Raw genomic sequence first — 72089 nt, 5'->3', positions numbered from 1 at the left:
CCCACAAGTGCTGAGTCTTTCTTCATTGGGCGTAAACCAGCCCTCTGCTTTGATGGAAATAGGAGTCTGGAGGAGGAGGATAGAGGAGCATGTTCTTCTGAACTTGTGAACCTGAGGAATGCAGACTGCGGCACCTTCAAATCAATAAGCAAACAAGTGAAGACAGTTCTGCTGATGGGCTTGTTTTTGTGATTAGGTGATTAAAGTTTGAATTATATTAACTGTGCACAACAAAGAAAGACAGACACACAGGAATAAAAGTGAATAAGGACGAAAAAGAAAGTTATTGATTCATTGTCTCATTTTCAGGGCTCGGTATCACGGTCCACGAATAAGAATTAGGCTTCGTCATCATACTCTGCGAATTCAGGCAGGGTGAGCTCAGTGTCACCTGACAGAGAAGAAATTCCCTCATCTATGTTGCTGTCCACCTCGTCTTCATCCGGCGCGCTTTCTCGTACTCTGTAATCTGGTGGTATGAGGTGCTGATTCATCTTGATCATTGTTAACCTCTCCACATTTTTGGGCGAGAGGCGGCTCCGTTTGGAAGTTACAATGCCACCAGAAGCACTGAAAACACGTTCAGAAGACACGCTTGCGAGTGGGCAAGACAAGTAGTTTAAAGCCAGGTTGGAGAGCTGTGGCCACAATTCTTTTTTCCCATGCCAATACGCCAATGGGTCAGCATTAACATAGACCTCTGTTGAGTCATTCAGATAGTCCTTCACCATTGACTCAAGGTTCTCCTCCAAGGTTCCTCCACTTTGCTTAGCTGTTGCTGTGACCTTTTGAGAACCAAACCCAAGCCGAGCTAGCCAATCCTCTTCAGCCTCCAATGTTACTGTTGTGTCTGGTGGTGCAGATGATCCGGTTGCCGGTCTCTTTAATGGCTGAGAGGTCACTTGTGCCGCAGCCACAGGTGCAGAAGTGGATTGTTGTGACTGGGGATGGCTTGCTGATGCTGATGTACTGCCTTTTCCTTCAATTTGCTACCGTTCTCTTTCAAACCTCTTGGCTGAGGAGGCTAGCCACTGTTTGTACTTTGTAACATCTGCATCAGCAAAAGGAAAGAATGCTTGGCCTGCCAGCGCCTTTTTGTAGCGTGGATCCAGAATAGTAGCACAAATATAATGCTGGTTTGAGTGGATCATTTTAAGACGTTCATCACCTTGTAGGTGCTCTAATAATTTCTCCGCCAGAACAAAAGGGTCTTGGTTTTCTTCATCTTTTTCAAACACAGAACACACCTCCTTCAGTTGGTGCTCCAGCATGTACAACAATGGGATAGCTTTTCCCAAATTACAGTCCTCCTTGCTGACTGCACGCGTGAAGAACTCAAAAGGACGAAGCATGCGTGTCAGGCTTTTAACTATGTCCCATTGCGCCGCACCCATCCTCAGGTCCTCCTTCTGAGCTGTACCCTGTGTTAAGAAATAGTGATCGAGTACCGTATACTGCTCATACAGACGCTCAAGCATGTAGAAGGTTGAGTTGCAACGTGTTGCCACCTCCTGGATGAGTGCTTTCACTGGCATGTGACGTTCATATAGCAGGCTCCTCAGATGCTTCCGGGCCTTAAAAGAATGGCTGAAATGTTTGCACATTTTTCGGCAGGTGCCCACTACCCTATACGCTGCACTGTCTTTATCACTCAAGAATTTTTTGAAAACCAGGTTTATACAGTGCGCCAAACACGGCACTCTGAAATAGTCACCCAGCTGCATGGCCTTAACTATATTGGCGCCATTATCCGTGGAAACATAACCAACTTGGCGTTTTTTGGGGGACAGTCAGTCAAGGACCTTTGTGTTAAACACATCCAAAATGTTTTGTGCTGTGTGACGTTTGTCCAAACCAAACATGACTAGTGTTGCATGTTTCCGAGCAGCTTTAAAAACTTGGTCCGGGTCAAAACCTGCGTTTAGCTTTTCTTTAACCCCTGAAAAAGAGACCCAGTGTGCAGTGATGCACATTTAATCAGCGCCTGCGCCACTGGTCCACATGTCTGTTGTCAGATGTATAGTGTGAACAGCACTCTTCTGCAAAGCTGCCCCAATCACCTCCAGAACATCTTCATGTAGTGCTGGAACCGCAACTCGGGCAAAATAGAACCGGCTAGGAACCTTCCATTTAGGGCAGAGCGCTGCCACTAATTCTAGAAAACCAACCCCTTCTACAAAAGAAAAAGGGAGAAGGTCCAGAGCTAGCATTTTAGCCAGCTTAGTGTTATACAGACGCGTCAGTGGGTGGTTGCGTTCATATTGTGCTTCTGTAAACAACATCTTTTTAATGTTGCCCTGGACCAAGGATTTACGGGATGATGATGATGATATCTTCGACCCAGTTACGCTCGCTGATGTATTTTTCACATTGGTGTATCACTCTCTCCCACACTCTTAGTGTGGCTCACATGGGGTGTGCTGCTGACAGGGGTACTGGGTGTAAGTGAAGTGTTTGACACGTCTTCTTCCTCCTCGTCATCATCAGATGAAACATCAACGTTTTCATTACGTGCAATTCGGGCTTCCTTGATCGCCTCTAGGTGCGCAAACCATTATACAGCGTGCTATCTCCTAAGATGACCTCTCTGGCCTCCGGTACCATAGTTGGTACCAAACTTACCACGACTAACTCGAAGCTTACAAATGCTACAAATGGCTAAGTTTTCCTTTTTGGGCAAACACTAAAGAAGTCCCAAACTGCAGACTTGAAATGTCTTTGGGGGCCGGAGGAGGCGGCGATACTGGTGGTGGTGGTCCTGCTGCTAATGCCAGATGAAGTGGAGGATGTGGATTGCCGAACTTCAGTACGTTTTGCACTTTCACCACCACTAATTGAGGTCGAGGTGGATGGAGGTCCCTTCTTGCGAGGAAGAAATATGGAAGCGGTAGGTGTTGGTGTACTAGTTAACTTCAAATCCAATGATTGTTGTGTTTCCATTGCCTCCTCATCGACATCATCATCACGCTCAGCAGCTTCTCGGGATAGGGTCAAAATGTCTCTTTGCTGCATGCCCGCTGGGGCTGCAGTGACCTTTATGATGACTGGCTCGTCCTCGTGAGAGGCTTCATCAGCAGCAGTATCCGTCACTTCTTGTTGAGCCTCATCACACTCCATAGCTATGAGTTTTTCAATGACCTTCCTTTTACTCTTAGGTATCTTTGTCTTGTCAGATCATGGTGTGCCTCACTCTCAGACGGCCTTGGTGGTTCCCAATCTTCATCCAGATAATCAGAAGGAGGTGTGCTTGAAGAAGATGTAGACCTCACCCTTGATCTCTTCCTTGCTAGGGGTGTGGAAGACAATGAATGATCATCAGGAGGAGTGGCTTCCTCAAATGATACCTCGGTTTGATTGTCAATTTCCTGATGTGCCCCTACTTCGGGAGGAACAACTATTGTGGGCACTTGTGACCCTCCATGCACCTCTGCTTGCGCATCTCCTTGCGCTGCCTCTCCTTCCACATGTACTTGGGCTTGTACTTGCACATGTTGTTGTTGTTGCGGCTGTGGTTGTTCAACACTTGTCAGATGAGTTACAACAACCTGTGTTGATTCAGGGACATTGCTGCTACTTTCTTGCGATGAGCCAACATCACTGGTCGATGGTTATTGAAGAAGTACACTGACTGCCTCTGAAGCACTCAAGGGCTTTGACTTAAGTTGGCTTGGTGGTGGAGGCACTGAGCCCAATGGAGCGGGTGTGCTGCTCCCAGCTTGGTCCCCAGCAGATCCCGCTGCTGCTGCAGGCGTACTTTTTTTTCCTTTGCAAATTAAATGTTTCAAGTGTTAACACTTTATTCCAATCAAGATGACTTCAGGTGTGCCATACTTTTGTCATAAGTAAGACTGTTAGCGCTCTAGTTGTTCTTTAGAACACTCTGGGACATTCTGTCACTGGGAGACTGAGACATAGCAAAGGCACATCGGGCTACCAGTCCCTACAATTTTGCCAAGTTTTGTGGAAATCCATTCAGCGGTTCAAGCTAAAAGTGAGTCCAACCGCCCTATGGAAAACTCAATGTTAAAAACACGTTTTGGGACCCCCCTTTTTTCTCAGCCCCCGCTTGACGGGGGCTGAGGTTCAAACCTGGGGGCAAGCCAGATGAAACGGCGGTGACCTCAACAACATCCCCAACACCGGAAAACACTCTGAAACAACAGCTAAACGCTCTAGAGAAATGGTACAAAAAAGAAATAAATAAGAGTTGGGAAGCAATAGCATTGGAGAAATATTTGGAAGTTAAACGTATCCCTCGTGGGCTGAGGATTTTCACAATGCCAACTCACACAGAGGTGAAGAAAGAACTAATTGAGGAATGGATGGACAATAATACCCAATGTTCTCTAAACATGATGCGCATTCTGATAAAACATGCACGCATCGAAGTAGATGAGATCACACAAAAAATCAAAGAGCTGGAAGACAAAATATCAAGTGACCCTAATCAAGAGGAAGTCGTCAAACTCCGGAAAGAAATGGAAAGTAGACTTGACTCCTATGAAAGTGACATTGAGGAACGCAAAGAGCGTAAATTCCAACGGGATGAACAGGATTACATCCAAGGCAGAATTTTGACTTTCGCCCGAAAATACGATAGTCTCAAAAATAATTATCCTATGCAGAAAATGACATCCAGTGCTAGTGAATCTAGTATAAGTGATGATGGCTCAACACGAAGCACCTACCAGTCAAAAAACTGGTCAGTTTTAGAGGAGGTCGAATTGGTCAATCTGGAGAAGAATATTGCGAGAGGCGGAGGAAGGGGAAGAGGAAGGGGGAGACGACCATACCCCAACCAAAGATACAGAGGAAGAGGCAGGGGGCAGCAAAATCAAACAACCCCCACATCAGTGCCAGAAAAACCCGCAGGGCAAAACGAAGAAAAACGCCAGTACCCACTACGCAATCGCAATCCGAGGCCAACTTAATAGTGAACCTTTCTGACCACCAACTGACAGAAACAGAACAGCGTGTCTTGAATAAAGGCTTATCTTTCTGTCCTGAGGCTCATTTTGATTACACGGAAACACGCATAGACTTCTATAAATACGTTAGGAAGTTGAAACTTGCAAAAGTACATGTTAATAATCAAATGGAACCCGTTGCCAATGTGGATGAGAATATGGACACAGTTCTTTTTGAAACCATTGCAGATATTCCAGACATGAAAAACAGCTTTGAAACATTATTTGACCTGGATGGAGCCTCTATATCAGAAGCTGAATTCTTAGAGGAGTTAAATATTCCAACAGATGCCAGACCAGCAACTGGCTTAAAAAGAAAATCAAGATACTACCCCATCTTGTCACCAGGCAACAAAATAGATTTGTTTTCAGAAGCAATAATAAAAGAACTTGACAATCTCTCCAAAGTCAGAAACAAGACACGGGAAAATCTTTCAAAAACAGAACGTGCAGCCATTAAAACGCTAATGAACAATGACAAAATCACCATAAAGCCAGCGGCAATATTGTCCTCCTGAAGACAACTGACTACACAGGGGAGGCCATGAGACAATTAAATCAAACAAACAACTATCAAAAATTGACAATGAATCCATTTGCCAACATGAGAAAAGAACTACAAGAACATTTGGAAATATGGCATAAGAAAGGTTTAATAGATGATGATGAGAGAAAATATCTAACGATTGACCATCCTATAATACCATGCATATATTTTCTCCCGAACATTCACAAAACCTTAAATCAACCACCAGGGAGGCCAATTGTTTCGTCATGTGGATCATTGTATGAGAATATTTCCAACTATGCAGACAAATTTTTAGCCCCTATTGCCCAAAGTCTTCCGTCTTACATAAAAGACACTGGAGATTTTTTGAGAACCTTAATGGATGTGACCTGGAACCCTGATTTCCTGCTAGTAACTATTGATGTAGTCTCACTCTACACGTCGATCCGCCATGATATCGGAATGCAGGCTTGCGAATACCATCTGAAACAACGGAATATCACATATCTAGACCACTCACAAATGCTAATGCAAATGATTGATCTCTGCTTAAAAAACAATGTATTCTTGTTTAACAAACAACTCTTCAAACAAATCTGTGGGACTGCCATGGGCATTTCTCTATCACCAAACTATGCTAACATCACGATGGGGTGGTGGGAAAAAACTATTGCATGGAATGAAGAAAACCAAGAAGATCTGGAACGAATAATGTTATGGGTTCGTTACATTGACGACCTATTCATTATTTGGCATGGTACTGAGGAACAATTCAAACTCTACTTCAATAAACTAAACAAGAATGAAGTCGGACTGCAATTCACGTGCAATACAAGTACAAAAGAAATAGATTTCTTGGATACGAAAATATATGTACACAATGGGAAACTGGAATCCACCTTATTCCGAAAAAAGACAGCCACAAACAGTGTACTTCACGGCACAAGTTTTCATCCCACACCTCTTTTGCGGAGTATACCGTATGGTGAATTCACTAGACTTAAGAGAAATTGTTCCCTACCAGAAGAAGCAGAGAAAGTCATTGAAGAAAGTAAATGTCGATTCAGAGCGAGAGGCTACGAGGAAAGAGTGTTAACCAATTGTAAACGCAAAATTGATCAAAAAACACGGACCCAAACATTGATGGAAAAACCGAAAAAAATTGAAACCAATACTCCTCCAAGACTAATAATGACTTATAGTAAGGAAAGTTCAAACATTGCCCGCATAATGAAAAAATATTGGCATGTGCTAACAAAAGATCCTGATATTGGCACTACCATTGGAAAGGCTCCCCTAATAACATATAAAAAGAATACTTCACTGAAAGACTTATTGGTTAAGAGCCACTTTCAAGAGAAACCAAAACAGAATTGGCTGGACACACAACGAAATGGATTTCAACCCTGCAATTCTTGTAAGGCTTGCAAAATTGGAAAAACCATGAAAATGATTGAGGAACCAAATGGCAAGTTCATGAAAATAGAACAACAAATTTCATGCAGCTCTAAAAACGTTGTTTACATAATCCAATGTAAGTGTGGAATGAAGTACGTGGGGAGCACAACCTGCATGTTGAAGAAAAGAATTTTAGAACATATAAGGGCAGTAAAAAACTCCAACATGCAATATGCCACTGCCAAACATATGATCATATGCCAGAATGGAGATTGGAGGCAAATGCATTTCTTTGGTGCAAAAGTATTGGACAAAATGGAACGAGGGGGAGACGTAGTCCGTAGACTACGACAAATGGAGTCGCGAATGATCATCAGACTCCGGACCAAGCACCCGAAGGGGATGAACTTTGGAGAGGACCTGCACATTCACCTGGATTAATCAACCTCAGAAGGAAATTGGGTACTATACCCTGAATTCTCAAAGATAAAACATTGAACATCATATAAAGACTAGGGTACTATACCCAGAATTATGAACATTACATTAATGTTACCAAAATGCTGAGATTAACAAGCATGCCAAGTTTTTCTTTTCTTTTTAAAAAATATTTTTTTCACTGAAATGTAACAAAAACTACATATCCCATAATGCCTCATAATTGGCTAACTATGGGCCAGTATAAATACAAACACTGTAGAGGGACTAACCAACCGTGAACAAGGCCGTGTAAGGCTGAAACGCGTTGGTGGGGTGAAAAGTCTTGAAATAAATAAGGCTTAACAAAGATATCCTGATTGTGCCGCCTCCTTTGTTATCCAAAAATTGCCTGGGTCAGGATCCGACCCCTAGGCAGAGCACACACTGCTGAGCGCGTCCAGAGGGCTGAAGGATCACTTTGTACACAGATATATAATATATATATATATATATATATATATATATATATATATATATATATATATATATATATATATATATATATATATATATATATATATATATATATATATACTTCATTTTTCTGGCTAGACAGCACAGAATAAACGGGAGCGCACTCTCAGGCCCGTTTCTTTAACTTTTATTTTGCATGTGAGTACAAGTGTCAACTCAACATGTTTCGGTCTGCTGTTAGACCTTGATCACGGGTTGTTCTGCCACAATTGGCATCAGTACATTCATTTCCTGTCACCGCCGATTTTTGGTCATTGCCTGTTACCGCAAAGTATTCTGGTTATTGTAGTCCACTTTGAATCACAACCCTTCTGAGCAAAAGTGCAAATTGTGCTTGTGTGCAAATCATGCATGAAGTGCCTGTTACTATGAATGTGTCCAAATCCGCTTATAATTTAACTTAAAAGTACAAATGTTGTTAAAATTGGGGGAAATAAATTATCATTAGATTTCAAACATTTTTGATCAATGTCATTTGCATTTTAAATCAGAACTCATTCCCAAGTTCATGTCACTTCATTTCTTTTGTGACTATTCATGAACATGATTTCCTCCACTGGATTCATGTACATAAATAGTCACAAAAAAAAGAAAAGCAAATGGATACGCAACAAATTTGATATATTAGAATACTTGTGACATCTGTTGATTGAATACATACATTGAAAAATAAAATTAAAAAACTGGTCAACTCATGCCAATACATGATGAACTTGAACTGATAACATTTACCCACAGGGCGGGAATGAACATGCTCTGATTTAAAAAGCAAATAACATTGATAAAAAAAAATTGAAATCTAATGATATTTATTGTTCCTATTTTAACAAATGTTGAACTTTACAATTTTGAATCTATGGAGTAAAGCAGCGCACCTGATGTATCTTATGTGGAAGCAGCATGTTCCTTCTAGAATGTGGTGTGAACTTTTGACCTAATGCTTCTACTGGGTTGCTAGCTACACTGAGCTACGACTATATTGAGGGAAAGGGTGTTAAAGAGACAGAACATTTTTTTTGAAAACTTGAGGAGTGATGACGCAATGTAAGTAATGCAAGTTTTAATTTCTAACTCAGGACTATGTAATAAACTGTTGTGTAGTATTTTAATTTCAGAAACAAATAAGTTAGATATCGGTTTAAACTCCCTTTTTTGTGTTTTTACTGCAATGATCAATAAAACATTGACCCTCGTTTCGAAAGAGAGGGAAAGGGTTAACAGATGCTGACCCTTCACAAGTAAAATTGTAGTAGTCAAAAATGGAAGACATGATTTCATGTTCTGCGTTTCTCATGATGATGGAATGGAAAATGGAAGAGTTTGCCATTTTAGACTTGCTTTTTATGAGAGTGGTGTACCCTTATTGTACTTAGTTTTTACAAATCCTAACTATGCAGAACGAGCTGAAACAACAAGTTTCTACAAACTGAATTTAGTGGCATGTATATAACAATTTTTTTTATTTTTTTTTATTTTATAATCCTCATTTGCCTTTTTGTCGCCCATTACTAAATGAAACCACCCTAGGCTTTTCACCTCATATACTGGCATTGCAGGAAAAAGGCTCTTGCAACGCTATTTAGAGCTGAGACTCTCCTCCGGGCACTGCCCTCTATATGAATAGAACAGAAAGTCTTCTTCCAGAGCGTGTCCACCCTTACAAGTCTTCACAATACCTAAGAAGACTTCAACCAGCCGAGGTAGGCAAAGGCTTAATCCTTGGATTCATATTTTATCAAACGGAAAAGACCCATACCCTCACCCAAAACACAACAAAAATGAAGTTCAAAATGTATATCTCTTTTTTGTCTCATCCGAAATAACTAACTTTGCAATAAATCTCATAGCTCGTAACCAGTCCAGTTCAGTTGGGGGGACCGGTGAGCCCTAAAATTTACAGATCTCTCTTTTTGCCAGAAGTATGGCATAAAACATGAGTTCTTTTGAGTGTGAAGGAGTTAGGCCCTTGAGATGTGGGAATGGCTGGACCTTATATATACGTTTCTTTAGAAAATGCCGCCTCACTTCTTTTTGTTTGCTCTTAATCATAAGCAACACATCAATCTTAATTTGATATGTTAGGTATATTTATTTTTACCTTTTCTTTCAATTCTCTTTTTCTGAAAAAATCTTTGATTCTATGTCAGAGAAACAACACAACAAGTATAACACATATGTACATCAACTTATACACAACATTTACCAAAAAAAAGAACGTCATTACATCAAAGTATACAATGCATTCACTATACACAACATGGCATGTATATCTATTTTAGACTGTTCCAAAAGGCAAGTCTCAATTCCTCGCCTTATTAACCATCAGTGATTTGAAATGTAAAGAACAGTAGTAGACAAAGTCACAATCAAAAGGAGATATCACAAAACATTAATTCTGTGAGTCAGTAGTTATTAGTATTTCTAAGTTTTTTATCTCCTCTCTGCCGACGCGTTTCGAACTCCATACAGCAGTTATGGGTTCTCCTCAGGGCCTTGTCACTTCTATCTGCATGTGTGTAAGGAAAAAAGAACACTGTTTCAGTGTTGATTCCCATAGCCTCATATTATCACTCCGCTTGTATTATCCTACGTTTAAAGTCCATGTTACCTTTACTGTAGCTGTAGTTATCCTATGTCTGGTTGTGGGTCTTTTGAGCTGCAGTCTAAAGGGTATTAAAAAGTCCCATTATAGCCAAACTCAATTCTTGCCCTACGGTCACTTTAGCAAAAACACTGCAAGACATACCTTATACTGTCTTTTGGGTCCATGTATGGGCGTCTCCCTATGGCACGGTAATACTTTTCACCTAGGGGCAATGCAAAGTTGGTTTACTGCTAGTGGGCTCATGTCATTTCTCAAACGTGTTAGACAGCTTATTGCCACCATCATACCTTGTTCGGTTCACCACGGGCTTTGGGAGCGTCTCACTCCATGATCAACTTGTTTTATGTCTGCGGGCAACCTGTTGAAAAATAACATGGAGCCCGTTCTAAATGAAATTGTTCAGAACAGGCGAGGTTTTATCACGTACGCCGCATGTCCATACTGACCTTGTTAAAAACGGTCCTCTGGACTCTCGTTATGTGCGCCGCGTGATTGCTTCCGTATTGTTCTCCGGTTCATACACTGTTTAAAAGACAAACCGGAGCGCGTTTTAGATCCCCATTAAGTGTACCAGTCTCTACGTGCACAACTCAACCCCTCTTCAGGCTCTCCTCAACTTTGTGCAGCTTGCTGTCGCCAAACCTTCGTTCACTATGGAGGGCGGCGGCCAGGTTGCCTGGTTACTTAAGGCGGTCACATGACCGTTAGACTTCTGGGATTTGTAGTTTATATGGCATTGGAGTCGCGTAAGGACGCGACTATCTGTCATCTAGCCCTACACGTTTCGGGGACAACAATGTTCCGCATGGCCTCACTATTCCTATGCCCTTCAATCAGGGGGGATTACCAGACCCCCGTGGAGCCCCACACAATTCTTCCATTACAATCTAGACACCTCAGAAAGGGTGTTTAGTCCATTTTGCGTGCTGTTAAATTTAAGAATCAGGTATGCCTCTTTTCTAAGGAGTGTGTCTTCAATGTCAATCGGACCTTTACTTCCTGATGGCACTATTGTGCATAGCACAGTCCATTTGAAGTCCATCTCACTGTGGTTTGAATCCAAAAAGTGTTGGACCATTGGAGCGCTCACCACCTTCTTTTTAATTCTTGACCTATGTTGGGTAATCCTGCTGTTGACCTGTTGTGTCGTTTTTCCTATATACATATTTTGACAGGCACAGACAACTGCATAGACTACGTTTCGTGTCCTGCAGTTTGAGAAACTGTTGTTTTTACATTTTACTCCCCTATGTTCAAATTCTGACCCTTCTATTGTGGACTCGCACGATATGCAGTTACCACACTTGTGGTGCCCTTCGATTGGTTTCAGGCCCCATCTCGAGAGTAGATCACTTTTTGGCTTGGGGGTTAGTACATCCGCTCTGATTACACATTGGCCAATGCTCCTATTTTTCTTATAGGCGAATAGCGGCCGTGGGAATGAGCCTTCAAGTTCATCTAACAAATGCCAATTCTTCAGGACCATTTGCCGTACTCGATGTATATCGGGTCCAAAAGTGGTCACACATACTAACCTATCCAGGTCTTGTTTCACCTTTCGTTCAAGTAAGCACTCACGAGGGGTATAGTGTGCCCTCTTCTTAGAATTACTTAACAGTTTTTTGGGGTACCCTCGATTCTTCATCTCCTCGCAAAACCTAGTTGCATGTTTCTCATATTCAGTCACCTCAGAGCAGTTTCTTCGGATCCGAAGAAGCTGCCCATAAGGCAGATTATCCTTCAGACTTCTGGGGTGTGCACTTTGATGGTGAAGGATCGTATTTTTATCCGTCTTCTTTCTAAAGAGAGACGACTTCAGATGCCCATCCGAAATAACTAACTTTGCAATAAATCTCATAGCTCGTAACCAGTCCAGTTCAGTTGGGGGGACCGGTGAGCCCTAAAATTTACAGATCTCTCTTTTTGCCAAAAGTATGGCATAAAACATGAGTTCAGCATTATCATCTGTACCCTTACCTTGCAGGTCAAGTCTTCCAGATATAACTAGCTCAAGGCTTACCTTGATCTGCAGGCCTAGGGCCCTTGACAAAGAGCTACTCACAGCCTCCCAGAACTCTTTAATCTTCGGACATAGCAGGAACATGTGCAAGTCATCTTCATTGGGACTCTTGCACTTGGGACACGCAACCACACCGCCAGAGCTAAATTTGGAAAGTCTTTTAGGGGACCAGTACCCCCTGTGAATCGTGAATAAATAGTTCCACCTTAAATTTGAAGGTTTCACTAGACATTGTTACTTGCCATTGTTCTTCTTTTGCGATCTCCGGTAAGCAATCTCCCCACAGGGCCTCGGGCAACTTGAAGGGGCCGTCCTCCATCTCTAGCATCAGCCAATACCATAATGAGACTTCTTTTTTTAAATACACAGTTTGAAAAAAGCTTCTCCTCCAGCTCATTGAAGATTCCAATTTGGTCTCCCATTTCCATTGACCAACTCTGAATCTGCAGATATTTAAATCTTGAGAAGCTTCGGCCCCATTCTTGTTCACAAAATCCCCAGGTGACCCCTGCATGTATATAACTTTGTAATTATTTTTAAAATGTACAATAGAAATGAAGATGTATATGGGAATTTGGTTAAAAGGAGTATCACAGTGATAGGAGGGTATGCATTTAAGAGGCTAGTGAGGAATGTTTTGGGATGTAAGAGAAAAATAAATGAGTGCCTGTTTATTGCATTGTGTATTGTATTGAAAAATAACAGTATTGTCTTGTGGAAAGTTGTGATGAGGCACAAAGAATGTTTTAAATGTCTAAATAGCATGTGCAGAATAGATACATCTGAAATTTGCATTCTGGGAGTTGTAGTACTTTTAGCAAAGTTATTAAACCGGAATAGTGTATTGAGAAATAAAACATGAGAACATGATGTCTGCCTGTTTATGACTTAGAAAGAAGTAATACTTGTTAGATATGGATTGGGAAGTGTTTGTCAATGTGGTGTTTTACTTATTTGACCACTTTGCATATGCTTAGATGGTGAGATAAGGTTGTTTGTGCTTGCACATAGCTATATACATGGTGGGACATTTGAGTTTGCTTAAATATGCAGAGAGGTATATATTCTGTGAAAGATGGCTTGAAGTCACACATCTATTACGTAATTGGATATATGTTTACATGGTGATCTGTGTTCTGTAAAGGCTGATGAAAATTACATGCTCATGTTGAGGGTAGTGTTTTTCTTTACACACAGTTTGTTAAAAATTGAGAAGGATTAATAGTGCAGAATGCCTTGAGAGGTCTTGTGCTAGTTTCATTTCTAGTATAACCTGTGTTTGAGATATGCTGAACACATGTTTTAGAAGCAGAAGAAGAATTTAGGAAATGATGTAGATATTTTATTCACAAAATGTTTTGTGCTTTGAAAAATGTTTCCACAGTGTTGCCCACAATCCTGTGCGTCTGCTGCACCCTGGGCCGCTGGTCCCCAGACCCGTCCGACCCGTCCGACCCGCCCCTATGCACCCAGGACTCATGCTCACCTTCTGACACCAGCGTGTGTCAAACACGGCCCACCACCTGCCAGTGCAAACTCCAAGCCTGAGGCCCGTGACCCTGGCGGCCTGCTGAGACCATCACGTCCTCCGCTACACAGGCCCGCAGTACTCCTTTCCCGTTTACGCACTCCACCGCTGCCTCTTGCTTACACTACGGTCAAGTAGTTCACACATTTGGAACTGAGTCTTGATATCCTGATGGCCGAGTTCATATGTTCATGGGACATTTGATATCACTGTATTCGCTCGATGTGGTGCCACCATCTCTGTGAATGATTCAGAAAAGGGAGTGGTGATGAACAGAGTGTCTGAATTAAGCAGACCACTCTTACCCAGTCCAAAGATCAGGGCTTGATCCATCACCGTTTTTTAGCTCACTGAACCATCCCAGCTCAGAACCTGGCTATATGCAAATTAGTCTGTCCCTGGCCCAGTGCATCATGGGAACAGGGCAGACCAAACTACCAAGCCAATTCTTATACTGGGAAGGAAACAAGCTACCGGGGACCGGTTTCTGGCATTTCAGCCATCTTCGGCCCGGCTTGCATGAATCCTGATGGTGCAATGAGCAAGGGACTCACATCTGAGTATACCCTTCCACGCTTATGGTGGACAAAAACGATTCAGAAAAGGGGGTGGTGATGAACAGAGTGTCTGAATTAAGCAGACCACTCTTACCCAGTCCAAAGATCAGGGCTTGATCCATCACCGTTTTTTAGCTCACTGAACCATCCCAGTTCAGAACCTGGCTATATGCAAATTAGTCTGTCCCTGGCCCAGTGCATCATTGGAACAGGGCAGACCAAACTACCAAGCCAATTCTTATACTGGGAAGGATTCAAGCAAACCGGGCCGAAGACGGCTGTAATGCCAGAAACCGGTCCCCAGGAGCTTGTTTCCTTCCCAGTGTAACAATTGGCTTTTGTAGTTTGGTTTGCCCTGTTCCCATCATGCACTGGGACAGGAACAGACTAATTTGCATACAGCCGGGTTCTGAAACTGGGATGGTGCAGTGAGCTAAAAAATGGTGTTGGATCTAGCCCTGATCTCTTGACTGGGTGAGAGGTTTCTGCTTTATTCAGAGACTCTGTCCCTCACCACCCCTTGTTGTAAATATTTTTGTCCACCCTAAGCGTGGAAGGGTATACTCAGACATGAGTCCCTTGCTCATTGCACCATCAGGATTCAAGCAAACCGGGCCGAAGACGGCTGTAATGCCAGAAACCGGTCCCCGGGAGCTTGTTTCCTTCCCAGTGTAAGAATTGGCTTTTGTAGTTTGGTTTGCCCTGTTCCCATCATGCACTGGGACAGGAACAGACTAATTTGCATACAGCCGGGTTCTGAAACTGGGATGGTGCAGTGAGCTAAAAAATGGTGTTGGATCTAGCCCTGATCTCTTGACTGAGTGAGAGTTTTCTGCTTTAGTCAGAGACTCTGTCCCTCACCACCCCTTGTTGTAAATATTTTTGTCCACCCTAAGCGTGGAAGGGTATACTCAGACATGAGTCCCTTGCTCATTGCACCATCAGGATTCAAGCAAACCGGGCCGAAGACGGCTGTAATGCCAGAAACCGGTCCCCAGGAGCTTGTTTCCTTCCCAGTGTAAGAATTGGCTTTTGTAGTTTGGTTTGCCCTGTTCCCATCATGCACTGGGACAGGAACAGACTAATTTGCATACAGCCGGGTTCTGAAACTGGGATGGTGCAGTGAGCTAAAAAATGGTGTTGGATCTTGCCCTGATCTCTTGACTGGGTGAGAGTTTTCTGCTTTATTCAGAGACTCTGTCCCTCACCACCCCTTGTTGTAAATATTTGTTTCCACCCTAAGCGTGGAAGGGTATACTCAGACATGAGTCCCTTGCTCATTGCACCATCAGGATTCAAGCAAACCTGGCCGAAGACGGCTGTAATGCCAGAAACCGGTCCCAGGGAGCTTGTTTCCTTCCCAGTGTAAGAATTGGCTTTTGTAGTTTGGTTTGCCCTGTTCCCATCATGCACTGGGACAGGAACAGACTAATTTGCATACAGCCGGGTTCTGAAACTGGGATGGTGCAGTGAGCTAAAAAATGGTGTTGGATCTAGCCCTGATCTCTTGACTGGGTGAGAGTTTTCTGCTTTATTCAGAGACTCTGTCCCTCACCACCCCTTGTTGTAAATATTTTTGTCCACCCTAAGCGTGGAAGGGTATACTCAGACATGAGTCCCTTGCTCATTGCACCATCAGGATTCAAGCAAACCGGGCCGAAGACGGTTGTAATGCCAGAAACCGGTCCCTGGGAGCTTGTTTCCTTCCCAGTGTAAGAATTGGCTTTTGTAGTTTGGTTTGCCCTGTTCCCATCATGCACTGGGACAGGAACAGACTAATTTGCATACAGCCGGGTTCTGAAACTGGGATGGTGCAGTGAGCTAAAAAATGGTGTTGGATCTAGCCCTGATCTCTTGACTGGGTGAGAGTTTTCTGCTTTATTCAGAGACTCTGTCCCTCACCACCCCTTGTTGTAAATACCATCTCTGTGAATAGCATTCCAACCACACGTGTCTGTGGTCTCTTGCTGACTACTGCCTTCGGCCTACACTGCAGTCCAGTAGGTCACACATTTGGAACTGAGTCTTGATTTCTCAATGGCAGAGTTCATATCATTGCACGCAAGGAGAGGCATAAGAAGAAGACGCGTTTCAGTATGGAGGAACAAAGGATCATCATTACGAGGTGATCAAACTCTACCAACAACTGCTCTGGTCTCACTAACTTTGTGCAGTGCAAGCCAATGACACATGGCTGTGGTCCCCTGCTGGCTGCTGCCTTTGGCCTACACTGCAGTTGAGTAGGTCACATATGTGGAACTGAGCCTTGATTTCTTTATGGCAGAGTTTATATCTTTGTACTGCATCCCCTTTCAGCTCCAGTGCCACTAAGTCAGTGCCCAGACATTCATGGACATGCTCTGGTTGAACTTAGGTGGCGTCTGAGTCTATGGCCTGGGGGTTGTCTTCATCATCATGTAGCTAATACTGACTTGGTAGTAAAAAGTGAGGCTGTAACATTCCACTCCTCCATTTGCCTGTTTCAGCCGGCTTTTGCTCTCAACATCATGCCCTGTAAGTACACCTTCCACTGTCCCCTGCAACCCTCCACGGCATTCACCTTCTATATTGACTAGGACCCACTCAGCTCGTGTGGCCCTACCTCAGTGCACTACAAGTCACCGTCCCGTGGAGGTGTGCCTTTGCCGACTGCAGAGCATCCGGGGCCACTAACTCTGTGCAGCTCAAGTCAGGGACCCTGTCTGATAGAATATTGAAAGGCCTCTGGGTCGATGGCCTTGGGGTCATTAATGCCATGTGTCTGTGACCCTGCGCTGTCCACTGCCTCCGGCCTCAACCAGGGCTCACACATCAAATTGAGTCCTGACTGGCCCGTAATTTGCATCACCGCAGGATGCACATGCCACCACAGCCAGGACCACTTCCAGAAAGAGTCTTACTGCCAGACTACCAGAGTTGCTCACACCTGTCGTGGATGCCATCATTTGCTTGATACCCTGCTCAGCTCTTTAGGTGCCACTAACTCAGTGCAACACAACTTATGGGCCATTTCTGATGGAGTTTTGGGCTGTGGACAGCTCACGCAGCAATGTCACCTCAGGCAGTGTGGGAGACCTGGGACGATGATGAGGAAGATGATGCAGGTGTAACATACCCCACTGCAGCTGCATCAGGAAGATCCCGAAGGGAAACAATCCTAGACAATTTATAGATATGAACCCGCTCAGGTCTGGGTCCCCAATCTCAGTGCACTGCAACTCACGGACACTTCTGTTTGCATATTGGGTGTCCTCTGTTCTTGCTCCGGCTACCACCATGATGCTTCGCAGTTGTTTCTGTAATGTTGGTGCTTTCTGTTGCCGTTTTAATAGTGATCACTGTTCAAGTTGTTGCCAGCACTTACGGCTCCGTGAGGGCTGGCTTACACTCACCCAACACCTCCAGCACAGGCGTTGTGAGAAGTTGGCCTGGCATATGCTGTCCACTATTCTAGTGGGCACCTTGCACCAGTCCACACGACCATTATTGATGGTAGGTTTAAAGACAACCTATGTAGAAAGCTATCCTAGTGGTAGCTGTGAAGAGCAGCATTCAGGCTAAGTCTTGAAGGAATGTAAAGCAGCTTGTTTTACCAGTCTATAATGTCATGAATGACCAAATGAAAGGAGAACCACACAAGGTATATATATATATATAAAATATATTTATTTATTCTAAACACATCCCTCTAGTCTCTTTATGAGGCTAGAGGCAAAAGTACATTCAGTAAACTTAATTAGCAAACAGTAAGTTAGCAAAATATACGTTGAGCCCTAGGGGCGCACCAAACCATATATTAAGAAAGTGGTATAAGAATCACGACTGACATATATGCAAGTCCCAGAGCCTTTAGAACTGCTGGGGCCACCAGGAACCACCCAAGGTAGTGACACAGGGGACCCACGGGGGATGTGTGCAGTGTCTAAACACAGCCGCGAATCACCATTAACTTCCATGGGAAAAGTTGCCGTTGAAATTTTAAAGATTTAGGACACTTAGAAGAGGACCTGGAGCAAACCCTTTAGAACTAGGAGGTTCTAGAGTCAACACCCATGGGAGCACTGGAGTACCTGAGTTACCTCACCCAGGGAAACAGGGGGCATAGGTCGATTTCAATGGAAAGCTGGTGCAAAGTGCTGCTGGCATACCAAGTGGAAAGTGTCCAGAAGGATCCAAGGGTGGATCGGAGATGTGAAGAACCTGAAAGCAGAGAGGACAGAGTCTGGGTCACTTGCCAGTGACCAGAAAGGCGATGAGCGGATGCCCAACGATGTCGGGTGATTTCAGGTGAAGAAGGTGAAGCTTGACTCTTCAGCCAGGAGGACCAGGCGGCGTTGACTACAACCAGGAGCTAGATTTGAGGTGCCCACAAAGGATGTTCGAGTGCTGCGGTGCCAGTTTTCAGATGAGACCCAACAAGCCTTGCCAACAGCAACCCACGCAGAAAGCAGAGAATGGCTTTGGTGCAGACGAGTAAGGTCTGAGGGACTCACTTCTTGGTAGGGAGTCAGGGCACATCTGGAGCAACCAGGCAAGCCCAAAGGTAACAATGGATACATTCAAGGGGATCCACCAGTTGACAGACCAGGGATCATGAGGGGGCCTCGAGCAGAAATGCTAGAAGTGGGCTCAAGAAACACTTGTGGAGTATAGGCCCACAATCTTCACTGCAGATGGTGCTCTGGGCTTGGACTATAAGAAGCCCAATGCACAACTTCAGGAAAGCTCGGGAAGTTGATGCACATGTAAATGTGCACGATGTCCAGGAGCTCAAGTTCCATGTCTCTTGTGAGGGCTGCCGGTCTCAGCTTTCCTGAGATCTCGTGTCGGACTCTGAGAAGTCTGGAAGTCCATGTCCTGAGTCACAAGTACTTCGGGGTCAGCCGGAGCCTCAGAAATGGCATGATGCTTCTTGGTGCATGTTTAAACAGGGGAGTCACTCTTTGACCCCAACGGAGATTCTTCTGTCTTCTAGTCATGTAGAATGTCAAAGTTCCAGGATATATGTTGCAGAGTTTTATCCTGGTGTAATCTGAAGTCCTACGGACTGGGGTCCCATACATATACTAAGTTAGGGCATTGGACATACTCTGGGGACCCGCCTATGGAGGGTCTGGGAAGAAGGGTTATTACACCCTTTTCCCTTTGTCCAGTTTTGCGCCAGAGCAGGGGCTGAGAACCCCTGCAACCGGTTTGAACTGGGGTATTGTTAGACCTGGCCCCATTGGCGTGGGTCTCATGTATTTTTGCTGGTGTTAGATGCTTTGGGCACTGTACCACTACTATCCAGTGCCACAGTGCAAGTGCTCCCTATTGTAAATTGATGTATTAATCAGTGATTCCATGTTTGGCTATTTGGTTTACCTGTCAGACCCTAGTCTAGCGCACTGAGTGTGCCCAGGGCATGTAAATCCAAATGCTGCTAGTGGGCCTGCACCACTGGTTGTGCCACCCACAGAAGCAGCCTTGTAAAATATGTCATTGCCGAGCCTGAGTGCAGTCTGGTACTGCCATGCGGACGGGGCAAGTGCACCCACTTGCCAGTCCCTAAATCTTCCCTTTTCTTCATATCAGTCGCCCCTATGGTAGGCCCAAGGTCAGGTGTGCATTGGAAGTAAAAAGTAGGAAAAGCCCTGATGTGTGTGGCATGTCCTAATAGTGAATTACAGCCATTTTCGTTTTTCACTATTGCAAGGCTACCTGTTCTCCTTAGGCCAGAAGGAGGGGCTGTTAGATTATTACATGTTTAGAATCCTAACTGTCTCAGGAAACATGGTAGAAATTCGAGTTTAGTATGCCTGAACTCAGAATGATGAAATGCATCTTTTAGTGAAGTTGGTTTTAACATTCTGTGTTTGCAAATACCACTTTTAGAAAGTAGGTACTTGCTTGCCTAACCTTTCAAGCCTGCCTCTGCTAGTTTGTGTATTCCTTTGTCTGGTTTTGTGAGTGACAGGGCTGGGGGATTCCAAGAGACAGGATGAGTCAGCATAGTGGTGAATAGAGAGATCTGCATCTAGATGGGAGGGACGAGCTGCACCTGGACCTTGAATAGGGGTGTGCCTGCCTTCCACAATTCTAGCTCCACCCCCTGCATAGCAGCTGATGTCTCTGCCCTGCACACTGAAAGAAGAGAAGGAGTCCTGTAAACAAGGTGCTCCAGGACTGTACTTGCCTTCCACAATGCTGGCTCCACCTCCAGTGGAGCGTCTGATGTGCCTGCCCTGCACTGTAAAAGGAAGGGAGAAGTCTGGTAAACAGAGTGCTTCAGAACTGGATTGGACTGGGACAAGGCCCTTCTCCCCTCAGAGAACAAAGGATTTTGGGGTATAAATGTTGGGACCCTGATCCCATGAAATTAGATCACTTTGGACTACAAGAAGAAACCTTTGCTGATGAGAGAAACCTGAGGAAACTGAGGAGAGGCTATCCCTAAGCTGAAGTGCTGCTTGGGGGATTGGCCTGCAATGGTTGCCTGACTGTCAAAGAAAGGAGAAAGAAATTTGTGTGCTTTATTTTCAATGTGTGAAGGATCTCTAAGGGCCTGGAAAAGAGCTGGCCTTCTGCTGAAGTCTCAGGGACAACAGACTTCACCCACCAGCTTCCTAGAAGTCTTCCTGAAGTACCTGTAGCTGTGCTGGACTTAGGGCCCGATGTAGGTAAAGGCGATTTTCCGATTTCAAAATACCGAGGCGGGCCGAATCGGTATTCTGAAATCGGAAAACGAGATGTAGGAAAAAAATACCGAATGAATACCGAATCGGCCGGCATCGGTAATGAGATTCGGTACGTTCCGATTCTGCTCGGGCCGAATCGGAAATTACCGAATCGGCCAACAACGAATCGGAAAACACCGATTCGGCTACCACCGAATCGGATATTCCCGATTCGGCGAATACCGATTCGGCAAAAGCCGAATCGGTAAAATCCGATTCGGCAATCATAGACCCATGGCGAAAAAGCCCATAGGAATGCATTGAATGAACCGATTCGGCTTTTACCGAATCGGATAATACCGAATCGGATTTTACCGAATCGGATTTTACCGATTCGGTAAAAGCCGATTCGGCAATAGGCGATTCAGCCAATGAGGTGGCTCCCCCTCCCCCACCCAAACAGGGAGTGGCAACCCTGGCAGGTGCAGCTAATTAAGAAGTTTCTAGAAGTTTCTGGAAAGCCTGCCTGAGCCCAACACACAGTTAGCAGCAGTGGGAGAAGGAGGTTGCAGACTGAACAGCAGAAAATGGCAGATCAGGCAGGAAGCCAGAAGTCCTCCCAAAAGAGGAAGCCCAAGTTCACCACCACCGAACTTCAGGTGCTGGTTGAGGAGGTGGTGAGGGTGCACCGCCAGCTGTTTGGCAAGCTGTCCCTCAACGTGCCAGACAGCACCAAGAGGAGAATGTGGGCCGACATCGCCCAGAAGGTCAATGCTGCTGGTGTCACCCCCAGGTCCATTGAGGAACTTAAGAAAAGGTTTTACGACCTCCGCAGCCTCACGAAGAGGAAGCTGGCCGAAATCCAAAGGCAGGCTGGACACACCGGAGGAGGCCAGAACCCGGCGCCACCCCTCACCGAGCTGGAGGAAATTGTCTCCAGCACCATCGAGAGGGAGAGCATTGTAGGAATCGGGACCCTGGACAGCTCTGCGAGAGCCACAGCTACAGGTAAGAAGCATGCGCATCATGACACACCCTACCAGACACCTCCCCATGAGACACAATGCATAGGCAAACACCAGCACTGTACTGTCACCAACATACAAGAGACAAGCATCATGGTACATGTAGTCAGCAGAAGTTAGCCAAATATGTCAGTGCAGAATCACAAGACAGGAAACAGTGTGACACGGTGTAAGGAGATGCAAGGACATGTGGAATGCCATAATTGTACTGACTGTAATACATTGGCACTCAGTTTACAAATGCTTCTTTGTACCTAGGGGCACCATCAGGCGGCACCACTGTGACAGCAGAGGGAGCATCAACATCAAACACTGCAGTCGCAGGGCCGAGCACCAGCCAGGCTGGCCAGGAGGAGGAGGATGAGGATGAGGAAGGAGACACCCCAGGGCTTGGAATGGAGGGAGTCCTGGTGATTGATTTCCAGGCAGTGCACTCCCCAGTACTGTCCAGCACACCCCCCTTGCAATTTTCACCAGACAACTCCCCTACAAGGCAGACCATTCCGCCGACACCAGCTCCTGCCACAACCGTGGCCTTGCCACCCGTCCAACCTGTCCTGGGAGCAGGGGCTCCGGGACCGGCCAGCACCACACCACCACCAGTGGCACCCCAGCCCACTCAGCAGGCCGGAGGCAGCAGTGCCAGACGCCGTGCCACCACCACCACCACTGCTGCACCAGCACGGGAGGGCAGTGTGTTCCTGGGCCTGGAGGGCCAGATGGTAAAAATCCAGCGCCAACAGGCCAGATCCACCATGGCCTGCCAACGCCAGCTCCTGCAGCACAACATGCAGATGGGGGAGTTGGTGAAGGGTTTCCAGGCTGTTGTGGACAGCAACAAGGAGGTGGCAGCAGGGTTGGGCAGGCTGACCACTGCCATCACCCACTCAACTGCCAGGCAGGAGGAGCATGAGGTTGCGCGCAGGAGGGATGCCCGGGTGCTCAACCGGGCCATGGCCCGCCTTGCAGCGGCGACCGCACAGCTGTGCCATCGCAGCTCAAATCAAGAGTCTGCGCTCAGTCAGCATACGGCTGAGCTCACCAGGGGGATGGCCAGGATCACCACGGCCATGGAGGCCATGTTAATATCAAACGCCGCCTCCAATCCTGCCCTGGACCTGGGTGATGCTGGAGACAGCAGCAGCCGCAGCAGCCCGGCCAGCGCTGCATCAGAGCCAAGGAGGAGCACCAGGCGATCCGCTGATGCTGCTGGGCATTCGGAGGGGGCCGAGGGACACCCCAGTGGGTCTGGAAAGCGGGCCAAAAAATAGGCTGGCAAGGGGGGATGAGCAAACCAGAACCCTGGACTTTATTTTAGTTTACAATCTCCATTTTTTGATGCACATCAGTGCTGTAACTGTGGTGCATCACTATTAATAAATTTTTTTTCCAAGCAACATTTAGCTGTCTTTGCATCTGTACTCAGTCAGAAATAGTTCTCAGTGATCTCCTCACGTCTGTATCTGCCATCACTTGGCGTACACACCCCAGCTGGCTGTGAGAGTGGCACAGCTTCGTCGTCGTCATAGTCCTCGTAGTCAGACAACTCCACCTCAGTGCCCTTCTTGACCGCAAGGTTGTGTAACATTGCACATACAGCTATGATCTTGCAGCAGGTGATAGGGGTATACTGCCTTGCACCTCCACTCTTGTGCAGGCATCTGAATCTACTTTTCCAGATGCCAAAGGTCCGTTCAACAACATTCCTGGTGCGTATGTGGGCCCGGTTATACCTCCTTTGGCTGGGTTTGGAGGGGTTGAGGTAGGGGGTGAGTATGAATGAGCGGAGGGCATATGCACTGTCGCCTGGAAGAGAAAGGGGTCACATTAGACACATGCATACATGTATTACACCTACCTACTATGTGTTATGGGGGTCTGATGATGTGTCTCACCTAGGAGGTATCCTTCTCCAAATTCGCCAGCCATCAGCCGTGCATATATGCCGCTCTGTTGGAATATATAGGAGTCATGCGTACTTCCTGGAAATTTTGCTACCAGGTCTGTGATGGTGCACTTGGCATTGCAGATCACCTGCACGTTGATGGTGTGTGTAGATTTCCGATTGCGGTATATGTATTCGGTGTCCGCTGGTGGGCAAATCGGAATATGCGTGCCATCTATGCAACCGATGATTTGGGGAAATTGCGCCATCTGGTAGAAGTCAGCTTTGGTTTGTAGCAGTTCTGCGTGGGTTGCAGGGAATGAGATGTATTGGTCCATCCTGTCTATCATGGCGTCAAGGAATATGTGGAAGAACCTTGACAGGCTGCTCTGGCTCACCCCTCCTGCTGCTGCTACTCCACTTTGATAGCTGCCAGACGCTACCAGGTGTAGGCTGCATAGCACCTGGACGTGCGCAGGGATGGCGTGTGCCCTTGGGGTGTGGTGGTCCAAGTATGGCTTAAGGTCCCTGATGAGCTCAAGTATGGTGTCAGAGTCCAGCCTGTATCTCTGTAGGATCTCAGCCTCAGTGAGCATGAACAGGGTTATCCTCTGTCTGTAGACCTGTTCATTTCTTAGCCATTCCCTCTGTCCTTCCTGCTGTAGCCGTAGCCGCCTCGCAATGACATAGAAAGCTGCCATCCTGCAAGTTGCAATGCATTTTGGGACTGTTTATATGGGTTGGAGTTGGTTACCACCTAATTGCAATCCATGGTAAATACCGAGTGAATTCTACCGATTTTGAGCCGATTTCGGTGTTTCTGTGCCTCCCTACATCTCCCCAACTGTCGGAATCGGGGAATTTCCCGATCGGAGAATCATACGAATCGGCATGATTTCCGATTCGGCTCATGTCCGATTCGGTATTTCTTCCGATTCGGTACATGGACCGAATCGGTGATTTTCCGATTCGGTGTCACTTACGATTCGGTAGTAGGACCGAATCGGTGATTTTCCGATTCGGTGTCACTAACGAATCGGTAGTAGGACCGAATCGGTGATTTTCCGATTCGGTGTCACTAACGAATCGGTACATGGACCGATTCGGTCTTTGTAACCGATTCGGTGTTTTTCCGATTCGTTACATATCCGATTTTCGGTATGTACGTATCGGATTCTTTCCCATTCGGTACTCATTCCGAATCGGGTTTCTATCCGATTCGTTCTGTTTTTGGTTCCCTACATCTCGATGGCTGTTTACCGATCGGTAAGGGCCAAAAATCGGTATTTTCGGCCGATACCGATCGGTAAAGCCCTACCTACATCGGGCCCTTAATGGGGGATTTGCGTGTCGCAAGGAGCTGGAAGCGCGACTCAAGATCGAGAAGCGTGTCGCAGGACCGCAGCTGCCGCTTCACAACACGAAGTGCCCTGCATCACTGGAGAAGAGAATTGACGTTGCTACAGACGCGGACACATCAGCGGGAAGCGTCATGCAACAGAAAACGGCCGACGTACTCGCCGATGCCGCAGCATCTCTGAGAAGCGTGTTGCAGGGCCTGTCGCGGCTCATCGTCGGAGAACAGGATCGAGTTCACCGCAGAAGCCGCCACATCACCGGGAAGAGTGTTGCAGGGCCTGTGGCGGCTCGCATTGTTGTGGAAGCAACTCATATCGCCAGTAGAGGATCGACGTCGCCGCAGACTCCGCCGCATCGCTGGGAAGTTTGTCGTATCAAGGACAAATCGTTATCGTTATTTCTTTGAACCCGAACTTCAACGCATTTCCATCGCTGCAACATTGCTTGTTGTGGAAGCGCAACACATTGTAAGGTACATTGATGCAAAGTGTTGCATCTTAAGAACTGAACTGAGGTAAGCTAAATCTATCATATTAAAGTAACAGTATTGTGTATTTTTTCGTTTATGGTCTTGTGGTAACTCTAAATAAAAAGTATACCTATTTTTGGATATAAACCCTGTGTTGTGTCCATTTGTAGTGTTGTCACTGAGTTACTGTGTATGGTCACAAATGCTTAGCACACCGCCTCTGAGATAAGCCTGTCTGCTCGTGCCAAGCTACCAAGGGGGTGAGCAGGTGTTATTTTAGGGGTGTAATCCCCTTATGCTGACTAGAGGTAAGGGTCCCTATTTGTCACAAGTACCTACCTGTGCCAACTAGAGACCCCCATATCTAACATTGGTGGTCAGTTAAAAGGGATTTTGGATTTGCATTTGTGACTCATGTACAGTGATTGTTGAATACTACTTCGTGAGTGCAGACCATAACGCAACAACATACTTTTTGGTAGATTCCTTTTAAGGACTTTCTATTTTTGATGCCAAATTCAACTACCATGCAGAAAGCAGCATCCATAGCATATGCTGATCTTGATTGGGAAAAGGAAAGGCTAGAATGTTACACTGTTAACCAGCTAAAGCATTTCTGCAGAAGATTCAAAGTTTCTACCACTGGTATCTCCAGGAAGGAGGACCTGCAAAGGGCGCTGAGGGCCTGGTTTGAAGCAAGGAATGCCCTTGCGGAAAGGGCTCAGAATGCAGATGAGCAGCTGCAAGAGCTTTTGGGTCCAGGGGGACAGAAAGTAGTCTCCCCAGCAGGTAGCAGTATTTCTGCCGGAGGACTGTCTCCAGAGGAGCTGGAGGACAGGAAAGCGAGCAGGATGCATGAAATAGAGCTGACAAAGCTCAAGTTAGGTGGACAGTTGGAATTTGAAATGCAAACTAGAAAGATAGCCTTAGAGGAAAAGAAAATGAAGTTTGAACATGAAAAGGGGTTTAGGGGGAGTTGGAATTGAAGGCAAAGAGCTTAGAGATTATTCCCTCCGGTGGCAGCACACCGTCAGTGCCTGTGGAAGCTAGAGTGTATATTCCCAAAGATGTAGTAAAAGAGTTTTACATGAGGTAGCCATGTCTTCCAACCGGGACAACAGACTTCACCCACCTGCTTCCTAAAAGTCTTCCTGAAGTACCTGCAGCTCTGATCGACTTTGTGAGGGATTTGCGTGTCGCAAGGAGCTGGAAGCGCGACTCAAGATCGAGAAGCGTGTCGCAGGACCGCTGCTGCCGCTTCACAACACGAAGTGCCCTGCATCACCGGAGAAGAGAATCGTCATTGCCGCAGACGCCGATGCATCACCGGGAAGCGTGATGCAAGAGAAAAGGACCGACGTCCCCGCAGATGCCGCCCCATCTCTGAGAAGTGTGTTGCAGGGCCTGTCGCGGCTCATCGCCGGAGAACAGGATCGACGTCGACGCAGAAGCCGCCGCATCACCGGGAAGAGTGTTGCAGGGCCTGTGGCAGCTCGCACCGTTGTGGAAACAACTCGTATCGCCAGTAGAGGATCGACGTTGTTGGCTAGGTGGCGCCCCTAGAACCCAAGATTGAAACCATCATGGCTTGGGAGCCACCCAAAACCGAGAAAGAGGTGAGAGCCTTTTTAGGTCTCACAGGGTATTACAAGAGGTTTGTCAAGGGGTTTGGAGCATTGTTGCACCCTTGACAGAGCTGACTTCCAGGAAGCAGCCCAAGAAGGTGATCTGGACTGACACCTGTCAGAAAGCTTTTGAAGCCCTGAAAGCTGCCATGTGCACTGCGCCCGTGCTCAGGGCACCAACTTTTTAAGTGAGTTTATCGTTCAGACAGAACGCTTCAGAGCATGGTGTGGGGGCTGTTTTGTCACAGATGAAGGAGGCCTTCTTAGGTCTCACAGGGTATTACAGGAGGTTTGTCAAGGGATATATGCAAGGGGTATGGCAACATTGTTGCACCCTTGATAGAGCTGACTTCCAGGAAGCAGCCAAAGAAGGTGATCTGGACTGACACCTGTCAGAAAGCTTTTGAGGCCCTGAAAGCTGCCATGTGCACTGCGCCCGTGCTCAGGGCACCCACCTTTTCAAGTGAGTTTATCGTTCAGACAGAACGCTTCAGAGCATGGTGTGGGGGCTGTTTTGTCACAGATGAAGGAGGCGGGCCTAGATCAACCTGTAGCCTTCATTAGTAGGAGGTTACTTTCAGTGCAATAGAGGTGGAGTGCTATTGAGCGTGAGGCATTTGATGTGGTCTGGGCACTGAAGAAGCTGAGACCATACCTGTTTGGGACTCACTGCCGGGTTCAGACAGACCACAGGCCCCTCGGATGGTTGATGCAAATGAGGGGTGAGAATCCAAAGCTGTTGAGGTGGTCCATTCCCCTCCAGGGTATGGACTTTATGGTGGAACACTGGCCTGGTACAGAACACGCCAACGCTATGGTCTGTCCCGATTGTTCCACCTTAGTAATGAGAACTCCCAGGAGTTAGGGTAGTTCTCCCCACATTTCAGCTGGAGGGGACACGTGTTAAACCTGGCTCCATTGGTGCGGGTCTCCCTTCTATTTTTGCTGTTGCCTCATGTATTTTTGCTGGTGTTAGATGCTTTGGGCACTGTGCCACTACTATCCAGTGCCACAGTGCAAGTTCTCCTTATTGTAAATTGATGTAATAATCAGTGGTTCCATGTTTGGCTATTTGTTTTACCTGTCAGACTCTAGTCTAGCCCACTGAGTGTGCCCAGAGCATGTAAATCCAAATGCTGCTAGTGGGCCTGCAGCACTGGTTGTGCCACCCACAGAAGCAGCCTTGTAAAATGTGTCTAAAGTCTGCCATTGCAGAGCCTGTGTGCAGTCTGGTACTGCCATACTGACTGGGCAAGTGCACCCACTTGCCAGTCCCTAAACCTTCCCTTTTCTTCATATCAGTCACTCCTATGGTAGGCCCAAGGGCAGGGTGTGTAAGTAAAAGGTAGGACAAGCCCTGATGTGTGTGGCATGTCCTATTAGTGAATTACAGCCATTTTCATTTTTCACTAATGCAAGGCTACCTGTTCTCCATAGGCCAGAATGGGCTGTTGGATTATTACATGTTTATAATTCTAACTGTCTCAGGGAATATGGTAGAAATTTGAGTTTAGTATCCCTGAACTCAGAATGATGAAATGCATCTTTTAGTGAAGCTGGTTTTAACATTCTGTGTTTGCAAATACCACTTTTAGAAAGTAGGTACTTGCTTGCCTACCCTTTCAAGCCTGCCTCTGCTAGTTTGTGTCTTCCTTTGTCTGATTTTGTGAGTGACAGGGCTGGGGGATTCCAAGAGACGGTATGAGTCAGCCCAGTGGTGAATAGAGAGATCTGCATCTAAATGGAGGGAGGAGCTGCACCTGGACCTTGAATAGGGCTGTGCCTGACTTCCACAATGCTGGCTCGACCCCCTCAGGTGCGGCTGATGGCCCTGCCCTGCACACTGAATGAAGAGAAAGAGTCCTGTATACAAAGTGCTCCAGGACTGTACTTGCCTTCCACAATGCTGGCTCCACCTCCTCTGGGGTGTCTGATGTGCCTGCACTGTGAAATGAAAGGAGAAGTCTGGTAAACAGAGTGCTTAAGAACTGGTTTGGACTGGGCCAAGGCCACTCTCCCCTCAGAGAACAAAGGATTTTGGGTTATAAATATTGGGACCCTGATCCCATGAAATTAGATCACTTTGGACTACAAGAAGAAACCTTTGCAGAGGAGAAGAACCTGAAGAAACTTAGGAGAGACTAGCCCTAAGCTGAAGTGCCGCTTGGGGGATTGGCCTGACTGTCAAAGAAAGGAGAAAGAACTTTGTGTGCTTAACTTTCAACTTGTGAAGGCTCTCCAAGGGCCTGGAAAAGAGCTGGCCTCCTGCTGAAGTCTCAGGGACAACAGGCTTCACCCACCAGCTTCCTAAAAGTCTTCCTGATGTGCCTGCAGCTGTGCTGGACTTTGTGGGGGATTTGCGTGTCGCAAGGAGCTGGAAGCGCGACTCAAGATCGAGAAGCGTGTCGCAGGACCGCTGCTGCCGCTCTAAAACACAAAGCGCCCCACAGAACCGGAGAAGTGAATCGACGTCGCCACAGACGCCGACGCATCACCAGGAAGCGTGACGCAAGAGAAAAGGACCAACTTCGCTGCAGACACCGCAGCATCTCTGAGAAGCGTGTCGCAGGGCCTGTCGCGGCTCATTGCCGGAAAAGAGGATCGACGTCGCTGCAGACACCGCCACATCACCGGGCAAACAGTCGCAGGGCCTGTCGCGGCTCGCATCGTTGTGGAAGCCACTTGCATCACCAGTGGAGAGGATCGACATCACCACAGGTGCCGCCGCATCGCTGGAAAGCTTGTCGCAGGGCCAGTCACGGCTCACATCTTGTAAAGTATCTTGCTTCGACGGAGAAGAGGATCGACGTCGCCGCAAACGCCGCAGCATCACTGGGAAGCGTGTCGCACTAAGGACAGAGTGTCATCTTTATTTCTTTGCACCTGAACTTCACAGCATTTCCATCGCTGCAACATTGCTTGTTGTTGAAGAGCAATGCATCGTAAGGTACATTGACGCAAAGTGTTGCATCTTAAGAACTGAACTGAGGTAAGCTTAATCTATCATCTTAAAGTAACAGTATTGTGTATTTTTGTTGTTTATGGTCTGGTGGTAACTCTATATAAAGTATACTTATTTTTTATACAAAACCTTTGTGGTGTCCATCTGTAGTGTTGTCACTGGGTTACTGTATTGGTCACAAATGCTTAACACACTGACTCTCAGATAAGCTTGTCTGCTCGTGCCAAGCTACCAAGGGGGTGAGCAGGGGTTATTTTACGAGTGTAATCCCCTTATCCTGACTAGAGGCAAAGGTCCCTATTTGTTACAAGTTACACCACACTGTGACAGGAAAGCTATTGTCCAAGCCTCCGCTGCTGGAGTTTCGTCCAGCAGCAGGAGGTCAGACCCTTGTCTGTGGCTGTGGCATCCATTTTGTGATGCCAGGGCTCATTTAAACTTTTACCGGTTAGGCCAGTGTGTACATGTCTCTCCCTCTAGAAGGGTGGAATTCTACCCCCGCCGCCGGGACTGATGGAGAGGGGTAGGATTCCAAAAGTGTTTGACACCAAATACGACATGGTTCCATGCACAAATTCCAAAGTTAGCATTTACTGTGAGGTTATAGTGCACTTAAGTGTATATGGTCTGGCTGCATCACAGAACAGCCTCGGAGAATAGGCTCCGAATGCTGCAGAGGGGCCCAGCTCATGCAGGGGCACTCTCTCACACAAAAACAAGCACTCTGCCTTCTGGATTGATAAAACCTGCCATAGGAGTGACTTATAGGTTTATATGTGTCAGTGATTAAATGTAGATATAGGTAGCCTATATCTTAGTAAGGGGCGCATGCACCACCTTACCCAGACAGCAGAAGGCTTCCCAGGGTTGGCATAATACATGCTTCAGCCCCTGGTAGGCCTCTGGGGGTACCTATGCCCTTAGTACCTAAGGTACCATATACTAAGGACTCACAAGGGTAACACAGTAACCAAAGTCCATGGGTCGCACACTACTCCACCCACCACCGGGTATACTCCAAGAGCATCACGGTAAATGCAGTTCTTCAAAGCGTGTGCGCTTTTCGTAGATTCTGAAGTGTAAAAGCAAAGTTGCACCACCAACTCTGGACACCGGTGTTTGAGGATTATTTTCCTTCATCAGCAGAGTATAGGCAGTTTTCGGGGGTTTGCTATGCAGGCTGCCAAATATTATCCGATCTGGTACCTCTCACGGCGCGTAGGTGCGCTATCCGAGCTCGTCAGCCCAATGGCTCGAGGTAGCCATATTTAAATGAAAGTCCATGGGTTGCACACTACACCACCCACCAGCGGGTATACCCCAAGAGCATCACGGTAAATGCAGTTCTTCAAAGCGTGTGCGCTTTTCGTAGATTCTGAAGTGTAAAAGCAAAGTTGCAGCACCAACTCTGGACACCGGTGTTTCAGGATTATTTTCCTTCATCAGTAACCAATCTGGAGTGTACCAAAAGTACATGCAAACATTTTAGACAGGAAGCAGCTAGGCTGGGGTCCCCTGAATAGTAGGGCCCCACCCAGACTAAAGTCGAAAAACAGTGAAACACCAGCAAAAAGTGCAGGTAACCATAGTAAGCAGATCTTACTCTCCTACACAACCCCCCCCCAACGCAGGGACATTAAGCTAATCTTGACCAGTTGAGTCTACACGTTCTAAGTGGAAATATCTGGAGAGTCCATCTGTATTGGCATGGTTATTCCCAGGTTTATGTTCCACGGTATTGTCCATCCCCTGTAGGGAAATGGACCACCTCAAAAGTTTGGGGTTTTCACCCTTCATCTGTTTTAGCCATAAGAGGGGCTTATGGTCAGTCTGAACAGTGAAGTGAGAGCCAAATCAGTAAGGCCATAGCTTCTTCAGAGCACATACCACAGCAGAGGCCTCCCTCTCAATAGCGGACCAACGTTTCTCTCTAGGGGTCAGCCTTCTGATAATAAAAGCTACTTGCTGGTCCTGACCTTCATCATTCAACTGTGATAGCACAGCCCCTACCCCCAACTCAGATGCATCTGTTTGGACAATGAATTCTTTGGAGTAGTTAGGACTTTGAAGAATTTGTGCAGTGCACATGGCCTGCTTCAGATCATCAAATGCCTTTTGACAGCTAACTGTCCACTGAACTTTCTTTGGCGTTCTTTTAGAAGTTAAGTCATTCAGGGGTTTCACAATGGAACCATATCCCTTGACAAATCTTCTGTAGTACCCAGTCAGGACCAAGAAAGCTCTGACCTGAGACTGGGTAGTTGGAGCAAACCATTCCATGATGGTCTGGATTTTGCTCTGTAGTGGTTGAACCTAGCCTCCACCTACAAGGTTGCCCAGGTACACAACCTTACTCTGCCCTATCTGGCATATAGTAGCCTTGATAGTTAGGCCTGCCTTCTGCAGGGCCTCCAAAACATTGCTCAGGTGGATAAGGTGATCCTCCCAGGTAGAGTTAAGACAGCAATATTATCTAGATATGCTGCACTATAGTCTTCCAGGCCTGTTAGGGCTTTGGGCCATATTATCAAGAACAGTGTTAAAATTATTTCTGCTTTAGCGGCAGGAAACAGCCACTAAAGTGGCAATACAGGGCTTGATAATATGCCCTTGTGAATTCCCATAGAAGCCCAGGTTCACATCAGAACCTGGGCTTCTATGGGAATTCACAAGGGCATATTATCAAGCCCATCATTGCCGCCTTAGAGGGAGTTTCCTGCTTCTAAAGCGGCAATCATTTTAACGCCGTTCTTGATAATATGGCCTTTGTTCACCAACCTTTGAAAAGTGGCAGGTGCATTCTTCAAACCAAAGGGCATTACCACAACTTTATTGTGCCCACTAGGGGTAGATAACGCTGTCTTTGGCTTTCCATCATCAGCTAATCTGATCTGCCAGTAGCCAGCTGTAAGATCAAATGCTCAGAAATTTGCTGAAGCCAACATATCTATAAGCTCATCTGCTCTTGGGATTGGATGCGCATCAGTCCTAGTGACTGCATTGATACCCCTGTAGTCAACACAAAACCTTCTCTCTCTCTTACCACCCTGGGTGTGAGGTTTAGGTACCAAGATCACTGGACTAGCCCAAGGGCTATCTGAGGGGTCAATAACTCCCAAATCCAACATTTTCTGGACTTCTTCGTCTCTGACATGATCAGGTTGGCTGTAAATCGTATTTTCAACAGGGAGACTGTCCCCAGTGTCCACTTCATGAGTGCACCAGGTAGTCTTACTTAGAGTCAGAGAAAACATATGTATGTACTGATTGAGCACCTGTCTGCAATCAGCTTGTTGCTGGTCAGTGAGGCTGCCTGCCAAGGCTACACCATCTACTAACCCATCATCAGGGTTCTGTGAGAGCAGATCAGGGAGTGGATCACCCTTCCTCCCATCCCTCATCAGTAGCCATAAGCAAGCCCATGTCTGCCCAGTCAAAATATGGTTTCAGTCTGTTGACATGAAGCACCCTATCGGGGCTCCTGGGAGTTCTAAGATCTACCAAATAGGTGACCTTTCCCTTCTGTTCAACAATAGTGTTGGGTCCACTCCACTTGTCTTGGAGAGTTGCTTGGGCCACAGGCTCCAACACCCACACTTTCTGCCCTGGCTGGTAAACAGTCAGTACAGCCTTTTGGTCATGCTAGGCTTTCTGTAATTTCTGGCTACCCTCAAGGTTTTTAGTTACCTTTTTCATATACTCAGCCATCCTGGAGCGGAGACCAAGTACATAGTCCACTATGTCCTGTTTAGGGGGTTTGAGAGGTCACTCTCATCCATCCTTCACCAAACAAAATGGGCCTCTTACAGGATGCCCAAACAGAAGTTCAAAAGGGCTGTAGCCAACCCCCTTCTGAGGAACCTTCCTGTAATCACATAAAAGGCAGGGTAGTAGGATGTCCCATCTCTGCCTAAGCTTTTCTGGGAGACTCTTGATCATACCCTTCAAGGTTTTGTTGAACCTTTCAACTACACCATTGCATTGTGGGTGAAAGGGTGTGGTGAATTTGTAGTTCACTCCACCCACTCTTGGGAACACTTCCAAGAGGGCTCTTGCCACTACAGGTGCTGTAGTGGTCCTAAGGGGAATTGCCTTTGGGTATCTAGTGGCATGGTCCACAACCACTAGGATAAATCTATGTCCAGATGCTGTCTGAGGATCCATTTTTCCAACAATGTCAATCCCCACTCTCTAAAAGGGAACCCCCACCACAGGTAGTGGTATCAGGGGGGCCTTTGTAGTGCCACCTGCCTTACCACTGGCTTGACAGGTGACACCGGAGTTTGTGTCTTCAGACATGTGGGGCCAATGAAAGTGAGGAACACTTCTGTCCCAAGTCTTGTTTTGGCCCAGGTGTCCTGCTAAATGAAAATCATGGGCTTGTGTCACCAAGGAGCCCCTGAATTTCAAAGGTATAACCCAGGGTTAACCCTACTACACCCTTCTGCTGAGTAACACCACTTGGAGCTGAACTAGGGGGAACAGTTGCCTTAGGGGTAATGGTGGATGGAGTTGAATCTTTTCAATGCAGTGCACCATGATTTATTTTGGCCTTTCTTTTTGGAACATTGGGAATCCCCACCATTAGAAGATTTTTGAGGGCATTGTGAAGACTTCTGGTCTTTACCCTTCTCCCCACACTTATTAGGATCTTGCTTCTTCTGGTCACCACCTTGGTTCTGTACCTTTTGCTTCACCCTGGTTCTGACCTATTTGTCTGCCTTCTTTTCCAATTCTTGGGGAAAGGTCAGATCAGAGTCTACCCGGTGCTGATGCAACAGCTGATTCTGATAGTTATTAAGGATCTGCTACCTCATAATCAAATTGTACAAGCCTGTGTAATCACACACATTACTGCCAAGTAACTAGCCCTCCAGACCCTTAGTAGCACAATCAACAAAGCCAACCCAGTCCTGAGTCTGTATCTTTTGGGTATCTCTGGACTGTATTCTATACTGCTCAGTGGTTAGGCCAAACCCATCTATTAGAGCACTCTTCAGGACTTTGTAATCATCAGCATTGTCTTCTCTGACAGTGAGGAGCTTGTCTCTACCTTTGTCTGCAAAGGAGAGCAACAAGATTGCTGCCCACTGCTCCTGGGGGACGATTTGTACTTTGCAGGCCCTTTCCAGTGCAGTTAATTATTTGTGGATGTCATCCCCACTTTGGTAGGGAGACACAATCATGTTTAAGATTCTATAGTCGTAAGACCTTTCCCTACCACTAGGGAAGTTGCTGTCACCATGGGGCTCTAGCCCCATCTTTTCACTAGCTTTTTCAAGCTCTAGGGACTCACTTTCTAAGGCTACGTTTAGTCTCCTTATTCTCAGTTGAGCTTCCTCAAGTCTTGTTAGATCTTGGGGTCTCTAGTTGGCAGAGGTAGGTACCACTGTCCAAATAGGGACCCTTGCTTCTAGTCAGGGTAAGAAGGACACACTCTTTAGATAACCCCTGCTCACCCCCTTGGTAGCTTTGCACGAGGCAATGTGCAAAGTAGTTGTACCAACACTCACAGTAACACAGTGAAAACACCACAAACTGACTCCACAACAGTTTAGAAAAATAGAAGTATTTAATCTATACTTAACAAGACCAAAACAACAAAAATCCAACATATACAGTTCAAGAATATGGTTTCAAATGAGTTCTTATGGTTGCGTTAAAATAATCCACAGTTGCGTCACGTTTTAGCCAACAGTATCTTTAGATGCGACAAAAGTTCCAAGTGAAAACTGTAGCATTGAAAGGCAACCGATGCGTCACTCCTGAGACCCTGTGAGGCGATGCGACAACCCCCTAGATGCAGCGGGCGTGTTTCGGTGACTCCGGTCTGTATGGGGAGGGATACGATACCTTGCGTGGATTCCGGTGCACAGGTTTCGGTGGAAGTGGCTCGCAAAAGGTACGATGCGACGATCTTCGGGGCGGCAACGATCTCCGGAGCATCGACGATGCACAGCTCAGCGGCGATCTTCTCATCTCACGGCCCCTTGAAGTGATGGCTCTGCGACGACTCTTGCAGTGACGTGATGTGGTCCGCAAGAAAGTAGTATGACGATCTCACCCAGTGACGACAGGCTCTGTGACTATACTCGCAGTGATGGTAATTAACCCTGGGCGTAGTATGCATAGTGGGGCTACGCGAAGCTACGCAAAGTGGGCGAGAAACTATGCCCACCTATACACTTCGCGAACGAGCAGAGGGAGCCCCGGGGCACAGCTGACAAGGTAAGTGCCTTTTATTTACTTTTATTTCAGCCTTTATAAAAGTTAGGTATGTAGGGGAGGGTGGCAGGGAGGCGGATGGTGGGCAACTTCGCTACGCCCATGGAGTGGGCATACTGTTGCCTGCTACGCCTACTGGGCAAAGGGCGAAGTAGGCAACACTACGCCCACTCTGTGGGCGTAGTGAAGTCCTTCGCCCAGGGTTAATGGTAATCTTCCCGCACCGGACTGGTGTGTCCGACAAGCAAAGGATGCGGCGACTCTGGCAGCGGCAACAGGCGCTGCGACGATCTCGGCCTTCGCGGCGGCGGGAATTTCCTCGCACTGATGGGGATGCGCTCCGCAATCGAGCAATATGTTAAAACTTGCAGAAAGTCTTTAAAATCTTGGTTTCCAGCTTCCCAACAAAGGTACAACTTCCAGAGGCACCACAACTGGCCCAAGCGCTTTAGGACGGACAGAACTCTCTCAGCACAGTTCAGGGAAGCTGAGGGTGAAGTCCTTTTGTTCCTGGGAATTCTTAACAGGGAGCCAGCTCTTCTCAGGCCTTTGGAGATTCCTTCAAGCAAGGGGACACCGCAAAAAGCAAAGTCCTTCCCCTCTCCTTGGCAGCAAAGCAAATGCAGGTCAGTCCAGCAAAGCAACAGCAGGACAGACTTCCTTCTTCAGTCTTACAGATTTCTCCTTGGCAGAGGTTCCTTCTTGATTCCAGGATGATCTAATTTTCTGTAATCTGGGGTCCTATACTTATACCCCTATATCAGGGGTTGAAAAATGTACTCTATCGCTCGCAAATGCGAGTGAATTTCCTTAAGGGCGAGTCAGTTTCAAGGCCTACATGACCGGCTTGGCGAATGCTATCTAGCAGGGCACTGCAGTAGCAGGTGAAGGCTCTAGGGGGCAGCATGATACGATGGCGGCAATGAGTGCACGCACCACCTAGCATTGTGGTGGTGCGGTGCGCGGTGAAGGCTCTAGGGGGCAGCATGGACACACAACCTAACTCAGTGGTGGTGGTGTTGTGCGCTGCCTATTGTTTCTGTGGGTCCCAGGGCAGTCAATTTTGTAGCGCGCGAAAGCGCTACCAATGACGGCCCTGGCCTGCCCCCACGCTGTGCTGCTGAAAGTGCAGCAGTGACGTAGCACGCCACCACGCACTCTCTTCTGTGGAGTCGGGAGTCGGGACGGAGTGCAGGGCCATTTTCTTGCAGAGGTGAGTGGGTTTTTTACACTAATATATAGTTTTGTTGCACATGAAAGAGTGTGCTGTCAGCGGGGCTCCTCTGGACAGCTGGGGGATGTTTGGGATCCATGAGGCCCGTGGGGGATGTTTGGGAACCACACGGGGTCTGGAAGCTTCTGTTTAACTTACCCTTCACTCAAGGGTTCAGGTTATCATAGATATGTGCATGTCGAATGAGGCGGCGGGGAGTCCGGGCTTCAATGGAGGGACAGGGGTCTTTATAAGCTGAACTGAAGTTCACTTAAAACATTACATGCATTCATAAATACTTTCCTCTTTGAGGAAGTCTCAGCTTTTCGAGCAATCTATGTGGGACAGCAACTGTGCCGTTAATTACGAATCATGTCGACTTTTCTAGCCCAATGTTGCTGATTCATTGGCACTCCACCAGCCTCTTACTCACCCTTAATTGGAGGAAAGGGGTGGGGCATTCCTTCGGCTATGCATCACCCCAAAGCAAGTCAGATGTCTCTTGTATACCTCAGTGGGGTCCCCCGATATACAACCCACACTCATCCTCGCCCCCTAAAAAAACACGTTTAACTTCATAGATTTTAAGGATGAAAACCTTCAAAACAGTTTACTTCAACCTTCCTCCTCAGAAATTAAATAGGTTGTAAGGTATATCTGTGGTCAACCTGAACTCCGTTTTTTTTTAAACCTACTTTTTTGTTTTATCAAGGTATATCAGCTGGGTATGGGTGCCTTTTTATTAACATACCAAATGGCTCTGAATAGTTGTCAAACGACATGTTATGTTACTTGACTTCCAGTGATGGCGTACTACATGTGGGCAGTGATGTATCCTTTAACCCTGGTGTGGTTTTGGTGAAGCAAAGAACTTTTGAATGAACTGTAATTTTCACATTTATGCGTCACCTTGTGAAACTTGTGCACCTAAGTAGAATTAGGCAGTTAAATAGCTTGTTTAACCAGGTAACTTTATGCTATTTATTCAAAACATAACAGTTAAATTACTGACATTTAATATTGCACCAGGAAGATGAAAATGAGGTCTGAGCAAATCTGCTCTGCTGGGGTTTGGCGGGATGGGGGGCAGAAGTGGAAGGTGCAAGTTAAAGATGCCTTGGAAAGTAGACGAATACCTTACATATGCGCAGAATTCACGAAAGCGATACCAATGACGGCCCTTCGGTAATATGGAATGACTGCTGCTGCATAAGTTCAAAGTTGCGAATGCATCTCTTACTCATTAAAAATGTTGTTAAAATTGGAAACTTTAAGTGTACACAGTGTGCATCAGAATCGTGGGAGCCCGCAAGGATTTGCATTTAAGATAAGCCATGCCTGTTAAAATCTTTCCAGATGTCATAAAAGTGTTGAAGACTCAGGGCCTTATTTATGAAGGTCTTGCGCCACTTTTGCGTCACTTTTAAAATAGGAAAAAGTGACGCACCAGTGGCGCAAGGCCTTCATAAATGAGGCCCTCAGTATTTATATATATATATTCTACGGGGTGCTGGCATAATGTTCAGAGTGGTGGTGCTGCACTCACTGAACTCATACGGATTCTGAAAATGTTTAATCAACATGTGTCGCAAATGAGCCAGGCCCATTCAGATGAAGAGTCCTAAAAGGATGTTTTTTTCTTTCCCTGAGTTTTATATAGCTCTAACTTGACCGAAGGTATCAGCACGATTTACAGGAGCACCAGTTGCGTTTCATTATGTAGTGTAGTTCCTAGTTTCCCACTAGGCCCTGCGCATTGGAATAACATAAACAGTAGTATCGACGTGGAACTGCGGATATTCCAGGCCTCCACTGACTATGCTAAACTTAATTGGGTTGTGTTACCAACTAGCTCAGAGGTCACTGGAAACTTTCTTCTCTGCATAGGAAGTGATCAGCTTCCTTGGCACAGACAAGAAGGGATTCAGTTTTCCAACAACCGTGCAACATGACAACTTTGCTCCTCAGATCAAGAGTCGATCTCTAGGGTCGTGTGAAACAATAGACATAGATTTCACTCAGTCAGTCTGGTGCAGTTTACTTTCACAATATGTAGAGAATAGAGAGACGGGCGTTTATCAATAAAGGTTAACATTTATTGAACAGTCTTTCTTCTCATACAAGAGAAATGTATTGCCACAATTGCAATAACTGTTATTATAAAAAGTACGTACAGTAAGATAAGAATTGCGAAATAGAACTGTAAAAGCATTGATATGGTTTCTTAGCCATACAATGGTTTAAAAGTAATAAAACATATATACAGTCATATATACATTAGGCTAACATACTCAACTGGTGCTTCTAACTAAGCCTACCCCGGTGTGCCTGACCTAAGCCTAACACGTGAGAAGGGGAGTAAGTAAGTAGCTTAAGTTAAGTTGGTTTTGCCAAGGTTTGTTTCAAGAATTCTCTTTTAAGGGTTTAGTCAACACCATACCTCTGAATAGAATGATGGAGGATTGGTATCTCCTTCAGGGGTCTCTCTCGATATCCCAGTCACCCGCGAGGGTAAACCGGAAGCGCCGGGACTGGATTTCTCTGTACGAGAAAGGCAGCGGCTTCTCTCAGCGCGTCGGGAGGAAGGAGGGGTGACAGCGTCCGCGGGCAGCTGGGCTGGATGTCTTCGCAGAGGACGGCTGCACGGCTCCTCAAGCGTACTGAACCACAGTTCGCGCTGTAGCGGCGATAATGGTAATCAGTAGCTTCACCACCACAGGATAGCAGGCTGCAGCGACAGAGTGCTAGTTTTTACCAACACTGGTCATGCAGGCAGCTGGCATCAGCAACAGGCAACGCACACTGCTTAAGGCAACGTTGGTAATATTTATACCTGACAGGTGCCGGGTTTGACGCAAGTTTGCTGGACATAAGACGTCAATTAAAGATGTCACTAGGAAGTGGCAGCTATCAGTTGCTCATTAGAGTTCTATTACTAATCAAAACATAGCAAGCGGGGATTTCCAGGTTTGCTAAGTTTTTATCTTGTTGAAGAACTCGGAGTGTTATCTAGGAATATCAGATAGTGACTGCTGCTCTGTCATTGCACTAATTGGTCGCAAAGGAAGTAGCAGAGAGTCATGCTGGAATGTGGCTCTGTGGCTCTGCTCGTGTGAGGCCAGAGATGACTTTTCAGAAAATCGCACTTGAACGGTTATTCCAATATAGGGAATAAAGGGCTTTATAGCCGAATAGGGGCATAAGGTCACAGTATCGATCAGGAACCTAGATAAGCACATGACACCCACTCCACGAATTCATGTCCATCAAAATTACTAAAACTAAGCAATTAGATGCATGTGTAACATTGTGTAACATAGCCCACCCCAAAATACATAAATGCATTCGAAATAGGCGTACTTGTAATACATGGAATTTAGGTACTGTACGTTGTTTTAAAGCATAGTAATCATTCAAAAATTATTGCATATGAAATCAATGAACGATTATGCAAAAAGAATTACACATGAAGTATCTCTGACAGAAGAAATGCGAGATAAATCATCACATAAAAATGCATTGTAATAACATGTGTGCTAGAGGCTGGTGTTATGTTGTTATGTCTCTAGATGTGTTTAGAAATAGAAGTGTGAAGCTTCTGTTCTCTAAGAATAGTTTTTACGTTAAGCAAAGAATTGTTCGTGCCAAAAAAGAAAAGGGTCAATATTTGAAAAATTGTCCAATTCAAAGAAAAAATCAGTTTACCAAAGCTCCTGGCAGTTTTATGTTGATCAAAACTGAAGGCCGAATTCAGAGTTCATAGGAACGCTGTGTGTCGGAAAGCTTTTCAAAAGTTATTGTTTCTCTATGGGAGAGAACATCGTATCAGACAGGCTCGCAAAGAATTGGTCTACAAAATCAGGTGATAGTTCAACCAAATTAGATAGCGCTGAAACTTGGCAGGTGTGAGAATGATTGCTGTCATCGAAGACAGGATCAGCAATGCTCACAGAACGTTGTACCTGGATGATGTTGCTTTTGTCACTCGCTCCACTGTTACCACTTGGCTGTAGTACAGGAGTCTCCACGAATGCCGTCATCAGGATTGGTAGCCGCTGGGGACAACACAATGCGTGAGCCGTTATTGGACTTAGCAAAGTATCGACGTCCATTGGTACTGCTGATGGAAGTGAAAGACAGATGTCCAACACGCATTCCTCGCCGCAAAGCATACACCGTAGCACAGGTAAAATGCAATTTTGCCATATCGGTCTGAATGAAAGGAACCAGGTCATGTTTAGATCTCTCAGCCTGGCCAATCCAAGGACGTTAGTTATCCTGTCCCGGTAGCGCATTGCTAGGATTGTCTCTTCCATTCCCATGGGAGCTATGTCTGAGCCGAGGCTTGCCATAACGTAGCAGGATGGTCAAAAATAGAATCCCTGCGATGAGTCCAAAAAATAGTGGAATACCACCAAAAATGGAGTGCACAAAATTAGGAAATATTCCCAAAATTGCCTGGAAGGGTGTTAGCAGTCCTGTAAAGACTGTCTTAAATATGCCTGGGATGCTCGTGGCACTAGACATGTTAAGGAGTTGCTCGAGCATTTGTACGAAATGCACGGGGCAATTTGTTGATAAAAGGTCATGGACTTCAGTAGCCGTCCTTGCGACTAGAAGATCATACGTCTCTTTGGATGACGTTATAGGCACTGTTGTCTGTAAAAGCACAGATTTCATTTTGCTTAATGTATCAATTCGTATAGAATAGAGATTCAGACGAGGCCAGAGGGGAGTCACTATGTCTGGAGGCCCGCTCGGGAACAATGCTTGCATACAGCATTTGACCATGGACGTTACTTCTACTAGATAACTTAGTCCGGGCGCGAGCACTATAGCAAGAATGAGTGTATGGTAATTTCCATTCGGATTTTAAGTATCCTTTACCCAATTGTTCATACTGGCCAGCAGGTATGTATTCAAGGCATTTATGAAATTGGAAAGTTGTTATCGGAATTGTGATAATTCCGTGTATTATCCATTCAATGACAGGGCTCTCTGACATTGTCAATGGTAATCGCTCGAGTTTCTCGATGCTCAAGATTGTATAGTCTGCTCCTTTCTGTGCCAAACTGATCTGTTTATCAGTAAGGTTAAAAATGGAAAACAATGACGTTGTGTTAATTAAACGCCAAGGCACATAGCCTGAACGAAGATTTTGCAGCGTCCAGCCTAGTTCTATAATAGAGCGTAGTTGAGACTGGCCATGTTGTAACATTAGCAAATCTCTGTCTATCACATCAAAGGCAGAGGATACAATATTGTCCAAAGAATATATTCTGGAAGACAGAGTCATTAACCCATTGTCTACCACAGAAAGTGATTTCTCCAAATTAATACGATCAATTTCTCGTATCTTTTCAGCAGTTTCAATTTGCTTTACTTTCCAAGCCTCGTTGTAAGCAGCATAGATGCTGGTCGCTATGAAACGCTTTTGACGCTGTTTGCGTGGTCCAAGAATGAAATCGCGCAAATCAGCACCATCTTTTAATAAAGACAAGTGTTGCTTAATTTCAGCCAGTGTGGATGTAGCTAGCCATTCTAGGCAGAGTTTACCTACACTGTATGTTGTTATAACCCCTGGATGTTGTCTCTGGGAGTATCTTGGGTCTAATCTGGTCATTTTTAAACCCTGTGTTTTATTCAGGAATCTATCTTGACAGCTATTTGTGTCTGTAGGCCAGATTAACCACTTTTTCCAATCAGGATGTGTTCTGTTGAAATGTAAAATGTGTGACACGTCTAACTCATTATCTGCAGTTGCATTCTCAGCTATTGGCTTTGGTATAGACGGTGTTTTCATTTCTTTGTTCTTAGCTAGGCCAAGACAGGATGTTTGGTGTACAGTGTCATTTAAAAATAACATTTGTTCTGGTATCATGCAGGTTCTAAATAGTGCTTCTAAGCCTTGCACCTGCCAATCTTTTGTACCCCAAATCGTTTTCGTTTCAATATTATTTTTCCAATAATCAAAACCAAATGTCATCATTTTGTCATAAAATGCTTCTGAATATATCAATTTAGAATTTGTCAGCATTGTTTTCATTCCTGTTTTATCTAACAGTTTGTAATAAAACGTTTCTGCATCACTGGTGTTAAACCCTGAAAAATATCTGAATTTCTCAAAAAATGCTTTAGAACTGCTTTTAGGTGGTGTAGAACAATGTTCCCATTGGTTATACATAAGAACATTTCTAGGCTGTGCAGATTTATGCAAGTAGTGATCACCATAGTGGGTATAACAGAATAACTGCTCATAACTAGATGAACCTTGTAAATAATCATGATCTGTGAATCTAGCTGACATTACTAAATCAGACATCATGTCATTAATACTGTTAAAGTCCCAATCATCAGAGAATGTACTTGGTGTAACAAAGTCACTTAAGGAAACCTTTAGTTGATGAGGATACTTCAGGATTTCGACCGGACCGTAGATCTCATAGTCTGTTTTCTCCCATACTACCCCACCAGGTATTGGAATTGCTGTGACATTTACTGTTGACAGTTCTCTTTTCTTCACGTGGGATGATCTGTGTGGTTTCAGGACTAGGTTGATGTTCTGACTTGCTGTGTCCATTGTAATATATTTTCCTTCAATGAATTTTCCCAAACACAGTACCATGATGAGCCAAAGCAGGAGGAAAAATACACCTAGACCGAACCAGAACTCTAGCCAAGGGGAAATAAGGTAGATTTCCTTTAGTTGATGAAAGAGTTCCGTTGCTTTTTCTTTAAAAGACTTTTTTGTTTCTGGCATCACTTCGGGGTCGTTTTCATCTTCAGAGAAGTTGTCGAAGTTGATGAAATAACCAGAGGCAGTTCTGTCAATTGATGGGATTGTTCTTTCAATCTGTCTCTCGGTAGCACTTTCTGATGCCACATTAGTGTAGACTGGTGTTTCTTGACGAACTGTTTCAATCTGTGTTTCAAGAGGCACGAGTTCCATGGCATTATTGCATAGTCCTTCATTGTGCACTGCAGGCTGATCGAATGTGATGAGTCTTTCAGTTTGAACCTCTTGGATTGTTGCAAGTTTGGGTATTCTGTTGTTTCTTGGGAGTCCACTGGGCCTACTGTTGATTATAGGCCACATGCTTGTGGTTTTACCAGATCGATGGACACGATTCTGTTCTCCTTTTTACCAGCAAGGGGCGGTAGCACAACTGATCTTGTTCCGGTGACTGCCAAGACAGGTACTGCTTTTCTGTAAGAAGGCCCAAATTCCTTCTTAACCGCGATCTTTTCTCTGACTAGATCCCCAATCTTTGGAATCCAGACAGGCCTTGCTGGGGCTGTTGCGGGTGGTGCCTCGTCAGTGGTACTTGGCTGTTGCTTTAACTTTATGTTGCTTAATGATTTTCTTGTTTCATTCAGTTCCTGTAAAACAGCCAAACGGTCTTTTACTTCAAACTGCTTTGTTTCTTTTTGTACCACTGACATCTGACTATCGAGGTCCTGAACGTTCATTCTAATTCCGAACAATAGTTCGTATGGGCTGAAACCTTTTAGAGAATTTCTTGGCATGTTGTTAAGACTAGTCTGGACACTTATTAAATGTTTGACCCACCCAGCGCCTGAACCTAATACCTTCGCTGTTATAGATTGCTTTATGTCCCGGTTTTTTCTTTCTATCACACTATTCCCTCCCGGGGTATGACTGACAAGAATACCACAACCCAATTCCCATGCTAGCCATTGCCTCCTTATAAGCTCGAGAGCTAAAAGCAGGACCCTGGTCAGAATGGAACGTGGTAATTGCGTATATGCCGATATGGACTCGCAAATCTTTTATAACAGTTCTAGCGTCAGCCGAGTGCTGGAGGCCTCATTATTTAAGTGTATTTCGTCTTAAACGTTGTACACTGGGACGCGCTTCTCTTCTTTGATTGCGCAGATAGACCGCCTTATGCTGTCTAGAAGGGATCCTGAAACTACCCTGGCCTGTTCATTACTGCGATCTCTGTTGCAGTCTTCACAATTTTGAGCAAAACATTGAATATCTATACTCATTCCTGGCCACCAGTACTCTGATTGCAATTCTTTCAGAGAGGCTTTGATTGTTTGGTGTCTCAGTCCCAACCCCATGTGTGCTTCCAGTAAGAGGAAGCCCCTCCTGCTCCTGTTTGGAATTACTCTATCCCCCACTCCAGGGATTCGAGCAAAAGGAACGGAGTTTGCATCGATTATGTATGCATAATTGAGTGGATAGTTTACGGGTAGTGCTGCGCAGTCGCCTTTTACGGTCGTTCTTACTGCCAGCATGGTTTCCCCATCTATATACTTATCTGTACGCTTTTTTGTGACTACGGAAGCCGGGTTAGTTGCTTCCGTGGTGGCTGTATTAGCCAATGAATTCCCTGCAACGTGAACGCCATCACGTTGAAGACTCTGTGCGTGAATCACGTGAGTCATTTGTAGTTATTTGTGTAAAAGAGCTACCTCGTTCCAGAGCTTTTTATGCTTTATTGTGGCACCTGTGTCATCTTTGTAGTCGTTTTCGATCCAACTCTGCAGTTTGTTATGGAAAGAATTGACGCAAAAATGAGAATCGCACACTATAAGTGTGGGGAATTCGCGTTCTGCATTTTCGAGCGCCATCTTTAAAGATCTGATTTCAGTTCTTTGAGCCGAACAGTACTTAACTGATTCAGTTTTTGTTATTTTCGGTTTGATTTTACCGCACAGCCAACGACATTTAATGATCGCACATGCTGCATCGTAGGATTTTTTCTCTACGTTGAAATGCTGTACAAAGCTATCTGTGTAGATTATACAGGCGTATTGTGGGAGAGGCAGGATTTCGATTGGCAGAGGATATTCTTCTTCATAATCTAAATCATTCAGTTCTGTGTATTGCGGGGCAAAAAAGTATTTCACATCTTCCGCTCCTAGAGAATCTATGCACTGTATCCATTTTGGATCCAGTGACACTGTAGGCAGGTTTACTGGGCTGAATAGCGCCTCGAAGGCGGATTCCGCTGTGAGGATATTAATCCGTTTGCCGTGTGCTAGTTCTCTTTCATTTGCTAATGCGATTTGCACTGCGTTCACAGTTTTTTCTGTGCGACTGAATGTTTTTTCTGCTTGTGTGTACAAGTGAGATTTAATTGAAATTGGTACCTTTTCTCCCTCATTAGAGGTTAGGTATGTGAATCCGCATCTTCCTGGGATGACTCGGATTACCAGATCGCGTGTGTTGTCACGTGTATCTAATTTTGTTTTTGCTAACATGTCTGTTTGCAGTGATCTCAAAATTTCTGTGTGTTTTTGAGTCCAATTGATTTGTTTTAAATCAGGTTTAATTAGTTCGTAGAGAGGTTTAACCCTCTCTGCGTAATTTAGGATGTAAGTTCTTCCGAAATTCAGAAAACCTAGTATTGATTGTAAATTCTTCAGCGTTTTTGGAGCTTGGAGTACAGCGCACTTCTCTAAGAAGTTGTCCGCTAGGCTTTTCCCTTCACTTGATAATTCGTACCCTAAAAACAGTACTATCAGATGGGCAATTCGGGACTTTTTAAAGTTGAATTTGTAACCCTCTGCTGCGAACCCAAGTATAATGGTGTTCACTCTCTTCAAGTGAGTATCCAAGTCGTCATCTGTGAGATAAATATCATCTACGTAAGATAATGCTTCATCATCATAGATTTGTAGTAACTCTGTTACCCTAGCTGAGAATAGTCCTGGGCTGTTCTTGAACCCCTGTGGGAGTCGACAGAATTTTTTCTGCGACCCAAATGCGGAGAAAGCGGTCAAGTATCTGCTTTCTTTTGCAATGTTTTGACAAAAGAAACCATTAGAAATGTCTAATGTTGTTTTGTATTTTTTCCTAACTATGTTATTCATTAGGGCTGCACTATGCGAGTTTTGTACTGCAAAAGTTTTGCAACATGTATTAAGGTGTCTGTAGTCCAAAACTAGACGATATGAATTGTTTGGCTTGGAGACAGGAAACAAAGGATTGTTCATTTGAGAGGTGCATGTTTCAATCACCCCCTGGTACTCAAGTTGATCTAAGATCTCCCTGACCTGTTGTAATGGCTGGATTTTCTGTTTAGATGGGATCAGCCCCCAGGGGCCCCTATGACCCAGCCAAAACGTACTCACCTTCCGTCCTCAGGACCACCTATCCAGGCACCTGGTACCTACCTGAGGATAGGGAACTCGCAATATACAAGCTCATATTATCAAAAACACCACTAAATCTATAGGGATACTAAGAATACTCACTGATTACTAGGGATATCCATACCCTACACTACACTTATTCACATCAGTTGGCCTCGCGGTCACCCCGACCCAGACCGTTCTACCCTAGGGCAGATCTGACACACAATCTGGTGCGTCTACACACGGGCCTGCAGAACCCAATGCTCCCTTTTACACGTCAGTGTCCCTCCTGACGCTCTCACTTAGTCTTATACCACAATCCGGTGGCTTTACACGGCAGTATCCCTCCTGCCGTTCTCATTAACGCCGCATGTCAAACGACGACCACATTCCTATGAACACCTATACATATATATATATATTGGGATATTATCTCAGCTGTCTACTCGGGATGAAACTACAATAATAACTTTAGATGTGGGTCCAAATTATTGTGTATTACCGGCTCTTGGCATCAAAGGTCCACTCACTCCCTATTTATGTGATCACCACTCACCTGATTGGGATTACTCATCCATTCATGCGCCTAGCAAACACCTAGAAGTGCCATTTACCTTTAGTGAACAAGAATAGGGACTACACGCCAGTTAGTTATAAACTGGGGACATTTATTACAGTAATATAAACATTTATGCAAATCTAACAAAGACTATATAGGTAGAACACACCGCTTGAAAGAGAAAAGATTAAGTGTAGCTAATGTGATGAAAACAATATCACCTGATTAGTGTGAAGTCTTGTTCTAGCTGTCATCTGGGTTCCTCTCTCGTCTGTGCCTTGGCTCATCTCATGCTCTCTCTCCTCTCCTGCACTCTTGGGTACACCTCTGCGCTGATCGCTCTGTCTCTGGACTCCTCTCCCCCGCTCTGACTGTCTCTCCACTTTGCGTCTTCACTCTTTAATGGTTCCTGCCGCTCTGATCACCGTTCATTCTACTATCTTAGTCGCTCTTTCTCTGCGCCAATGTCCAATTCCATCTGCTCCCATAGGTTAATCCACGAGCTCTCCTCTATCTCTTCTAAAAGGCATTACTTCAGACTCCAGCTATTCACACTTCCTCCTGATAAACCACTGCTTCTGACTGCTTCCTTCAGTTCCAGCTCACTATTCAACTCAGCTCTTCTCCAGATTGAACCCTCTCTCTCTCTCTGCCAACTCCACTCCACTGCTCCTCTCTGCTGGACTCTCTCCTCGACTGACTCCTCGACTCCCCTCTGCTTGACTGACTGACTCCGCCTCTGCACTTCACAAATATAGAATGCTGTTTCCTCATGGAAAGTTCCATCCATCAGCCCGCCGCTTACCAGATCTCTGCACCACTTCGCATCAAGGACACACACCCAGCTGGCCAGCCTTTTGTGGTGTCTTCAACACAGAGAATAATACAGCCTACCGATAAGGGCTGGCCCAGACCGGTTCTCTCCAAGTGAAAAACAGCCTTAACTATAAACTTCGCCTTTGCCCTGAAAAGCCTCCCTGCTTCCATCAAGATGGAGTCTCTCTAGCTTTAGGCCTGAAAGGGGTGAAATGCTCCTTAGCTCTGTCAGAATACCTACATGAACCATACCAATATGTCTAATATGTCAAAGCCAATAGGCAATAGACAGGTTAAAGTCAAGAATAAAGGCATATTAAGCAGCTATCCTCTTCTAGGTCTGGAAAAAGGGCTTAAAAGGGCCAACACAGACTAAGAATACCTATACTAGATGCGAGCAAGATTAATGATCTATATCACTTCTAAGTAAAGCCAAAAACTCTGCCATAACATTCCACCCTTAGATCCTTATCTTGCGAGCATCTTATAAACAATAACATCCATCTAAACAAACATCAACATAATCTATCCAACATAGGCTAAAAATACCTATCCTAGATGTGAGCAAGATTAAGATCTATATCACTGCTAAATATCCCTGCCATCCACCCTTAGATCCTTATCTTGCGAACATCTGACAAACAATAACATCTAAATAAACAAACATCAACACAATCTATCAACAAATCAAAAACCTAAAAAACTCCCTAAAAACAATGACAACTTAAGGAAATTCCACCTGAAACTCAATTGTAGGGAATAGAAACCTAAAAACAAATCAAAGCACCCTTGACTCGAATGCTGAAACATATCTGAGATTGGATCTGATAACAACAGAAACTAACCAAAGCATCCTCAAACTAAATGTTCCTCAACTTCTAATTATAATTGGTGAAATCTAGTGATGTAGGGACTTATGTGTTGAATGAAAACAGCAAGGGGCCTAAATGGGCCTACTTCGGACAACTTAAGGCTAAATGAGGCCTACCTACAGTTGTGAACTTAAAAACTAAATGTGTTTCAACTTCTAATGAGAAAACAAGAAAGGGCCTAAATGAGCTCTACCTACTATAGGCAAGTTAAGCTAATGATGAATCATGAAACTATTGGTGTAGGTGCTAATATGTGAGATGAAAATAACAATAGGCCTAAATGAGGCCTACCTGCTGACATTAGTCAATTTAAGGTGAAATCTGAGAAATAAACATGACAAACTGTTGCAAGGTCTGGATAAACATTAACACATAATCATACTAAAAGACACACCACCCAGAACCATCTAAATTGTAAGGTAACCACCCTTTGATTAATCAAGGTGAAAATGCAAGAACAGTAAAAAACTACAACCCCAGTCTACAAGATTACTAGTGTAACATCAAGCTTAAATCACACAGTGGAGCACATGTGTGCGCCATCATTCAAAAAAGTCCTTCATTTGGAAAAACTATAATAGGTGACATATTTTTGTTTGCTTTAAAAAGTGGGGCCTGCTTGTACAAGGGAGTATGGATCAAGTCCTTTTACAATCCTGTAACAAATAAAACATGTTTGGGTTTCATTTCTTTTCAAAAGTGGGGCCTGCTTGTCCAAGGGATCATTCAATGTCCAAATTCATTTATAATACTGTTACAAAGAAAACATTTTTTTTTCTCGTTCTTTAAAAGTGGGGCCTGCTTGTCCAAGGGATTATTTAATGTCCAAATTCTTCAGTGTAGGCCACCACCCTGCATCATGGACACTTCCTCCAATGTGGCCATCCATCACCCGGTCTGGTCTGGTCTGGTTCCATCATCCAAAACAATAAACTAAAATAATAACATGAAAATAAAAAGCTAAAACAAATAAAGGGAGTGGGCAGATGCACGCACGCACCCCAACTGCAGCAATCCTAGAAACCAGAGAACAAGTATCATTATTCTTGTAAAATAAAATTTTCCATTTAAAAAGCACCCCGGGTGCCTTTCATTATTGAAAAGAAAATATCCTAATTAATTAAAAACATTCAAAATTTAACTTTTAGTAACATTGAGTGGGGCCTAACATACCCTAATCCTAACTAAGCCAGTCTCACCCTTCTGGGCAAGAGCCATGCTACAGTGTGAAAAAAAAAAAATTTGAAATACTGCCAAATGATGACAGCATCAGCAGGGCACTGCAAGCCTCCCAATTTCCATGGTCAGAGTCTGAAGAGCTAGGCCACCCCGCCCTTAAATAAACAAGCCGTGCGCGGAAGAAAATTGAACTGTAGCCAATCATAACACACTGGGACGTGATCGAAACTTGCAGAATGAAGGGAAATTCATCTGCGCAGACCAGCTGGTCTGCCAAGGTCAAAAAACAAATTCCTTATGCCTGTTCTCATGGCCTGATTCTCAAACTAACGGAGGCTAATATTAATAAAAAAACAATTCTGTTACAGTGTATTGCCAATTAAAAAAGATCCACATTTTTTAAAAAGACGTTTGTCCAACCAATTCAACTAAAGGCAAGACATTTAAAGGGGAAACTACCTTTGGCATACAATATTATACATGTTGCATTTGAGAAACGAATTAACATGGTCCCTTTGTCAAAGAGAAATAATTTGTAAAACAACATATACATTTCAACATTGTATTTAAGTTCACATTTTTTGATGACTGATTTATAAAAGCATACATTTTAATTCACATTTGGGAAAATAATAATGTCACATTTTAACTCTTTTCATTCAAAAGCACATGGTTGCCTCACACTAATTAAAAGCACATGTTACCACGCACTGTCGGGCAAGATTTATTATTCTAAACCTATTATTATTGCAACCATCACATTCCTGTCTAGATGGAAACCCCTCACAGAAATAATTAATGAAAACAGCCCGTAGCATGCATTCTAACGGGCCATCTTTTTAACATTTCAATAATTTTAAAAGAACACAGCTTTCTCCGTAAGGTTGATTTATAACCACATCAATTCCAAGGTGAACCCACACAAATTCGTAGACGCATTTCAAAAGGAATGTGAAATGAACAGAACCCTCCTCAAAACACAAGATGTTACCTTTCCGTCAAGAAACTGACAAAGCACGTAGGCTGACCAAGGAACCAAAAAAAAAAAAGTCAAAATCAAACCATCAAAAATCCTTAAAATAATTCACTGACTTTTATAGTCAGGTCAGATAGCCATGCATGTTGACAGCATGTAAAAAATAAACGCTGCCATCTCAACTCAAGATATTAACCCTTTGGCAGCTCAAATGGAAACATTTCCCAACGTCCATTTATACATGGGAAAATCATTAGCACATTTCTTCACGTTTACAAAAGACACGTACATATTTTCAAAAACGTTATCCCCAAGCACCCGAGAAAGATCCAGCTCTCTCCTGCCAAACGTAATGAGAACATGCCCTGTCCAAGCCATGACCACATGGCGCTATTCACAAGCCATATTTACAAGACAAGCCTTTCACAAACAACATTTCCAAGGCGCAATGCACAAGGAACACAACTGATTAACAAAAGAACATGCACCTCACAAACCACATTAAAATGGCGCTATTCTAAAGCCATATTTACAAGACAATAAACAAACTCAAAAAACGACACGCTTTTCACAAAGAATATATCCAAAGCACCATTCACAAGCAACACAACAGATCAACATGAGAACCTGCACCTCACAAGCCACATTAAAATGGCGCTATTCTAAAGCCATATTTACAAGACAATAAACAAACTCAAAAAATGACACGCTTGTCACAAGGAATATATTCAAAGCACCATTCACAAGCAACACAGCAGATCAACATGAGAACATGCACCTCACAAGGCACATTAAAATGGCGCTATTGACAAGTCATATTTACAAGGAGCTATATTCTAAAAACTCCACAGAGCATATTAAAATGAACACATTTCATATTGCACAGCATAAGCAGATGCAGCAAGCAATTTAATGGGCAATTTAAAAGCACTTTTTACACACATTTATACAATTGGACCATCACAAAGATGTAACTGACTTCCTCATGTAATGCCATCCTTCAACTCTGACAGTTTAAACACCAAGATGAAAACCATTCCTTCCACCCTGAATAAACCAAATGCCATGATGTAATACAATCTCCTCACGCTGCAACTGTTCAAGCCAATAGGTCTAACAGGCTACATAAACTGCAACATTACGCCAGATGGAACTAGCGTTCAGGGCACTCCCTCAGAACACATGGGCAACTCTCTAAGCACATGGCCAGGCACACAGAGTTCGTAAACTGTCCGACTACGCCAAAATGTAATTGGCGTTCATGGCACTCACTAACAACACATGGAAACCTCTCTAAACACATGGCCAGGCACACAGAGTTCGTAAGATGCCGACTACGCCAAAATGTAATGGCTGGATTTTCTGTTTAGATGGGATCAGCCCCCAGGGGCCCCTATGACCCAGCCAAAACGTACTCACCTTCCGTCCTCAGGACCACCTATCCAGGCACCTGGTACCTACCTGAGGATAGGGAACTCGCAATATACAAGCTCATATTATCAAAAACACCACTAAATCTATAGGGATACTAAGAATACTCACTGATTACTAGGGATATCCATACCCTACACTACACTTATTCACATCAGTTGGCCTCGCGGTCACCCCGACCCAGACCGTTCTACCCTAGGGCAGATCTGACACACAATCTGGTGCGTCTACACACGGGCCTGCAGAACCCAATGCTCCCTTTTACACGTCAGTGTCCCTCCTGACGCTCTCACTTAGTCTTATACCACAATCCGGTGGCTTTACACGGCAGTATCCCTCCTGCCGTTCTCATTAACGCCGCATGTCAAACGACGACCACATTCCTATGAACACCTATACATATATATATATATTGGGATATTATCTCAGCTGTCTACTCAGGATGAAACTACAATGATGACTTTGGATGTGGGTCCAGATTATTGTGTATTACCGGCTCTTGGCATCAAAGGTCCACTCACTCCCTATTTATGTGATCACCACTCACCTGATTGGGATTACTCATCCATTCATGCGCCTAGCAAACACCTAGAAGTGCCATTTACCTTTAGTGAACAAGAATAGGGACTACACGCCAGTTAGTTATAAACTGGGGACATTTATTACAGTAATATAAACATTTATGCAAATCTAACAAAGGCTATAGGTAGAACACACCGCTTGAAAGAGAAGGATTACACATAACAGGAACACTCCACTGAAAAGGAAAAGATTAGAAAGTGTAAGTGTAACTAATTCAGACTACCTCACCTATTAGAAGGAAGATTTCTCTCTCTGCCTCTGGTGGGATTAGGGCTCTCTCTGTCTCTCCCTCCTTCACCACATCACCACGCCTCTGGTTCAGTTGCTCCAGCTGACAGCCTTCACTGCTTCCTCTCTCCTCATCTTCAGTAATCGTCTGCCTTCTTTCTCCATTCAAGAACTGCACTCTATTCTGCAGCTCCCAGCAGACATCCTCTCTCTCTCTGCAAGCTATTCGGAGCTCCAAGTTGTTCTGGGCTCCCAGCAGTCCTGTGCTCCAAGCTGGTCTGAGCACCACGCTGAACTGCACACCACGCTGCACTGACTTCCAAAACTGAACTGACTTGCACACAAGCTGGAATGAACACTCCTCCTCTCCTGTAGCTCACTAATATGGATTCCTCTCCCCTCATGGAAATTTCCACCGGAGGGCTGTCTCCTACCGAATTCCTGTGCCAGCTCCCAGGCTTCCACGCAACCGCAGTGGCCATCTGCTTGTTACGTCTGGGCCCAAGAGAAAAACACATTTCTCGGATAAGAAGCAGTCCTAACTGGATCTTCCCTCGAGCACAACAGCCTTAACTGAAAACATTGCCTTTGCCCTAAAAAGCCTCTCTGCTTCCATCAAGATGGAGTCTCTCTAGCTTTAGGCCTGAAAGGGGTGAAATGCTCCTTAGCTCTGTCAGAATACCTACATACACCATACCAATGTGTCTAATATGTCAAAGCCAATAGGCAATAGACAGGTTAAAGTCAAGAATAAAGGCATATTAAGCAGCTATCCTCTTCTAGGTCTGGAAAAAGGGCTTAAAAGGGCCCACACAGGCTAAGAATACCTATACTAGATGCGAGCAAGAATAATGATCTATTATCACTGCTAAATAAAGCCAAAAACCCTGCCATTACACCTGTTTTTTAGCTTCTTGCTTTATGGGATACTGCCGTTGGGCAGTTGGTTCACTTTTTAGTTGGATTTTGTGAGGCGGAGAGTCCTCATCCCATCCTACATGATTTTTATACAATGCAGGTGCCTGGGCTACTGCCCATTTCCTTGCATATGTGTATTTTTTATGAATCGGAATGTGATTCGAGAAGGCAGGCATAATCACTTCTTCGCCACGAGGGCACTCCCTGACAAACTCCGGGGGCCAATCTTTTTCAGCTAACAGAATATCATAGTCTTTCGAGAGCTTATCCCAAAATAGACCCTTAATTTTCCTAGTCTTATCACCCTCCATACGCAATGTTATTTCGTATATTTTATGGGGCTCGCTAAGTCTGGCGTCGGCAGTTTCAACCTGAATGTATTCATTCGTGTCCACTGTCTCCAGATGACTCATCAAGTTCTTGCGCGCTATACTGATCTCTGCTGCACTGTCCAACATTGTCAATGCCCACTCCCCGTTTTTCAACTGTGTCCTCAGTATTCTCGGCATGGTTCATTACTCTAATACTGGCTACCTTCTTTTTCTGAAATTGAGATTTCTTATTTTGAGCAGGTTCCTTGTCTTTGGACTTGGTGTGCTCTCCTGGGTCTGACCGTCCTCTTCTTTCCGAATTCTGTGGAAGAGATCGAGAGGGACGTGTATCAATACTTTGATATCTATCAGGTCTTTTTATATTATCCCTATTTCTAAGGTTATATCTTTTCTCAGAGGGCTCCCTCTGGGGAGACTGGCGTTCTCGAGTCGGAGTTCTTTCCCTCCGTCGAGGAGACCTTCCTCTGGTCTGGAAAACTTTTTCCTTGGGAGTGGATTGTTTATTTCCATCCCAGCTCTTTTTAGGAGTATTTAAATTATTTTTAATAAATAATTTTTCAGGATTTTCGAGCAGTTGGGGCTTAACTGGTTTTCCACCCTAGCTGTCTCTACCTAATTCTTCATAGCATTTTTCTATGATTTTTGCAAGCTCAACAGGATCTTTTATATCTGTTTCCCTCAACTTCTGGCGAATCGCCACAGATGCTGCTTCTCCCTTTACATTGGCTAATAATATAGCCGTGACCTGCTTGAAGTCTTTCAGTAATTTCATACCTAGATTTAAAGCTGGTTCTGGACCGAATTCATTTTGAATCTGTTTTAGCACGTCTGGTATTACCGCCATAGACGGAACACCGTGTGTTTTTGTGTAAATGGAAGCAAAGACTGTACCCCAAGTGTCGCAGTCCTCCACGTGTGGTGCGATTCCCATAGGAAGGCAGATGGTCAAGATTCTGTGTTTCTCAATAGGGGTAGTATCAGGAAATACTGCCTCTATTTGAGTGATTTTCTGGGCTAACCAGAAAGGAATTTGTTCCCGTTTTACGGGTGTTTTACCAAGACATGACTGTATGTTCTGTGGTGTAATTTTATTTGTGTTCCCCTGATGAGGGGTCAGCTGTGGTGAACTGTTGCAGTCCGTATTACATATTGGACTAATTGCCTATGTATTTTTATTAATGTGTTTAGCTGTGCTAACAGCTCTTCTTTTGACATTCTTGCAATGTCAGGATGTGGTGTGTAGCTGGCTAGAACCGGCCACGTGGCTCCTGGTCTACCTAGTGGACCGAGCCTAGTTATGTGATCATTGTGTTTTAGGGCGCCATTAAACCAGAGCAGGTGCTCTTGAAATTTAAGTGGGATTTCAATCTCCTCGAAAGGAGCGTACTCTCCCGGAGGTTCCTCTATTTTGTAATAGTGAAACTCTTGTGTTATTGCGTTTACCGCTGGAAAGTTTATCCATGAATAGAATACCTCTGTCTGCCGATACTCGTGAGCCTCTATCACGAAAATTACTGTACCACCTTGAGGTGGCAGTCCGTTTTCTATAAGTTTTAAAGTTATAGATCTTCTTAACTGGACCGGGATGATAATAGCATCCGGGTCTGCTTGTTCGGGACCTTGCTGAGTCGCATCTACTGCGGCCCCAGAGGTGCCGTTGTTTTCTACTGACATTGTATGAATGCAGTTTTTTGCAGAGTAGGTCTCCAAGGAGACAAAGATTAGATGCACAATATTTTGGAACACTGTATCCTTCAACGTTGAATAAACCGGAGCTTTACATAGGAATCTCTTCCTACTAAGGTCGGGCGGATTTTAACCTTTCACCCACTCCAGACGTCTATTGGAGTATTTACGGGTGAAAGGGGTGTGAAATATGCACGACTGAGTTACTCTACAAGTCTTACGTTAGTTTATCGCCTTACCAAACGTTGGGCGCCATGTAGTGTAGTTCCTAGTTTCCCACTAGGCCCTGCGCATTGGAATAACATAAACAGTAGTATCGACGTGGAACTGCGGATATTCCAGGCCTCCACTGACTATGCTAAACTTAATTGGGTTGTGTTACCAACTAGCTCAGAGGTCACTGGAAACTTTCTTCTCTGCATAGGAAGTGATCAGCTTCCTTGGCACAGACAAGAAGGGATTCAGTTTTCCAACAACCGTGCAACATGACAACTTTGCTCCTCAGATCAAGAGTCGATCTCTAGGGTCGTGTGAAACAATAGACATAGATTTCACTCAGTCAGTCTGGTGCAGTTTACTTTCACAATATGTAGAGAATAGAGAGACGGGCGTTTATCAATAAAGGTTAACATTTATTGAACAGTCTTTCTTCTCATACAAGAGAAATGTATTGCCACAATTGCAATAACTGTTATTATAAAAAGTACGTACAGTAAGATAAGAATTGCGAAATAGAACTGTAAAAGCATTGATATGGTTTCTTAGCCATACAATGGTTTAAAAGTAATAAAACATATATACAGTCATATATACATTAGGCTAACATACTCAACTGGTGCTTCTAACTAAGCCTACCCCGGTGTGCCTGACCTAAGCCTAACACGTGAGAAGGGGAGTAAGTAAGTAGCTTAAGTTAAGTTGGTTTTGCCAAGGTTTGTTTCAAGAATTCTCTTTTAAGGGTTTAGTCAACACCATACCTCTGAATAGAATGATGGAGGATTGGTATCTCCTTCAGGGGTCTCTCTCGATATCCCAGTCACCCGCGAGGGTAAACCGGAAGCGCCGGGACTGGATTTCTCTGTACGAGAAAGGCAGCGGCTTCTCTCAGCGCGTCGGGAGGAAGGAGGGGTGACAGCGTCCGCGGGCAGCTGGGCTGGATGTCTTCGCAGAGGACGGCTGCACGGCTCCTCAAGCGTACTGAACCACAGTTCGCGCTGTAGCGGCGATAATGGTAATCAGTAGCTTCACCACCACAGGATAGCAGGCTGCAGCGACAGAGTGCTAGTTTTTACCAACACTGGTCATGCAGGCAGCTGGCATCAGCAACAGGCAACGCACACTGCTTAAGGCAACGTTGGTAATATTTATACCTGACAGGTGCCGGGTTTGACGCAAGTTTGCTGGACATAAGACGTCAATTAAAGATGTCACTAGGAAGTGGCAGCTATCAGTTGCTCATTAGAGTTCTATTACTAATCAAAACATAGCAAGCGGGGATTTCCAGGTTTGCTAAGTTTTTATCTTGTTGAAGAACTCGGAGTGTTATCTAGGAATATCAGATAGTGACTGCTGCTCTGTCATTGCACTAATTGGTCGCAAAGGAAGTAGCAGAGAGTCATGCTGGAATGTGGCTCTGTGGCTCTGCTCGTGTGAGGCCAGAGATGACTTTTCAGAAAATCGCACTTGAACGGTTATGCCAATATAGGGAATAAAGGGCTTTATAGCCGAATAGGGGCATAAGGTCACAGTATCGATCAGGAACCTAGATAAGCACATGACAATTATAGACAGATTATTTTGGGCAAGGGGAGATTAAGTGATTTGCCCAGAATCACAGGATTTTAAGCTTCCCAGCCGAGACTCGAACCCGGTTCTGTAGTCCGAGGTGTATTTAGGTGCACACGGTCACATAATACACACTACATTAAGAAACAAATGTATATGCAATCAATTTGTGGGTCGAGTGCATTGCTGTTAGGTCTACTCACTCGACCTGCAGGTCAAGTAAGATTTTTTAGATTTGTCGAGCCCTGTCTAAATGTCTCTGTTCCCTTTGTGCAGGAGAGCTCTGAGCCCGGTCCAAACCAGTTCTGGAGTACTCAGTTTACAAGACTCCTTCTTTCCATTCACAGTGCAGAGCAGAAACATCAGACACCCCACAGGAGGTGGAGCCAGCATTGTGGAGGGAAAGCACAGCCCTGGAGCATTCTGTTGACATGATTCATTATCTCCTTTCACTGTGCAGGGCAGAGACATCATACGCACCACAGGGGGTGGAGCCAGCACTGTGGGGGGCAGGCACAGTCCTATTCAGGTCCCAGGCGCAACTCCTCTCTCCCATCTATATGCAGATCTCTCTATTCACCACTGGGCGGACTCATTCTGTATCCTGGAATCCCCCAGCCCTGTCACTCACAAACCAGACAGTCAATTCACAAACAGGTCAAGGTACACAGAAAGGTAAGACAAGAAAGCAGCCACTTTCTAATAGTGCTGTTTTGAAACACAGGATTTAAAAACCATCCTTCCTAAAAGATGTGTTATTAAATTCTGATTTCAGGGATTCCAGACTTTAATTTTATATCTTGCTCCTGTGGGAAGATATGCAGGTAACCACTGTAGCCAGCATTCACCATGATGGCCTATGGGCAAGATAGCCTTACAATAATGAAAAACGAAAATGGCTGTTATTCACTACCAGAGCATGTCACCTGCACTAGTACATGCTCTACCTTTCACATACACTGCACCCTGCCCAAGGGGGTAACTTGGGCCTTCCATAGGAGTGACCAATGTGTACAGAAAGGGAAGTGTTAGGCCTGGTCAGTGGGGACTCTGATCAGGCGGACATGGAAGTTCACCAACTGCCCACATGCACTGCGGTGGCAGGCCTGAGACACCATTGTAGGGCTACTCATGTGGGTGGCACAATCAGTGCTGCAGGCCCACTAGTAGCATTTGAATCACCAGCCCTGGCATACTCAGTGCACTTTACTAGGGACTTCTTGGTAATACAAATATGCCAATCATGGATAACCAATCACAATAACAATTTATACAGAGAGCATAGGCACTTTAGCACTGATCAGCAGTGGTAAAGTGCCCAGAGTCCTATTGCCAACAACCACGGGTCAGGAAAAATAAGGGAGGAAGAAGCAAAAAGTTTGGGGATAACCCTGCAAAAAGGGCCATTTCCAACAAGTCCCATCTGTCTTACTCTCTTCTCCTGGGAGGTGTCCCTCCTATTAGAAGAGGCTGAGGTCCCTACAGGTGTGTCAGAATGGTTACATTCTTGGGAAGGAGATCTTGGCATTGCAGGCACACCCCCAACCAACTCTTCCTGGGGGGACACAGATTGGGCCATCTTGGCCTTCTTCTTCATCTCCAGTAGTAGCTGGATTGTCCAGGTCCAGATCATTGTCACCTGCCTGGTCAGCATCAGAGTCGGAGTCCTGTTGGTTTGTACCACTGGGCTCTCTCTCTGCTGCTGCCCCATCCCAACTGCCTTACCCATCAGGCCCTGAAGCCTTTCTAAAATCATCTAACAGTAGTACTCTCTGAGGTGCTGGTTGTTGTCACTTTTGCCAGTCTTCAATTTCCTCATAGTACACAGAGCTCCACTGATTCCTGGCTTCAAAGACATTACAAGTGAGGTGTGCTGAATGCACTACCTACTCTAGTTGCTTACCTACTAAACTCTCTTGAGTTGTAGAAAGAGTGTGCTAAGCCTTTGACACACAACTCTAAGTTCGGTAAAACTAACTGTATTTAAGCTTGTACTATATGTACCTCTGGTACTTTTAGTGGTTTTCAAATGATCACTGACTTGAGATTATCTGGTAAAACAATGGCAAGCTGGAATCCCACATGCTGCATACCAATGTGAGAAGTTGTGGCATATGCTCTCCACTATTCTAGTGGACACCTTGCACCAGTCGAAACAACCCTTATTGATGGTAGGTTTAAAGACAACCTATATAGAAAGCTATTGTAGTGGTAGCTGTGTAGAGCAGCCTTCAGGCTAACTCTTGAAGGAATGTAAAGCAGATTGTTTTACCAGTCTATGATTTCATGAATGACCAAATGAAAGGAGAACCACACCAGGTATATATATAAAATATATGTATTTATTCTAAACACATCCCTCTAGTCTCTTTATGAGGCTAGAGGCAAAAGTACATTCAGTAAACTTAATTAGCACACAGTAAATTAGCACAATATACGTTGAGATCTAGGGGAGTGCCAAACCATATATTAAGAAAGTGGTATAAGAACCACGACTGACATAGATACAAGGCCTAGAGCCTTTAGAACCAGAGGGGCTACCAGGAACCACCCAAGGTAGTGACACAGAGGACCCACAGGGGACGCGTGCAGTGTCTAAACACAGCCGCGAATCACCATTAACTTCCATGGGGAAAGTCGCGGTTGGAATTTTAAAGATTAAGGATACTTAGAAGAAGACTTGGAGCAAACGCCTTTAGAACTAGGAGGCTCTAGAGTCAACACCTATAGGAGCACCGGAGTACTCGAGTTACCTCACCCAGGGAAGCCGGGTGCATTGGTGTCTTTTCGTGTCGGGTTTCATCATCGATTTCTACAGAGAGCTGCTGCAAAGTGCTGCTGGCGTCTAAGTGGAAAGTGTCCGGGTGGATCCAAGGGTGGATCGGAGATGTAAAGAATCTGATAGCAGAGGGGACAGAGTCTGGGTCACTTGACAGTGACCAGGAAGGCGATGAGCGGATGCCCACCTATGTCGAGTGATTTCAGGTGAAGAAGGTGAAACTTGACTCTTCGACCACGAGGAACAGAAGGCAACAATGACAACCAGGAGCTGGATTCGAGTTGTCCAGAAAAGGATGTCGATTGCTGCAGTGTCGGCTTCCGGATGGGACCCAACAAGCCTTGGCAACAGCAACCCATGCAGAAAGCAGAGGTTGGCTTTGGTGCAGACCAGGAATGTCTGAGGGACTCACCTCTTGGTAGGGAGTCAGGCCACATCTGGAGAAACCAGGGAATCCCAAAGGAAAGAAGAGTTACTTTTGTGGGGACCCACCAGTCGAGGGACCAGGGATCGCAAAGGGGCCTCAAGCAGAAATGCTAAAAGCGGGCTCACGGAACACGCGTGGAGTGTAGGCCCACAATCTATGGTGCAGATGGTGCTACGGGATCAGACTACAAGTAGTCCAATGCACAATATTTGGAAAGCTTGGGAAGTTGATGCACTTTTGAATGTGCACAGTGTACAGGAGTTCCGGTCCCAAGTCTCTCTTGAGGGCTGCCGGTCTCAGATTTGCGGGGCTCTAGAGTCGGCTTCTTAGAAGTCTGGAAGTCCATGTCCTGAGTCGCAAATACTTCAGGGGCCGGCAGGAGCCTCGGAAAAGCAGAGCAGCAAGATGCTTCTCTTTGCCTGTTTGAACAGGAGAGTCACTCCTTGACCCCAAGGTAGATTCTTCCGTCTTCTAGTTGTGTAGAATGTTGAAGTTCCAGGATATATGTTGCAGAGTTTCATCCAGGTGTAATCTGACGTCCTAAGAACTGGGGTCGCAGAGTTTCGTTCAGGTGTAATCTGAAGTCCTAAGGACTGGGGTCTCATACTTATACTAAGTTATGGGGTTGGACATACTCTGGGGACCCACCTATGGGAGGGTCTGGGAAGAGGGGTGGTTACACCCCTTTCCCTTTGTACAGTTTCACGCCAGAGCAGGGGCTGAGTGCCCCTGCAACCGGTTTGAACTGGGGTATGCACAAGGACACCAAGGGTCCCCCCAGCACTGTCTGAAAATCATTCCCTGAATGCACCCACACAGCCCCAATACAATAAAGCCTGTCTGGGAGGTGGTTACACCTCCCTGTGACAGGAAACCTATTGTCCAGGGCCTCCCCTGCTGGAGTTTCGTCCAACACCAGGAGGTCAGACCCTTGTCTGTTGCATCCATTTTGTAATGCCAGGGCTTGTTTAAACTTTTATCGGTTAGACCAGTGTGTACATGTCTCTCCATCCAGAAGGGTGGAAGTCTACCCCCGCCACCAGGACTGGCAGGGGGGGTAGTAGGATTCCAAAGTGTTTGATACCAAACACGACATGTTTCCATGCAGCCATTCCAAAGTTAGCATTTACTGCGAGATTATAATGCACTTAAGAGTCTATGGTCAGGCTGCTTCACAGAACAGCCTCAGAGAATAGGCTCCAAACACTGCAGAGGGGCCCAGCTCATGCAGAGGGACCCTCTCACACAAAGCCAAGCACTCTCCCTTCAGGATTGAAAAGGCCTGCCATCGGAGCGACTTATAGGTTTATAAGTGTCAGTAATTAAAGGTAGATATAGGTAGCCTATATCTTAGTAAGGGGTGAATGCACCACTTTCCCAGGCTGCAGTAGCAGACCTGTGGTGCCATTTTGGAAGGCTTTCCAGGGGTTGCATAAAACATGCTTTAGCTGCTGGTAGGCCTCTGGGGTGAAAATTGCAAAAAACACAGTTGATGGACAGAATGTAGAACAATGTCATACATTCACCCCAGTACAAGGATCTGGGCCTAAATCCATCGTTTTTTGCACTCCACACCACCCTGGGTTAGACACTGGCTATATGCAAATCAGCTCTGACCCTGTGCCTCATGGGAACAGTCCAGTCCGAACTACCAAGCCATATCTTTCCCAGACCGGAATCAAGCATCCAAGGACCGGTTTCTGGCTATCAGCCTTCATCAGCCTGGATAGCTTGACTCCAATGGTGTGGAGAGCCTGGGACTCACGTCTGAGTATACCCAGCACACTCGGGGTGAAAATTGCAAAAAACACAGTTGATGGACAGAATGTAGAACAATGTCATACATTCTCCCCAGTACAAGGATCTGGGCCTAAATCCATCGTTTTTTTGCACTCCACACCACCCTGGGTTAGACACTGGCTATATGCAAATCAGCTCTGATCCTGTGCCTCATGGGAACAGTCTAGTCCGAACTACCAAGCCATGTCTTTCCCGGACCAGAATGAAGAATCCAAGGACCGGTTTCTGGCTATCAGCCTTCATCAGCCTGGATAGCTTGACTCCAGTGGTGTGGAGAGCCTGGGACTCACGTCTGGGTATACCCAGCACACTAAGGGTGAAAATTGCAAAAAACACAGTTGATGGACAGAATGTAGAACAATGTCATACATTCACCCCAGTACAAGGATATGGGCCTAAATCCATCGTTTATTTGCACTCCACACCACCCTGGGTTAGACACTGGCGATATGCAAATCAGCTCTGACCCTGTGCCTCATGGGAACAGTCCAGTCCGAACTACCAAGCCATGTCTTTCCCAGACCGGAATCAAGCATCCAAGGACCGGTTTCTGGCTATCAGCCTTCATCAGCCTGGATAGCTTGACTCCAGTGGTGTGGAGAGCCTGGGACTCACGTCTGAGTATACCCAGCACACTCGGGGTGAAAATTGCAAAAAACACAGTTGATGGACAGAATGTAGAACAATGTCATACATTCACCCCAGTACAAGGATCTGGGCCTAAATCCATTGTTTTTTTGCACTCAACACCACCCTGGGTTAGACACTGGCTATATGCAAATCAGCTCTGACCCTGTGCCTCATGGGAACAGTCCAGTCCGAACTACCAAGCCATATCTTTCCCAGACCAGAATCAAGCATCCAAGGACCGGTTTCTGGCTATCAGCCTTCATCAGCCTGGATAGCTTGACTCCAGTGGTGTGGAGTGCCTGGGACTCACGTCTGGGTATACCCAGCACACTCGGGTGAAAATTGCAAAAAACACAGTTGATGCACAGAATGTAGAACAATGTCATACATTCACCCCAGTACAAGGATCTGGGCCTAAATCCATCGTTTTTTTGCACTCCACACCACCCTGGGTTAGACACTGGCTATATGCAAATCAGCTCTGACCCTGTGCCTCATGGGAACAGTCCAGTCCAAACTACCAAGCCATTTCTTTCCCAGACCAGAATCAAGCATCCAAGGACCGGTTTCTGGCTATCAGCCTTCATCAGCCTGGATAGCTTGACTTTAGTGGTGTGGAGAGCCTGGGACTCACGTCTGAGTATACCCAGCACACTCGGGTGAAAAATGTAAAAAACACAGTTGATGGACAGAATGTAGAACAATGTCATACATTCACCCCAGTACAAGGATCTGGGCCTAAATCCATCGTTTTTTGCACTCCACACCACCCTGGGTTAGACACTGGCTATATGCAAATCAGCTCTGACCCTGTGCCTCATGGGAACAGTCCAGTCCGAACTACCAAGCCATGTCTTTCCCAGACCGGAATCAAGCATCCAAGGACCGGTTTCTGGCTATCAGCCTTCATCAGCCTGGATAGCTTGACTCCAGTGGTGTGGAGAGCCTGGGACTCAAGTCTGAGTACACTCAGCACACTCGGGGTGAAAATTGCAAAAAACACAGTTGATGGACAGAATGTAGAACAATGTCATACATGCCTTTAGGAAGGGTTTAAAGACTTGGTTATTTTCTGGTTAGAGTCTCTCTATCCTTGGGTTCTGTTTTCCTTTTATTGTTGTTATGTTTTTCAGTCTCCTTTCTGGGTCAGGAGCACAAAGCGCCGGGACACTCCTTTGGAGTAGCCGTTGCGCTATAGAAAACCCATAAATAACATAACATAAATAACATTCACCCCAGTACAAGGATCTGGGCCAAAATCCATCGTTTTTTTGCACTCCACACCACCCTGGGTTAGACACTGGCTATATGCAAATCAGCTCTGACCCTGTGCCTCATGGGAACAGTCTAGTCCGAACTACCAAGCCATGTCTTTCCGAGACCAGAATCAAGCATCCAAGGACCGGTTTCTGGCTATCAGCCTTCATCAGCCTGGATAGCTTGACTCCAGTGGTGTGGAGAGCCTGGGACTCACGTCTGAGTATACCCAGCACGCTCGGGGTGAAAATTGCAAAAAACACAGTTGATGGACAGAATGTAGAACAATGTCATACATTTACCCCAGTACAAGGATCTGGGCCTAAATCCATCGTTTTTTTTGCACTCCACACCACCCTGGGTGATACACTGGCTATATGCAAATCAGCTCTGACCCTGTGCCTCATGGGAACAGTCCAGTCCGAACTACCAAGCCATGTCTTTCCCAGACCGGAATGAAGCATCCAAGGACCGGTTTCTGGCTATCAGCCTTCATCAGCCTGGATAGCGTGACTCCAGTGGCCTCTGGGGTACCTATGCCCTTAGTACCTAAGGTACCATATACTAGGGACTCACAAGGGTAACCCAGTAACCAATCTGGAGTGTACCTAAAGTATATGCAATCATTTTAGAGAGGAAACAGCTAGGCAGGGGTCCTGAATAGCAGGGCCCCAGCCGGACTAAAGATGAAAAACAGTGAAACACCAGCAAAAACTGGGGGTAACCATAGTAATCAGATCCTACTCTCCTACAGGCGTCACTGTACATGTGACCCTGGCAAGAAAGGTGCCGGGCACACCTGCCCATAGCCAGTTCTACAACTATCTGAGTTTGTCCGTGTGGTCATAATGTATGCATGAGGGCCCCAGGCTCTACAACATTACATTGTACTGTGTACAGCGGACGCAACCATGTCACCACAGGCAGCAGGTAAGACCTTAGATATGTAGCTTTGTCGTCCCCCACTCAATACGTAAGAGGTGTGGACTTGGCCATCATATGCAGGTCCAGCCTGTGGATGTGAATGATTATCCCAGGGCTCTGGGCGTGGTTCAGTACAAGAAATGCAAATGTATGCATCTCTGTCACAGTGTGGGTCTCCGTTCGGGAGTGTAGGTTTTCCCTGATGGGACTTAGACACCCATGTATGTGATCTATTTCAGCTTCCATGAGGTCCAACCCAACCCACACCTGTTCGGCCACCTTCTGGCAGTGTAAAACCTGGCCATGGAATGTGATGTGTGCTTCGGTGAGATGCTGGGGGCCAGCCATGGCTGCAGGTGCTTCCTGCTGTGTGGCCTGTGCAGGAGGTGGGGTCTCCTCGATGCAGCTGGGCCTCCCTGCTCCTGGAGGTGGGTTGCCTAAGATGTCCATGAGTTGTTGTAGGGCGTCAGTGTCGAAGGTGTGGAGATCCTCTTCAGCATGACTGATGAGTTGTCTGGTCTCCTCTGCAATGTGAAGTGGAGGTGCTTTTTGACATTGTATTGACATGTATGTTGGCGCATTGTTCAAGTTTACATGCAGACTGTATGACAATGTACATTGTGATTGTTTGGGAGGAGCTGAGTATTTGATGCGGGACAGTGAACATTTGGACTACATGACTGATGTGAGGTTGTACACGTAAATTTTCATCTCACAGTTTCCTGATATGTCAGATGTGATTGGACAGTTTCTACGCACACTTGGACCCAGTTCTATCCTTTGTTCTGCAGTGTAAGTATTACATTTTGTACCACATTGTCATCAATGTGGATGTGCTGTTATTACTATGTGTGAGTGCTGCATTGTGGGAGATGTGATTTTGCTGCCTTATCCCTTTGATGCGGTGTGCCTTTGACTATTGTGCTTTTACGGTGCTGGGATGTTGGCAACATGGGTCATTTGTGTTCTTGGACGGTTTTTGTACTTTTGTGTATTGTTTGTCTGCAGATTTATTGTTGATGTCAGAGGTTGTTTGTGCAGGTGGATGAGTCAGAGTGTGACTGGCTCCTTTTCGGATGTGGTCCACACTCAGCCACCTCAGTGTCATGGCGTGCACAATGTCATGATGATTGTACTGCAGCTATGCTGATCGTCATGTAGTGTCACTTACATTGTCAGTGTGGCTCACAAATGCACATCTTTGCTGTGTTTCGCACATATGCATGTGTTGGTTGTGGGATTGTTGATGTGTGAGGTGGAACCCCTTTGGGCACATGGTGGATGGGGGCCTACTTGGTGTTTGTATGTGTGCTACAGTGTGCCGTGGGGGCCAGGGACATAATCCAGGATCATTGTGGGTGTGCAGTGTGCTACATATCGTTGTGCATGTGTGCCATAATGCCCATCTCTCCCGTTCCCCCAGTCCCTGGTCGTTACTTACCCTGTTGTTGTTTGCTTCCTCAAAAACGTGCTTGGCCTCCACACAGCTGTGATAATTTTGTATATTTATCCAGTGGCCTGAGTTTTAACTTTCTGGGGCACATGCATGACATTGTAACACTATTAAAGTGTCTTAGCTAATTAATGTATATTGTTTTTCTCTGGCAACAGCTCAGATGGGAGAAGGGAAGTCCTTAAAGTCCATGGATTTTCAGGCCTGACTAAACAGTGCAACTGAAACTTGAACTTTTAATTTACACAAATATTATCCTGCAGTTTTTTGCTTTCACACAAATATATATTCATTCTCATGCTACTTACTTGTAATGCGTCATGTTCTCATACACCATTCTTTTAAAGTCAGACCTATTGGCATTACCAATGTTTGTTTTGTTACTATTATTACACTGAAGCTAGTCTAGTCTCCTTGGGGGAAATGGAGCTTGCCACTGTAGCTGGTTGGCCACCCAACTGTAAAAAGTATTTACAATACCCCTCCATTAATGGAACTAGAGTAGAAGCCCTGAGTGATACAGGTGCCAGTATCACTATAGTGAAGGAAATGCTGGTTTCCCCAGAGCAATTCTTGATTGGGAAAACTCACCCAGTCACCAATGCTGACAGCATTACCACGCAGTGCCCTAAGGCTATGGTGACATTAGGTTAGGGGGAGATTACTGGCCTGAAGCTGGTAGTGGTCTCTCCACAATTGCCAGCTGACTGTCTGCTTGGAAATGACTTGGAAACCTCCACCTGGGCTGAGGTTGAGCAAGTAACCCATGCAGCGATGCTGGGTATCCCTAGACTGTGTGTGTGCAAACCAGAGCACAGAGCAAAAAGAAGGGTGAACAAGTAGGGTTGGAGCCTGAAAGTATTGCCCAACCAACCAAGAGAAAAAGCAACAAGACTGGGGAAGCAGCTTCTACACAGCAAGCCTCTCAGGACCCCTCTCCTCAGGGAGAGGACTTGGAAACCCTAGAGGGAACTGAACCCATGGAGCTTGAGCCGTATCATGTTGGACTTCTGGGCCCAGGTGGACCCACTAGGGAAGAGCTGTGCCAGGGTCAGCGAGACTGCCCCACTCTTGAAAGCCTGAGGCAGCAAGCTGTTTCAGAAGCACAGGGAGATGTCAGTGGTACCCACAGAGCTTATTGGGAAGAGGATTACTGTATGCTGAGGCAAAAAAAAAACAATCCTGGAGCGACCAGGAGGGTGGTAGTGCCATAGAAGTACACAGAGTTCCGCCTAACTTTAGTTCATGACATCCGCCTAGCTGGACATCTGGGGCAGACCAAAACTTGGGAAAGGCTAGTTAGCCACTTCTACCGGCCCCAGATGAACCAAAATGTGAAGGAGTTTGTGAGCTCCTGTGTTACCTGTCAGGCCAGTGGAAAGGCAGGTGGCAAACCAAAGGCCCCCCTGTGCCACTGGCAGTGGTGGGGGTACCCTTTGAAAGGGTAGGTGGTGTGGACATTGTGGGTCCACTTGAGCCCCCCACAGCCTCAGGGAACAAATTCATTCTAGTAGTAGTTGATCATGCTATTGGGTACCCTGAAGCAATACCCCTTAGAGTAACAACAGCTCCTGCAGTAGCCAAGGTCCTACTGGGTTTCTTCACCAGGGTAGGGTTTCCTAAGGAGGTGGTTTCAGACAGAGGTACCAACTTCATGTCTGCTTACCTGAAACACATGTGGAAGGAGTGTGGTGTGCAAGTTTACTACCCCATACCACCCACAAACCAATAGTCTTGTTGAAAGATTCAACAAGACAATAAAAGGTATGATCATGGGACTCCCTGAAAAACTCAAAAGGAGATGGTATGTTCTGTTGCCATGCCTGCTTTTCGCTTATAGGGAAGTGCCTCAGAAAGGAGTGGGGTTTTCATCCTTTGAGCCTTTGTTTGGTCATCTTGTAAGGGGGCCACTTTGTCTTGTGAAAGAAGGTTGGGAGAGACCTCTCCAAGAACCCAAACAAGACATTGTGGACTATGTGCTTGGCCTAAGGTCCAGAATGGCTGAGTATATGGACAAGGCATACAAGAATCTTGAGGCCATCCAGTAGCTGCAGAAGCAATGGTATGACCAAAAAGCTGCCATGGTTGAATTCCAACCTGGACAACAGGTGTGGGTTTTGGAGCCAGTGGCACCAAGGGCTCACTAAGACAGATGGAGTGTCAGTCAATAAAACTTTATTTGGTTTGTTACAACCATAAAAGTATACACTTTACATATTATAAACCTTTATCAAAACACATAACAAAATATATTATTACAAAACTGAAGCAGCTCCTAATCCTTGCATAAAAAGTAACCCTGCTTCTTTAAGTGCCTATCAGATTTCTTCTTAAAAATATTAACATCACACTGGTTTCAATCATATATACACCATCCTTCTAAAATACATTGCATTACTACTAGTCTTTAAAATACACTCTTATATTATACTCAGTATCTGATGCACCTGTTACTCTATACCCTGGAGAAACACCCTAATTTTACTCATAAATGTCCCCAAAGTGCAGGCTACATCTAATTCTTTCAATTCCACTAGAAGATTAGCAGCTTGCATCCTATTCATAATTCTATATTTTTCAAATATCGGGCATAAAATCTCTTTCCGTATATCTATAATTGACCTACAGTCCAATAAAATATGACCAATATCACAGTGGGTACCTAACATACAGGTACATTTACCATCGCTATTTATCATGCAGTTTTTAACCCTGTTATTTCCATAACAGGGGTTTATTCCTATTCTCACTTTTAGTACCTCACGTCTTAGGTGGTAGTTAGGTAACCTATTTAAACAGGGATACTGTTGTACTTCTGATTCCCACACCTGTATCATGTGGGCCACCAATGTTTTCCACAAGAGATATTCTCGATCACCTGTTCGGGAGATGTCGGCTCCTTGAGACCTTAGATCTTTTTTGCCTATTATTGCATGACCTAGCTGCGGGCATAACTTTAGGCCCAGCCTCCCGTGCTCTTTCTTCAAAGAGGCTCTTGTTTCTTTTGCCCATGACAGCTCACTAATGGCAATTTCACCTCTACACCACTGTAAGATCTTTTGAAACTCCCCTAACCCTAGGTGCTGCCAAAAGCGTATCAGGGCCATGCTGGCAGTTACTGCCCAAGAGGTGAGTCCCAGCTCTAATCTTACCGCTTGTACCATTGATGCCTTTGGTAGCTAGAACAAGCTTTTCAGTATATTGCCCTCTTCTTTTTCCCAACATGTTTTCCCACTTAAAAGAAGTACCTCTGCCCCATATAAAAATTGTGCAGGAATCATTGCTAAGTAGGCCTTTATTAACGGCCCATCTGACATATCACCATAAACACTGTTGAATTTTTTTGGACCCTTCACGGTAGCCACTGCCCTCATTTTTAAAGCCTCCAG

The 72089-nt window shown here is 45.4% G+C and overlaps 1 long non-coding RNA gene across 1 annotated transcript; it reads right to left on the bottom strand.

Annotated features, from left to right (window-relative positions):
* Positions 1 to 48713: 48713 nt before the first annotated feature.
* LOC147747600 (uncharacterized) lies at positions 48714 to 55593 on the bottom strand. Its single transcript, XR_015308308.1, has 2 exons — positions 54710 to 55593; positions 48714 to 51329 (listed from the first exon to the last, which is right to left on the bottom strand). It is a non-coding gene; the product is annotated as an uncharacterized LOC147747600 (long non-coding RNA).
* Between the last annotated feature and the right edge of the window lie 16496 nt (positions 55594 to 72089).

The sequence above is a fragment of the Lissotriton vulgaris genome, chromosome 1_1 (assembly GCF_964263255.1).
Source record: "Lissotriton vulgaris chromosome 1_1, aLisVul1.2, whole genome shotgun sequence".
NCBI classification, from domain to species: Eukaryota; Metazoa; Chordata; class Amphibia; order Caudata; family Salamandridae; genus Lissotriton; species Lissotriton vulgaris.
This window is presented reverse-complemented; position numbering and strand designations above follow the sequence as displayed.